This window comes from Aplidium turbinatum, chromosome 12, assembly GCF_918807975.1.
Source record: "Aplidium turbinatum chromosome 12, kaAplTurb1.1, whole genome shotgun sequence".
NCBI classification, from domain to species: domain Eukaryota; kingdom Metazoa; phylum Chordata; class Ascidiacea; order Aplousobranchia; family Polyclinidae; genus Aplidium; species Aplidium turbinatum.
The window spans coordinates 14,108,294-14,175,944 of NC_137483.1; the positions used below are offsets into that span (position 1 = coordinate 14,108,294).

The 67,651-nt window shown below is 36.7% G+C and overlaps 3 protein-coding genes across 3 annotated transcripts; all 3 read left to right on the plus strand.

The window, feature by feature from the left end:
- The first annotated feature begins 26,800 nt into the window (after positions 1-26,800).
- Positions 26,801-35,314, plus strand: LOC145780813 (zinc transporter ZIP9-like). The gene is made up of 7 exons (XM_082592455.1): positions 26,801-26,934; positions 27,755-27,881; positions 28,022-28,096; positions 28,321-28,464; positions 28,909-29,096; positions 32,575-32,709; positions 33,721-35,314. Exons 1-7 carry the CDS (start codon positions 26,839-26,841, stop codon positions 33,931-33,933), a joined length of 978 nt encoding a protein of 325 aa, XP_082448581.1. The 5' UTR covers positions 26,801-26,838; the 3' UTR covers positions 33,934-35,314.
- A 2,775-nt stretch (positions 35,315-38,089) lies between these two features.
- LOC145781424 (uncharacterized) lies at positions 38,090-46,121 on the plus strand. Its single transcript, XM_082593209.1, has 8 exons — positions 38,090-38,146; positions 40,023-40,199; positions 41,074-41,143; positions 42,708-42,793; positions 43,638-43,781; positions 44,744-44,923; positions 45,406-45,489; positions 45,568-46,121. Exons 2-8 carry the CDS (start codon positions 40,125-40,127, stop codon positions 45,619-45,621), a joined length of 693 nt encoding a protein of 230 aa, XP_082449335.1. The 5' UTR covers positions 38,090-38,146; positions 40,023-40,124; the 3' UTR covers positions 45,622-46,121.
- A 16,625-nt stretch (positions 46,122-62,746) lies between these two features.
- Positions 62,747-66,042, plus strand: LOC145781000 (uncharacterized). Its single transcript, XM_082592696.1, has 3 exons — positions 62,747-63,199; positions 63,498-63,641; positions 64,263-66,042. The coding sequence occupies exons 1-3, from the start codon at positions 62,822-62,824 to the stop codon at positions 64,611-64,613; spliced, it is 873 nt and encodes a 290-aa protein (XP_082448822.1). The 5' UTR covers positions 62,747-62,821; the 3' UTR covers positions 64,614-66,042.
- Positions 66,043-67,651: the final 1,609 nt, after the last annotated feature.

Sequence of the window (67,651 nt, forward strand, 5' to 3'; positions counted from 1 at the left end):
GAAAATAAAAACTTTGGCTTTGTTCTATTTCTGTCCACTGCATTGAAATCTTAAATCACCAGTCACAACAATAATAATTCTGTGACCATTGCTGACCCCTAGTTCAAATGCGCTTTAATATTCCGAAATAGTTTGCACACAATCACCTGAAAAGTAGTTTTTTTTCAAGTGGTGTGGTTGTAACTAACAGTAGTGCGATAGGGAATGGTTTGCCAGGCATTATTAGAAATCAACCATTTAAAAGTGTAGCCTACGATATTACAAAATAAAACAGGACTAGCTGGCAATGCTGACGTATTACACAAATATAAATTCCAGATGGCAACTTCAAAACTTTTGTGCATTAAATTTTGAACGTAATTTGCCAGTTAATAAATTAATTAAAGAACATCTCTCGAAAACGTCTGTCATAAAGTTGCATGCATTCAAGCCCTGGGTTGGCCCACTAGCTATCGTTTCAACTAAAAGTTCGGTCCTTGAGCACATTTTATTCTGTTAGTTTACCGTAGTCGTGTGGTTACTAGCAAGCTTTTATTTAGTAATAACAAATTATAGCGATATGGTCGCTATTTAACAAGTGCGTTTTTGAATGACATGGGCGACTGCAAACGACAGTGTCGTTAACGTCGTCGATACCGCACACAACGTCAAAAAACGTCAATTTTTCAACTTTTTTGACATAAACTTTTGCTGCAACCTGCAAGGTATCTTATAGCATAACCACCTAACGTGGCGAATGCATTTTTGATTTTTGTTTTCACATTGTTTCGCGCAGAGTGTACTCACCAGTAAAATATTGTAGGCTACTCATTAATACTGCTATTTGATCCACCTAGCGGACATTCGTTTTAATGACATGCATAAGACACAAAGAAAAAATGATGCACCTCGGTCAGTAATTCAACTCTTTTTCACATTGATTCAACGTCGCATACAAATAGTAAAGATTTGCACTTTTTTACTTTTTCCTATAATACTTAGTTTGACAAAAGTAAAGATGACGGAGCATAGGAAGGTACTTGGCATTGCAGGTGACGTATGTGCGCAGATATAGTTCAGTTCAGTTGTTTCTATTTCTCACCATCGCAGCAAAAACAATACACGTCAACATAGAAAAGGTCGAGAATAAGAAAGAAGCAACAAAACGAGAACATTAAAACGTGCTTGTAAACAAAATAAGTTATCAAGTCAGTTCAGTTCAGTTCAGTTGTTTTTTTATTTCTGACCATCATATCAAAACAATACACATCAACATAGCAAAGGTCAAGAAAAAGATAGAAGCGACAAAACGCGATCGTTAAAACGTGCTTGTGATCGAAGTAAGTTATTAAGTTGAAAAAAATTTGGCACGGTCGCAACACCTTCAGAAAAATTTAAGATATAAAGGGGAAATAAAAAAATAAAAAATGTTACAAAACAAATAAACATATATAGGCTATAACTTTATTAGCCTACATAACTTTAGCTGATATATTGAAGTCGAAAGAAACTTGGCACGGTCGCAACACCTTCAGAAAATTGTAACATAGAAAAGGAAGTAAAAAATGAAAAAGTTATAAACAAACATAAAGACAACATATATTCAGGCATCCTTGATTCAGGCAATAGCTGTATTAGCCCATATAGCTTTAGCTGATATTTTCAAGATTTGTATAAATAGACACTTGCTATGAAGATCAGCCATGGTGCGTTATCAAGAGTGCTGATGGTCGTGAGTGGAAACATCTTGATGCGTTTAGCTCATAGCAAAGAAGAGCAAGGCAGGCAAAAACAATCCCACAAAGAAATCCTACCACAAGCAAAGCCATTTCAAGCGTAACGCACCAAGCCTTGCACGACTCACAAATACTTACAACTTGACGATGCGAAACAATGACAAAAACAAATAAAAATAAACAAGCAAAAACAACATCATCAATCATCATCTTGAGGAAATCCAATTATACCCAGGGAAGTTATGCCTTACAGATATCAAGCGTGCTTTGATATAAAGTTACGTCGATAAAACGATAATTATAAGACTCCAGCCAGTTCAACTCGTCACCTCCACACCGATCCAACGTCTGCAAACGTTAAATCAATGCAAAAATGACAGGCCCCGCTAGCTGGGATGTAGTAGTGGCATGTCACAATAATATGAAAAACTTGGGTTACTGTATGTTTTACGCGTTAAACTAAAATAAAAAAGTAATTCAATTCGGCATATTACGTTAAAAAAAGTAGTAGACAAAAAAACAGACATCCAGTGGTACAAGATATTGATATAAAATAACCTGTTGGAGCACTTGGCCACCACTTCACGGAAATATGGCGGTTGATAGAAGAGAATGGAAAAGTAAAGGCAAAGTTAAAAGGTTTATAACAAAAGTTCCAACTATATTGCATCACTTCTAAAAGTATACTATATGATTACACAGGTCAACCATGTGAAACCAACTTTCTGGTGTACAACAAAAAGATTTGTTTAGGGTAAATTTGAATCGCTGAGTTTGAAAACAAGGCCAGTTTTCCTATATCAAATCTGTTTTTTTCATTGCATGCATTGTATGTTAACGTGTGTTGGCTGCAGTAAAAAAAAAGATTTGATATGGAAAATCGAACTTCATTTTCGGATTCCCCACCTTCAAAAAACCCCAGAGCTTCTCTTATCTTTGTTGCACCAAAAATTGTGTTCCAGTGTTATTACTATTTCTAGTTTTTTGTTCAAAAACTAATCCCTTTATAAACCCAAATTGACTGACCTGTGACAGCACTCTTTTATTGAGTCGATAACATCCTCTGTCCGTTCTACCAAGCCAACGTTGATCAAGCAGGAACATTTTAAGTATTTAATTTCTCTGATTTTCGCTAAATGCAACTTCGGATCATGTTCTTTGGGAACCGATTCCGTGTGAATGGAATGGCTGGATTTTTCTTTCAGGAAATCTTCATCTTCTTTGCGTCGACCTTTAAGTGATCCACAAAAGCTTGATTGCTTTGAAGTTGCAAGTTGCTGGTACAGATTGTTTTCGTACGTTTTTAAAATAGATGGGTTTTTGTAAACTCTTTCTGATGCTTGAGCACCAGCGTTGTTACCAGTTTTCTTTTTGCAGTCACTTTTAGACAGCATAATTAAGCTATAACTACCAAACAGTACCCCAACTATCCAAACAGTAGGCCTAACGGTGGCTTAACCTAAAATGTAATTAAATCCATAGATAAGTTTTTATCTCACAAGATAACATACGCAAACCCAGTGGCGTACCCAAATGGGGTGACATTGTGTTATGCATCCCCGTTAAAAAAAAACTAAGTGATGAAACTAAAATTGGGTGTTCACTGAAAGTAATCATTGCGCACTGGAAAAATTTCTTAGAGGAAACACTGGCCGTAACCTTACCAAGGGACCCGAAAACTTTTTAAAAAAATACCGCGTAGGTTACTTTTTGAATGTAGTGCGTTTTTCTTACAAACATCTTGAATTGGGGACCGATAATCTCATAAGTAGGCTATACTGGGTCAAAATTACCCTCTAAACAGCCATGAGTAGGGGAAGGTCGGGACCCATGATCATGGTGGAAGCCATAATCCACCCCCCTTTTTTTTAATATAAAGTATCCTTTTTGCATTTTTTGACGTCATTATATTTTTTATGCTTGGATAACTTTCCCCCAATCCTTTGGTCAAAATTGTACTAAAAATGAAGGTGCAATGAAGATTTATAGGTTTTGTGTTAAAAAAGTAATTTTTTTTGACTGAATGTGTTTTAAAATAACTCATTTGTTATGCAAGAAATGTTCATAACTTTTTTGTAATGGTAGGTGATGTATTTATGATGAGATTAAGCTGAAAGTTTTTTAGATAGCAATGTTAGTTTTTTTTCAGCTGTTTTTTCATTTCTGAAAGATCAGGTAGGGAGCCTTGACTCACCTTGTGTTGGGACCTGCAAGCCATGACAAGTGCCTGTGATAGTAGATGTTAAAGTGTCATATGACATCATTTTGTTGCTTTTCACACCTTTCCATTAGGATATATCACAATTCTAACTTTTATTTCGTTTGCAACTATTAATTATGCTATTTCACATGAAAATTCTGACAACTCATCCCAAGGAATCATTTGAAAATTCTCCATCGCTTATTTCAAAATTTAAAGCTTGGAAGCTGGCTTGAAGATTGATTTGACACATAAATAATACAACTAAAACAATGAAAACTATTAATACTACAAAAAGTGCTCAATGCCAAGCAAAAAGGCAAAGCAGAGCGAATTAAATCAAATATAGTTATTACTAGGGCCATTTTTATATGACCTTAAAAAATCAATAATATGACTTTATTTTTTGGAAAATATGACTTTATATGACTTTATGTAAAAATCGTTTATTTTTACATACGAACAACGTCACTCACGGAACTAAAGAGTAAAACATACGCAACATAACAGTAATACACATCCATTTTTATTTTAAACCACTGTTGTAGTACAGTTTCATGTAGTGTGGAATAATAGAGTCTTTAAAGTTACGATTTGGATGTAAAAATGACTTTAGTAAGGAAAATGAGCGCTCCACAGACGCTGACGTGGGTTGACACTTTTGCAGTTTTGCATAAAGCGCTGGTGAAATGTCTTGTCTTTGTAGTTCCATAATTTGTTTCACATCGTTTTTGTCTAATCGCTTCTTAATGTAATTTTTGAGCTCAAGCGGATCTTTTCCGAAATCAAGGGCATTTAGATCAGCATGGGCCTCTTTGATGGTGTACGTACAACTTTCCATTTTGAGTATTAAGTTGACCTCAATGTGTGACCTCATAAAATATAGGTCTGTGACTGTAAGTGTTATGTAGGCTAATCCTACAGTTTGCCTTCGTTCAATCAGAAATTGCCTTACTTTCTTAGTGCTTAATTGCTTCACCGCTTAAATTGGTATTTTTTATTTAAAGTATACAACGGTATGACTTTATAACTCAAAAATATGACTATATAACTTAAAAAGCTGATATATGACCTAACCAGGAAAATATGACTTTATATGACTTCATAACTTTTTTAATATACCTCATAGGGATGCGGTTTTTGCGTTAAATTTGATTTCACGACTTACTGATGCATAGAAAAAAATATGACTTTAATGACTTTAAATGGCCCTAGTTATTACTATCTGAAGCCTTTACAAATTGTTTCACCTAACGGATCATCAGAAGGTCTGAAAAAACATGCAAACAGTAAAGAATCGATAATTCTGAAAAGATATTAAATATTACAACTGTAATTTAATCTGCCAAAAAAAATCTCTAAACCTGTACTTCCTGAGAAGATATTAAATATTACAGCTGTAATTTAATCTCCAAAAAAAAACCTCTAAACCTGAATTCAGGTACAGTTTACAGTTTGGCAGATTAAATTACAGTTGTAATATTTAATATCTTTTCAGAATTATCGATTCTTTACTGTTTGCATGTTTTTTCAGACCTTCTGATGATCCGTTAGGTAAAACAATTTGTAAAGGCTTCAGATAGTAATAACTATATTTGATGTAAATAATACAACTATGTTTTAGAATTGTATGTTTGATATGGTGAAGTGATTTCTTTGCTAAAATACTACATTTTTTGGCTTATCACAATTGTGGCTTATCGCTCCCCACATGGGGGGTGCGATGAGACGCTTAGCGCGTATTTATGTTTTTTAGCGTAAATTAAACATTCGCTGAAATAATAACTTGTGCTTTGAGAAATTGTAATTTTGAGAAACGTAAAAGATATGCATCTAAAAGGTTCCGCTTCGCAGAGCGCAGACAAGCTGCAAGCAATTCTATATTTTGGCGGTACCCCTAAGTTCAAACTGAAGACTTTGCTGATTGCAAACTTGAAATGATAGGCCAAGGATTTTGTATTGCGTATATACAGGGGCGGATTAGCAAACTGATCAGGCCCGGGAATTTTAAAACAAAAACGGCCCATTTTTATAAAACCCGAATTTCTCAACCTGGAGTTTGCGGAACGTTTCCAGCGGGTTCGTGAAAGTATCCGAGTTTGCAGCATAATTAATAAATTTCAACATTTAAAATTTGGTTGTGATTTATTTGTGTATTACAGTGAATCTCAAACTGTGCGTCTAAAATTTCAAAGGGCATCCCACAAAAATTCGGTTTCCTAAGTAAAAAAATTTCATACAAAAGAGTTAAATCTTTTTATAAGGCTATGTATGTTCAACTTAATTCTTTTGAGACAACAGATTGTTGACCAATGCTCAATTTAGAAATGCAAAGATTTTGCCATGGCTGAGATTACAACGAAATATTGATTACAATTGAAAAAAGGAGAATTTCTTTGTAAAGGTTGCAATAATTCTATTAATTTTCGGTTAAATTTATAGAAAAGCTGCAAGTCAACATCACTGATTCTGGATCATGTGTGCCAAGCTCATGGCATGGCCAAGCTATACGTAGCTCATAACATAATTTCGTCATACATGGGTCGCAAATTCAGAAAATTCTTTTAAGTGTGTATCTTCAAAATTTATGAAACATTTGTTTCCATTAGGAAACGTGCTATACCAAAATTCAAATAAAAAGTTATAGGGGTCCGCGACCCCTTCGAAGGCACCGAAATAGGTCCACCAAAACAAAAGGTTTAGAACCACTGGTCTACAGGTATATATCTTGTGCAAACTACAACAAATCTCTGACCTATGTTTTGCAACACAACAGTCTTCTCTAGAATGTCACGTTCAATTTTTGTTGTAGAAACTGCATTGTTTTGATAATTTCAGTCAGCCTCTTAATAAAATGCTGCAAAATGTGATGATCTGGCCTTCTCTGTAGCTCGCAATGGACACCCATAGGAAGCGAGTCTTCACTTAGTTGACTTTTTAAACGGTTCTTTGCGTAGCCTACTTGAGCTTATTGACAGTGCTTTCATAACCCACTTGCGTAACGAAAAGAGAAAAGATTATACTTTGTAGGCCTGGTATAGGTTATAATAAGGAGATAAGTTAGGGATGGTAGAAGTAGTCTAGTAGTCTAGTAGTAAGATAAGGTATTCCACTGTCCCTAAGATAACTTATAAATTATACATAAACTATATACACATATCCAAAAATTTAACTGCTCTCATTCCAAAATTCAACTGTCCACAATCAAAAATTCAACCGGCCCACCGGGAAAGTTCTCGAATTCCCGGTGGGCTAATCCGCCCCTGCGTACACAGCTGACAAAAAGACAAATCAAAAGGAGTTGCTCGGCTGTTCTGATGCGTTCCATGTGCATTGCACATAATGCACAATCAGGGCCGGATTTACCAATAGGCTAGGCAGGCTGAAGCCTAGGGCCTCAAAGTCCAGGGGCCTCGAAATTCGGTTTCAAAGTTTGTAATTCTTTTAAAAACTTGACAAGTTTAAACCCTACCTAAATATATATATTTTCACAGGGTTAGCAAAGCCCTTCAGAAACCTGAATTGTTATTAAATACTTGTGCCGAATTGTAGGCTACAGTTCACTTGTGGACTTTCTAAGCGAAATTAGAGATGAGTTTGACGAGTTTGATCGGCAAGCAAAAGCAATCTTGCCGAATATTAAGTATAGAGCTGTCACTAGGAAACAAAGAAATGCACCTGACGCTTTAAGTGAACTCTCTTCAAAGGAAAGGTTTAAAATAAATTCCATTATCCCTATGCTCGACGCACTTGAAGCCAATTTAAGAAGAAGAGCTAATGTGTACAGTGACATTGCAGAAATGTTCCTCTCTCTTGCTAATCTGAAAGCAACTAAGGTAGAAATTGTACGAGGCGTAGAACCTTTAAAGGAAGCGTATCCGGAAGATGTTGACCCAAAACTTACTGATGAACTTCTACATTTTTATTTGTACGTGAGACAAACACAAAACCAAGGGCTTACCGGTACAGAAGAGCAATCTATTTCCTTGTCTCATGGAGACCTTTATGAAATTATGTCCAAGAAAAAAACTAACACTACCTTTCCTAATGTGGAAGCAATATTAAGACTGTTTCTAAGCTTAATGGTCACTAACTGCTCAGGAGAGAGATCTTTCTCAAGACTCAAAAGTATCAAAAATAAACTGAGATCGACAATGTCTCAAGAAATGTTGTCCGCACTGAGCATTCTGTGCATTGAGAGTGACAAACTTAAACAGATAAATTTTGGTGAACTTTTGCATGATTTTGCTTTGATGAAAGCTAGAAAAAAAAATTGGTAGCCTAGTCTTACTCTATTTGATGGCTGTAACTATTTCTTATGTCCTCGTAAATAAACTTTACAATTATTGTAACGGTTGTTTGATCAAACAAATTAAAATTAAAAGCAAAACTGCCTAACTCAATTTTTATTCTTTTAATTAAAAACTTGCACCCATGAATGTGGAAAATGAAACGAACGAAGAGTTTAATGCACTCATATTTGCACTCATAATGTTATATGCACTTATATAACATTAAGCAATGATATGTGATGTTGTTTAGAGAGAAATTCTGAGCTCAAAAATAGGGAGGGCCTCACAAATGGAATAGCCTCACAAATGGAATAGCCTAGGGCCTCTCATGGTCTAAATCCGGCCCTGTGCACAATGCAACTAAATATGACTTTAACCTGGACTAGCTTTAAACTAGCTCATAGATCGGCCTATTAGCCTACAGTAATTTGCCTAACTTATAACTGCCATCACTATGCCTAACCTATAGGCTACCCTACGTTTTGCAGTCTTGTCTTACTAATGCAAAGTCAACTTCGTGTTCAAAGCCAACATGATGTGTTTACTGTTGAAAAACACTTGGAGATTCTTCTTTGAAATAAATTGATTTACTATATTATCTCCTTTATTTGTCAATTGCGATTTCGATGATTTTATTGCTCTTCAGTATTTGTACGCGTGCTCAAACAATAGGCTACTCTATTTGAATTGTAAAGTTTATGGAAGTAGTGAATGATACTTTGATGTTGCGCAATTTTACCACTTCGCAAAAGTATGTGGGCGTAGCCTACATTTTTTCAATGCTAAAGAATATCTAACGCATGTAACAGTAATAAAAACTAACTAAATAAAACCACTAAGGTGGTAAAAACCTTCTTTTGAATTGTCCGATTTGTCACAGACACAGACCGGAAATTGAAATACACAAGGCATGTTGTGTATGTTATATCTTGCAATTGTCCACCATGCAATAAGGCGTATAGTAGACCGTCACAACTAAACTGTTTAGGCTATAGGTTACCGTACTAGCTTTACTCGTCACAGCAGTCAAGTTTATGTAGCCTATTTAAGGATTGAACAGAAATAAATTGAAAAGTGGAACATTCTAAACAAAACAGCAGTGCGCCCTTTCAAAACACTTTTGCGATGTCAAACCGCTTGAGTTATATAAAGGTTTGTGGCTTTCGATATAATTGAAACATGTTTGAATGTATGAATGACCTAGAATGGTAGGCTATAATTTATAAATGTATATCATTTAGCCCATTATACCCTACAAGTTGTAGGCTACAACTACACTTGCTAGTGGTCAGAATACTAGTTTATCACACGAAAATTGGGCTAAATAGTTAGCTAGTGACAGTTTTAATAATTCTGAAATAGATATACAAAATTAGAGGGTAACAAGATTCTAAAATTGGTTTCGGGTAAAACTGCATCCAATTATGAACGACAATATATCGTCCTGGAAAGCGTAAAACATATATGCAGTCCTCAGGACAATGCCAATAAACAACACTAGTCATAGTACTAATATTACTCAACTATATAAAAGTTACATTAACTAAATTTGTATAAGCCTTGTTACTTACACAACAACCGTTTACCTGCCTCATTTTTAATAATCAAAAATCGAATTCGCTATAGGCTACTGCCATAACATTGTCAGTTTTTTAAACTATATTGCATTGGATACTACAGTTAGGCCTACCGGTACTGGCAAGTGGCAAACCTCCTTCTACCCAGGGTGTAATAAATTGGGTGGGCGTAGTTGCTGAAGGAAAGGCGGCCGAGAGAAAGGAACTGGCCACCCTACTCTCGTTAGTGCCGAAGGCTTAGTAGGCCTATAATGAGAACCTTATCTTCTCATCCCCCGATGCTTGGAACAAGTATGGGACTCACCTTTACCTTTTACATTTTACATTCTAAAAAATGTTAATGTAGGCAGGGGCGCCGGAAGCGGGGGGGCAGGGGGGGCGAATGCCCCCCCCTGCCCTCAAATTTTCTGCAGATGGAGGGGCAGGGGGGGCAATGGTGCCCTTTTAAAGTCATGTAAGCTACTGCACATTTTGCAATATAACAATTTCTGCTATTCGCTTTTAGCCTAATTATAATCTTTCATTTTTGCCTCAAAATAATACTTACGGCATAAAATTTTGCAACACAGGACAGGCCTTAAAACTCGTTTTTTTTTTCGGCAGCCATCGTGGCCTACCGGGAGCTCCTTCTCGGCGGCCAAATCTGCGTGCTTGGAGGCCAAAATACAGAATAAAAATAACGATAGCACAAGTAAATAGAATTAAACTTGCAACAATGCTAAAATGATGACTTAGCGTTGTTGAAGTCTGAGCCTGGGCGACGTCCTACAATAGAATCGCTGCACCACGCAATAACTGCTTTATCGGGATTGTAATCCAGTACTATTCAAACGACACTCGCACGAGTGTCTCCAATGTGGCTGATTTTATAAAAGTTCGCTACTCCCCTAGAATTCTTTTTAGCAACGAAAAACAACGTTCGACATGTGTTGACGATGACGGCAAGGTAATAAAATAAGTATTTCAATGATTAAAACATTACTTGTAGGCTTTAACTGCCCTTTATCAGAACTGACGATGCACTAGCAAGTGCGAAATTATTTTTCTGTTACATCTACTGACATCTGATCCTGTTGCCTTAGCAATTGAGGTTTTAGCTATTTCAATGATGTACATTACTAAAAAACATTACTAAAAGAAGCATAATTTTTGCAAAATATGATCAAAAAATGTTTTCCCCATTGATGTCAACTAACTTTGTTCTCCTTTTTAACAACGGTTCAATGTCCGACAACATCGAATCGACATAAAAACGACAATATTGCCAGCCGATGTAAATTAGCAATTCGGATTAAGACTTTGTTAAAATAAACGTCGGGAATTACAAACAAGACTTACAGCGCTGGCGATCGCAGATGGATATTCCATCAATAACAAATATTCCCCACACAATGCAACAGTGGCGATTATGACGCGCTGACCTAACTTTGCGTCACTCTTTGATACTGCATGTTTTCGACAGTTAATCCACGATCATTGTATTGCGAAATTAAATAATTGGCTAGGAGAGACCGGCGGCCAAACTTGGCCGATTGAGGAGGTAGCACCGGCGGTTCATTCAAGCACTACTTAGCGGCCATGGCCGCAGGCTGCTTTAAGGCTTGACAGTAGGTTACATCATTATAAAATAGCATGATGCCATTGTTTGTATACCGGACACTTGTAGGCTATCATTACTCCATACATAGTGAGCTGATAGATTAGCATTATCGCTATGTCTTATCTTAAAACTTGAAAAAAAATTGGCCTTTTAGTAAACAAAAGTGCCCTTTTTTCGTAATCTTGCCCCCCCAGTCAAAAATCGTTCCGGCGCCCCTGAATGTAGGCTACTTCAAAATTCAACACTAGACCTATACAAAGTTTCTAAACTGGTAAAATGTTGATTTGTCCAAATACCTAGACATTTTTGCCCAATGATTTTATTAATAACTGCATTAGTAGAATATACAGCAGAGAAAAAAGCAATAAAATTCATAAGGTTACCAGTAGGCCTACCCAGCAGGCTTAAATCTTACTCGTGAAGAAATGTAGCCTACATGCCAGTGAATAAGCTTACCTCTGCTCGCCAATTATGCTCTTTTACACTTGCTTTTTGCAACTGTTGCATCGAAACTTATCATTCTGCCCGAATTGCTATACCACATGCAATAGGCCTAGTTTCCAAAATCGATGATGATGCATTTTACATTTATTGGAAAATATTGGTGTATCTCAAAAATTATAACAATTATGTAAAGTTTGTAAACTGGTGAGATGTCGAAACATCATGGTGATTGATTTCCCCAAATAACTGGACATTATTGCTCAAATTCGCGACGTTTTTTCAGCGTGTGAGCGACCGTCCTCCCCCCCTTGCCCTCCCATCTCCTACGCCTATGCTGTCAATTAGCCTACTTTGCTTTTGAGTTAAAAGCAGATAAAAAATCTAAGATCAAAACGCCTAAAAAAATTATTTTGTAAACACAATCCCTGAATCCGGACGCATCAGCAGTGGTCGTCGCTAGAATATCATAGCGATCGACGTCCACGCATGAGCTGAGCTTACGTGTTGATTTTAATTGGCCATAATAACCAACTAAATGTAGAAACAATACGGATAAATATTTAATTAATTTACAGCTATTCCGCAGTCAGTACATGTTCAAATTTCAAATCTAATTTTAAATTTTTTCTATCTGTGCTTGTCAGGCGAGTCAATGCCGGATCTTACTTTTTCTACTTTATATCGCTAGACGCTAACAACAACAACCGACTAAAGCTTTCTTTCAGTTGTGTTGAAGCCATCGCCATTTAATACAAAAGTTTACCTTGTCAACTATGGTAGTAAACTCGACAAGTCTTTGCTTTTAGTACTGAAAGAACAACAAGATTAACCACGTCATTGAAGCTTTGTCGAACTGTCACAATCAATGTGCAATAGGGTGGGTCGATTTCTCCATTTATCATATAAATTTGAACACAGGTGCCACTTTACCTTCTAAACATTTCCTCAAAGTTTAAAATCGTTTGGTGCACAGCAACCCATTACCCCAATGACCCCTGTTTCTATAACAGGGTTGCCAGATTGGGCAAAAAGTTGCGGAAATTTTTGTCATTTTATCTCATTTTTTCGCCCAATCCGGCAATCCTGCGCAGTGAGCGAACTTCTAATAGTCGTGCGGTTTAGCACTCCACAAAAAAACTTTGTGAAACTGACTCTTTATCTTATTCATCCGATAATGATCCGAGTTTCATGGAGTGTGTCTCAACAAGTAGTGCCTACAATACCATCCCAATCCCTTGTGTTGCAAGGGAAACCCATCAAAAGATGGTTTCTGACGAAACAGTTGCTGCTATTGCCACTGCTACTTTGGAGAATGTGTTCTCCACAGACATCATTATTGACCTACGGAAAGTGAGACATAGCCTAGTCAAGGGACGTAGGCTACTGGATTGAAACCAACCCATGTCGTCAACAATTTTATATCGCTCTATTTCGATGGGAGAAAGGATGAATCATATTATGTCTTTGATGATTTCCACCACAGGAGAAAAATAAAAGAATACCATTACGTTTTACTGACACAACCTGGTAACAAATACATCTCTCATGTCACAACACCAAGTGGTCGTTCAGTTGACATTTTAAAATGTATGATCAACGAGAATGTGAACATGGATGGAATTCGAATAACAGGTTGTGACGGGACAGCAGTGAACACTGGGAATCGTAATGGAGTAATTGCTAGAATAGAAGATCATATCCATTATGAAGTCCAGTGGAATATATGTTGGCCTATGCTGCCCATCAATGAGCTACCATTGAAGCATCTAATTGAATTATTTGGAAAGACAACAGGTCCAGAAACATTCATTGGTAAAATTGGCGATATTCTGTGGTCAAACCTTATAGCCTTGGAGATCGCATTGTTTGATAAAATTGAAACTCCCCATTTGCCAAAATTGGACAATTCAAAGATCTAAGCACACACCAGATGTACCTTTTTGAAATCTGCCATGGAATCAGTTTTGGGGAATGCTCTGAAACACTCTTACACAGAGATCCTGGGAAATATAATCATTTACAGCCACAGGAGCAAATCGAATGTGCCGCTATTATGTTAGTCAAATCCATCCATCAGAAGCTGTTAAAGGGGTACTAAAGGAAAAACCTGACTTGGCGATTTTCCACGTTCTTTGTGTTTAACTTGCTACCATAAAACGATTTTCAATAAAATTTTGTCCCATTGCAGTCTGATCAGCATCCCGCGCGTACTTTTGTCAGAGCTTTCAAAACCAGAATGGGCCTGAGCAGCGAAGCGTGCGCCTGTACAGTCTACGTAATAAAAGACAAGCAATCAGCTAATCACGCAACAGTTGTTACTGCCGGCGATTTAGCTGTAGGCTATGTATGTATGTACATCAAAACATCAGATTTCAACGTCAAAACATCAGACAGTTTGCTTAAAACCTCAGATCTGGTGTGGAAACATCAGATGTTGTAACGTGGCTTTTGTTATTGCTGTCTTTTGTGACGTATTCTCGAGCTGTGTTTGCACTGTTTGGTCATTTTGAAAAAAAATGAAAATAAATGAAACATTGGACTTTGGGCCTTGCCAGTGCCATTGACAACAAATTTTTTTCGGTAATTTTTTTTGAAATGTATTCTTGAATGTTCAGTTTACGCATTTTAATGCTTAATTCCCGTTTGAAAATTTCATTTAGTATGCTTTTAAGACGTTGACACGATTCATTGCAACTGTATATGGTGGGCCTGTATGGTTTGCACTAAGATGCCACAGATATCAGCGATGCTCCAGCAGTAGGCTACTTTTCCTTATGACACAACTCAGTCGTGGACTTGAGCAAGTAGAAGTGCAGTCTGTCATCGACAAATCGATCAAGCAAAATTGTTATGCAGCTCACCCCGAAAACTTGCTATACCGGTATGCCATGTTTCATGACAATAGACCTGCCATTCGTGAAGTAGCTGTTAGGCGAATTCTGAAAGCACGAAAGCTTTCATCTACAATACTTTGAAGATTCCATCGCCCTGCTGATCAACTTAATCTTAATGCAATGGATTATATTGATATGATCGACTGGACACAGATTGACGTAACTGAACCACCATTATTACCATCTAACTTAAGAACTAAGCGTGAGGATGAACTTTGGGATGCAATAAAGTCAGTCCCAGTAAAGTCGTCATACACACCACAGACTCAAGCCGTTGAAAGAATGATTCGTGTAGTCGCTGAGGTCAACCTCAAAAAACTGTTGGAAAGGAGAAAAGGAACTCTATGATTTATTCTATCTTAGATGCAAGGAAGCAGCGACCTATATTTGAATCAAAGAAAGACTGTGTTGTTTAGTTTAACATCCAGGTGTGGCTTTAACTCATTACATTTCAATTGTGTTTCATTTTCACTCTAGCCTACCTATTGAATATAATTTACCGTGAAGTAGAAAATTGTATTTTTCCATACCACCTGGGGTAAGTGGTTAGAAGCACACCATCACATTGAAATTTTAACACTTTATTTAGTATGGCAAGCCTCACCTAAATACCGATTTATGCGACAATCCGACAATTTTATGTGAAAATCGACCCACCCTAATGTGCAAGGCCTCGCGTCGGGCTGCTTTGCGTCTTGACAGAATTTGCTGTTTTCATTGTGGAATTTTGAGCGATGTGTTGTTATCGGGTATTGACCTGAAGTAACCTTTGAATGAGAAATCGTGACATTCTGGGTGGTGACAGGAGCGGGATTCGAACCCGCGCCTCCATGGGAGCGCGGGTTCGAATCCCGCGCTTCGAAACCCGCGCCTCCCGGACGAGCCCCCAGAGTGTCACGATTTCTTTCTATCTCTTACCAAGAAAAAGACTTGGAAAGGTTCAATGACGTAGTTTAATGGGTCAAACCGAAAAGCAGTCAATTAAAGGTCGAATGGTTCTACTATGAAATGATAATCTAACTTCTTGAAGGACTTTAACGAACGGCTTCTCAAATAACTCTAATTTCGAACACAGTTTATATCAGCACCAATTCTCATCCACTTGTATTCGATTACTTCAACTCTCAATCAACAATAATTTCTGTACCAACTACCAATCCACAACCCATAGCACAACTCCCATCATCACATAATCAACTCAAATAAATCAATTCTCATAAGTCCATCGTTGCATGATCTACCAACGACAGCTTTTCTCAAAACAATAGTCACGTTTACTGTGAAAGTTTCCATCGTCCTCAACAACTTCAGTGCACCGGCGAGCGAGATGGCCCATCTTCTTACATCGGAAACACTTCCTCTCCGGACAGTCCTTGGCGAGATGACCTTTTTTGTGACAGTTGTAGCAAGCCTTTTCATCAAAAGGGCAGCTCCTGGCTATGTGTCCAATCTCTCCACATCGGTAGCAGTGGTTGTCACGGCAACGTCTGTTTTCCGAATGTCAGCCGTCAGCAACACACTCCCTGGCAAAATGTCCGCGTCTACCGCATCTATAGCAAACTCCAAATGGTCGTCGCCTGCCTCTTCTCCTCGGTTCTTCGCGCTCGTTGTATCCATGACCGTGAGATCGTCGCTGATTATCTGCAGAACAATCTCGAGCAAAGTGACCATTCTTGCCACAAGAATAACAAGTAACTTCAAAATTTCTCTCAATAACATTTCCGATTATAAGATCAACTAAAGGATTTTGCAAGCATAATGCTTTCACAGTCCCACTACAATACGGAGTTTCGATATATATCTTCGCTAACGGTCCTTGGATTGAAGTGTTATTTATCGACATCACAATTCCAGTTTTTCCCGTTAACTGACTGTCTTTAACCAAATCTCTCCTCACCATTATACCCGTAGAACCAGAATCACGTAAAACTTTTACCTTTTTGTTTCCAACTGTTCCATCCACTACTGGCAGGTAATCTTCAGGTATTATTTTTTCGCAAACTTCTTCATCCGGTCTCTCCTCCTCAAGCGCTGGTTCAGGAATCATTAACGCACAACCGCATCGATAAACGTCCGTGTCTTTATCTTTTCCAGACTGATTGGATCGGGAAAACGACTTGTCTCTCTTCAGCTTCTCGTTGTGCTTGTTTCTCTTCAGCTTCAAGTTCACGCTGTGCTCACTTTTCTTCAGCTTCAAGTTGTGCTCGCTTCTCTTCAGCTTCAAGTTCTGCTTTCCTTATTTCACGAGCAGCTCTTCTATCTTCTCTTTCGTCAGCTTCTCGCTGAGCTTTTTGGGCCATTATCTTGTGATACTCTTCCATCACAAACTGAGACTTCTCATTATCACTCAGCCCCATTTGTTCAGCCATGCTCCGTAAGTCTTCAATCATCTCATGTTTGACGGTATCCGACATTTTGACAACTTGTTGTTGATTTATTCTTTTGGTAAATCTTCGGTTTTTCGATAATCCCGGACGAGCCCCCAGAATGTCACGATTTCTCATTCAAAGGTTACTTCAGGTCAATACCCGATAACAACACATCGCTCAAAATTCCACAATGAAAACAGCACATTCTGTCAAGACGCAAAGCAGCCCGACGCGAGGCCTTGCTCATTGATTGTGACACGAACAAAATCTCACTTTTCCAATTGGAGGTATAGGACCTATTCAGACACGAATCTAAGAGTTTTTTTCGGGGGGGGCCAGAAAATTTGAAAATCAATTAAAAAGAAAGAAAAAGCTAAACAGATATGAACAATGATACTACGACATATACGATATGCTAGAAAATAGACATTAAAGCAACCATTTTCATCAATTGTGATGCCGAGGGACTAATATCAGCTGTTTAGAAGCATATCAAACCATTTGATGCGGAAACATACAATTTTTCACAAAATTTTGGGGGGGGCCGAGCCCCCTGGGCCCCCCTATAAATCCGCGCCTGGACCTATTGTACCTTTCCGCAGATCAAGGAAACTGAATTGTAATGCTAAATAAATTCCAAATTTAACACTACACCAAAAGAGCAAGTTTTGTCACAAACTAATCAGTTTTTGGTGTAACATAAATTGCCCTACCTAGGCTACAATGATAGCCTATTACACAAATTTTTAGACGAAAATAGCATTAACGCTGAGCAATGCAAAAGGTAGCTTCTTCGACATTGTCACTAAAATACTAGAATCATTAAAAAAAATTAAAAAAAATGTTCAATGCAAAAGTGCTCTAAAAATTAAGTAGGCCTATATTTTCATGTTAATGTGCAATTTTCTTGCAACTTTTTTTCAAAATATGAATTGAAATATGAACATGTATATGAATAATAACAATTGTCCAATCCAGCAGAAACCTCATTAAACTTTAGAACAGGGCTTCATAACCGGGGGTGCTCGCAGGAAGTGCGAGAGCTGTTTCAAGGAGGTACGGGATTGCTGAATGATTACGGTTAGTTATAGGCTACGCTAAAGGAATAATTAGGGAAGCTTTTTTCTACAAAATGGGCACATGTTTTGCAAAGAAAATCAAGTGCAAGCTGTAGGCCTATAACTTTATACTTTTCTGTATAATTGCGTTGTTGTTAAAAGAATCTCACAGAAAGGTTCCAAAAAAAACTTTTCGAAAAAAAACTTTCTGTAGGGTTCTTTTCGAAACAAGTTCCGAAAAATAACCCTAGTGTAGTTATACCTATTTTACGCGTGAGAATGTTAAGCGATGGTTTAAAATGTTAATTTATTAGGTAACTGGCTGTCTAATGAAACTCTGTTTGTCTCAAGGATATTCACACTCATTTGTCTAATTTATATATCTGACTCCATTATCTAATTTCCACACAATTGTTATTCGAATTATAATTTTAAGTTATCAGAAGGTGTTCGTATGATGTTGTAGGTCTATAACACAATTTGAATTTAAACAGTACAGAATAATGAAATTACAGGATAGTGAAACATTATCACGAGTTATTACATTTTAATTAAACAATCAATTTAATGTTTTTCTGAGAGCTGAACTGGTCTAACTGAGCTCTCGCCAAATGCGAACAAGTCATTTTATAATCATCAGTTCCCTTTTTCTTATTGACTTCGGGAGCAGATTAAATGGAAAATTACAATTCTTTAGGAAATTACGCATGGTTTGAAATGGTTCATTTTAGTTAAAGAAAGGGAATTTATATGATGAAATAATGGATCGCTACACTAGGCTTAGGGTTCTTTTGGCAAGCAAAAGGTTTATTTTGCAATAAAGAACCTTTTTTGTTAAAAGAACCCGAAAAAAGAACCCTAAAAGAACCCTAAACGAACCTTTTTCATTTACAATGTAGGCTACAGTAGAACATGACCATAATTTGACAAGGAAAGAGAAGCATGAGCTGTAAAGAAAAAAGGTGTGGATTTCGAAAACGTAAAGTTAAAATTTCTTTCGTGTTAATTATATGGTCATTGTTTCGGCAGCTCGATTGTCCTCTTGATTTGTGGTTGCGCTGACGTTGAGTTTGAGTTGTTTCTTTGTTCCCTGTGACGTTGCCTGCTTGCATACCCAGACGTTTCACTTTTAATTGTCATTTTTGCAGCGTGTCCGGAGCTGTTGTGTGTGCAGAGACGCCAGGAAGCCTTCACGATACGTGTACTTTGGATTTGAGTTGAACCGTTGCGAAGTTCATAAGTGTGTACAAGAAATCAGGTTTTTATCCCCCACTTCAGATTCAACAAATCAAAACAAATAAACGATTGCAAGTTATGGTTGTGACAGGAAGAAGGGGGATTGTAGGCAAGCATTATACTCTTACTCTTGTAACCAGTCATATTCTAGAGTTTACCAGAAACCTCTCGCAAGAATCTAATAAAATTAAGCGTAAGCAAAAGAATAAAGTTTTGCTGTTAGTTTTTAGCCTAGTCATCATAGGCTATTAGGCTATTAGGTCATAGGCCAGGGCTACTCAACAAGCGGACCGCGGTCCGAATCCGGACCTTCTGGGTGTTTGTTTTTTTTTTTGTTTTTCATATCTTTATCCTGCATTGCGGGAAAGCGGACTTGAGCGCTATGCATCAGTGTTGTACGCCTTCTGGCGTACACCTGACCCACGCTGCAGCCGACGGCAATGTCTGTTTCCGGTTGTCTACTCTAGTTATGATTTAAATTTGGTACTACCCATTACTCGAAATCGATCACTGGGTAGAGGCAATTATCGTAAAGTTTCTTGCCCAGAGAAACAACAGCAAGTGCGGGTGGCTGGAGTCGAACATGCAGGCTATCGACTGCGAGCCCAACGCGCTAACCACTCGGCCACTGCTGCCGACGAAGGTGGACCTCGAGCTTTTGGAAGAATAACCTCATTGCCACATTTTAGGGCCTCTTGTGGTTATATTTATTTATTATTATTTAACGTACATAAGGATAGTTTATATTTAAGTATAAGTTTAAGTATGAGAATGGTTTGTTTATATTTGAATTGATATTAAGGCTGTCTATAACTGCCTGATGAAATTTCTATCTATCTAATTTATCTAGTTTGGCTATCTGACTCCATGAACTAATTTCCACACAATTGTTATTCGAATTATAATTTTAAGTTATCAGAAGGTGTTCGTATGATGTTGTAGGTCTATAACACAATTTGAATTTAAACAGTACAGAATAATGAAATTACAGGATAGTGAAACATTATCACGAGTTATTACATTTTGATTAAACAATCAATTTAATGTTTTTCTGAGAGCTGAACTGGTCTAACTGAGCTGGTTTGATGTGAGCTAGTCCGATTTGATAGAGCTGGTCCGATTTGATAGAGCTCTCGTCAAAGGACGAACAAACCATTTTATAATCATCAGTTCCCTTTTTCTTATTGACTTCGGGAGCAGATTAAATGGAAAATTACAATTCTTTAGGAAATTACGCATGGTTTGAAATGGTTCATTTTAGTTAAAGAAAGGGAATTTATATGATGAAATAATGGATCGCTACAGAGGCCCCCCCAAATTTGGGCTAAATTGGAACCATGGGTACCAAGTTTAGCTCAAATTTAAGGAGTTAAAACGTTAACACAATTGTAACAGACATAGTGTGAAATAGGTATGTTTAGTGTTTATGATAATAATGTGGTGTTGTGTTTGTGATATCGTGTCGCGAAGTGATTCTGCGTGGTTCCACCGCCTTCCGCAAAGGAATGTCTGAGTTTGTGCTGTGTTGAAGAGTCCACCTTGTAGAAACATTAATTGTTTTGTAAGCGCCGTTGAAAACCGTAGCAGGCATTCATTGTTTGTCTGACTTTTTCTGTTGAAAAGCAGACCATGCCGATTGACTTGATACAAATGTAGCCTTGTCTTGCTTTTTGCTTGCTAGAGGTCATCGCAGTTGGAGATCATTGACGTAGTCGTAGCATTTAATTGTTGGCATTCGGCCTTTGCATTCGCTGTGAGGCGCTAGAGAGTCGGTTGCAAGTGGCTCTGAAGCACTTTTTTCGTTGCAGGCGGTGAAAAGGGCAGAACACTTGCGTTTTTGATCTTGGTTGTTCATGAATATGATGCAAGATTTCTGAAAAAGGCAAAACAAATTGATTACAAGTTCAACTTTGAAATATTTAGCGACTTGGTTTATAAGTCGACCTGTACAAAATGTAAAGATACGATACGCATGGTTTGAAATGGTTCATTTTAGTTAAAGAAAGGGAATTTATATGATGAAATAATGGATCGCTACACTCTTTAAACAGATTTCCATTAGGGAAAAGCATTTTTTTGTGATTGTCTAAGGAGCTGGGGGCTTCGCTCCCAGATCCCCCAACTCTTTGCCGTCTTCTCTGATGTGCAATCCACACAGCTACACTACAAAGAAACACAAAACATTTTTTCCTTTTTTATCTCTTTGTGTCAGACAAAAATCCAAGTCGTGTTACATACTACCTGAAAAGTGTTTCGGTGCTCGTAGGCTACTGGTTGTTTAATTTTCGTGGTTGCATATGAAATATTCACCGGACCTCAAAAATATTCAACTTTTCAAAATGGACCTTTGCTAACATTAGTTGAGTATCCCTGTCATAGGCTATTAGCTATTACGTCATCATAAAATATGGAGAAGACGCTGTTAAAGACTAGGTTGGTTGGTTGGTTTTGAATCTTTATCCTCGGACTGACAAAGCCTTGGTTTGTTATTCCTGGTGTGGTAACATTTATATTTAAGAATGTATAAGTACGTTTGTACGTAGGCTACGCCAGTAGGACTATTAAAGATACCACAATAAAGATGTCATATTTCATTGTGAGTCGCACAATAAAACTTGCATTAAAAGTGGGTCGCAAACTGAAAAAGTTTGGGAAGCACTGGAACGGATATTCTAACTAATTTGACTATCTGACTCCATTAACTATTTCCACACAATTGTTATTCGAATTATAATTTTTAGTTATTAGAAGGTGTTCATATTATATCGTAGGTTTATGATAAAAGTTGTAATTAAACATTACGGGATAGTGAAACTACAGGACAGTGAAACATTGTTACGAATTATTACATTTTAACAGTTCCACTAGGTGCCGTTGAATGGAGAGCAGTCTTGAAAATGCGTTGCTCAAGCGCACACCCGAGAGTCAAACTTGCACCGTGTGATCTTGAGCCGGGCGGGTAACCACTGAGCTAACGGGGCGGAGTAATGTGCCCATAATCTTGCTTAGCTGTTCAATCTTGTTATAGGCCGTCCGACAAAACGACTACACCCCTAGACTGGATTGGCGAAGGGTGATCAGAGCACGAAGTTTTGCGTTCTTGAACAATCTGTTATTGTTAGCTACTGAGCAACGACTGCAGCTGTACATACTGGTGACTTGATAACATTTCGCATCCAAAAACTTTCATCTAACACAGAATTATTGTTGACGGTGAAACTTAAATCGTCTCATTTACTCTAGACAAAAAAAAACACAGCCAAAACTGGTAAATAAAAACACGATCGTCCTGCAACTAAGGTAAGTCAAAGAAGGTAGTAAAAAAGCAACTAAAATTATCGGGTGGAAGCAGCGCGCCACGACGCCAAAGCATCCAGATTTCAACTGGAATCTAAACGGAGCGCTGGTCAGTTAGAGAATCCAAATGATTACTGTAAGACGTACGCATAACATAGGAAAAACAACGCAGTTTGAACTTAATAAATCCTACAAACCCTTGCCTTTTTAGAAAAAGTGGCACTTGTGCTGGAAATCCGAAGATGATCTGGCAATATGATTTCAAGGAAATGTTTGTCATTTTGTGAATTTGGGGTTACTAGGGGGGGTTGGGGGTTACAACCTCCCCTTTGGCACGCGTGTGACGTCACGATATTGAGAATGATGCTTTCAGTCTCTATGTCTCTAAAACAAAGTTTGCCTAATTTTAAACAAAACTGCATTAAAAGAGCGAGTTTTGCGAATACTAAACATTCAAATATCTCAGCCAGGAATTAGCAACAAGAAAATATAGAGACTTAGCTTTATTACCGAAAAATGCCGAAGAAAACATGATCTTATTCTTTTGCTATGCCACCAGACAGCACTATTTTACAGGAATATTTATACCCACATTTTTGTTGAAAATGCTCTCAGAATGCACTAAATTTAAAGTAATTTTTCAAAATTTTCTGGGGAGGCCCTCCAGACCCCCCGCCGCTGGATGTCGCCTTTGGCGAAGAGGCCGGCGGCAGAAGCCCGGCGGCCGTCAAAAACCCCCCCATTCAAAATTCCTGGCTAAGCTACTGGTACTTTGCTTTCTTATTTCGGACGTTCTGTTAATAAACAGAGTAGTTGTTTTAGGCCTTATTTTACACTATATAGTGTAAATATAACCAAATAATAGCGTTGCCGGATAAGGAATTCTGTCGTAATTTGAAAAAAGTTCAAAGCTGTTGAAAACAAAAAGGCAGTGGCTATTTGACCGGCTCCGGTCTTTGAATCTGAAACACTATTTGACCGGTCATGACGTCACTACATAAGCACTTTTTTCTTTCAAAGCAAAAGACGATAAGCGCATTAAGTTTTAAATTCAACACGTTATCTTCAACTGAGTCCGTGGCGTATACGTAACGTCTCGGGCTGCCATTCTAGAGGGAAAGAGTTCGATACTATCCGGAAGCGTTCTTTTTTTTTTTTTCATTTAACTAAATTTTAACCCAAAGTGCATTTTTGTCGTCAATTTTTAATTTGAGTAGCCTACAGCCTATTTTTTTAAATCTTTCCAAATGTGAGTAATAAAGTTAAGTTTTTTTAATTTGTGAATAAAAGAATAACAGTTAACCTCTCAAGTACATGTAGCTCCACACAGAGTGAAATTTACATGCCTTTTGACTCCTTTTTATTTCTTTAAAAGTAATATCTAAAAAGACATTATTGACCCAAAAAGAATGTCTAAAAAGACATTATGAAAAGCAACTACGGACAAAGGCCAGTGCTTCGATCTCCCGACCTCTTCAGCGTAGTAAAGTGAAAGTGGAAAGTTGTCTTGAAGGGTTGGTTGAGATGATGATTTGAAACTTGACTGATTGTTGTGCGACAATGAAACTGGATTTAATTTTTAACTTCGGACTTCAGCGAAACGTAATCTTACAGCCTATTAGAAGGAGTGATTTTTTCAGAGAATTTGTGATAAGAAATGAAAGGAATTTGTTAAAAATAAAGACTAGAAAAAACTTTTTGAATTCGTTTTGAAACTTTTTTATTCACCTGTTGATTCATTGATATCAGTTTGTATCCTTTTGTAGTTAAAAAAAAAAAAAGGACGCTTCCGGATAGTATCGAACTCATTCCCTCTAGAATGGCAGCCGGAGACGTTACGTATGCGCCACGGACTCAGTTGAAGAAGACGTGTTGAATTTAAAACTTAACGCGCTTATCGTCTTTTGCTTTGAAAGAAAAAAGTGCTTATGTAGTGACGTCATGGCCGGTCAAATAGTGTTTCAGATTCAAAGACCGGAGCCGGTCAAATAGCCACTGCCAAACAAAAACTTGCATTTTAGAAATTTTTTTAGTTCTGGGTAAAAATCAAAACCCTAACCTTATTCCTAAGTCTTACCTTAACCCTTACTAACTTTAATCCTAACTTTGACAACACCTAATAGTAACTATGGCAACAAGTGGGTAAAGATAACCACTGTGTTAATGTAAAATACGGTTAAGATCGGGTAAAAAATCACAGTAAAAAATGTGTTAATCCGAGGACAAATGTGGTAATACAAGTGGTAATCTAGTTTTGTAAAAGTGGAAGCACTGCTTGTCAGTTTTGTTATTGTAGCTTGATTAAAACTACTGGCGCAAGCAACTAGTTTTGCAGTGATTTGAGAATAAAAATAGGCTACTATAGATGCAGACTTCACAGTTCGGCATTTTGGATCCTTAATCAAAACTATTATTTCAAAGAGATATAAATCACATTAGAGAATCTATATATCAAAATTACATCAGTTTCCAGTCATTATTGTATCACCAGTCGCTTGGTGGCAGTGGGCATATTAGGGCGCATTGTAGGCTACCTGAACTACAAATCAAAGCCATCTTCATGTTTGGCTCGGGTTAATATTTGAAAGAATACTCTGTACAAGTACATACTGCCTACGGTACGTAATATGTATGTATATATCCTAACGTTGCCAGACTAATTGGTTCGGTGTTACCGGTATGTTGGCTTACCTCGTAATGCTAGTGTTTGCACTATTCAAATTGAACAAAGTATATTGACCTTTGATGCAGTACTTTGCAAACCTGTTTACAATTTTTTATGCAGGTATCAATCTTAAAAAAATTGTTACATGAATGCTCTCATCAATTCTGACGCTTTTGTCAAATCACTGTATTTCAATAATGCCATTCACAGTTTATTCGTTGACAATTATCTGCAGCAGCATTACCTGTAAACTGGGTTATTGTGGCTGCAACTTAATTCGAATGCAATCTAGTTCATACCCTGAACAGTTCGTACCCTGAAAAGATTGAGAGAAAAAAATTAATAAAAGCCGAAGTCGCTGATCGCAGTTTCCGCAAACATTGTAAAATTTTCCCTCTGAAAATTTCGAGAGAAAAAATAGCACAAAGCTGAAGTCGCTGATCGCAGTTTCCGCAAACAAACAAAAACTCTCAGGATCATTACCGAAAATTTTAAAATGTTTGCGGAAACTTTGATCTCAACCCTAACCCTTTTAAGATGTTTGCGGAAGCAATCAGCGACTTCGGCAAACTCTTATGATCATTACCGGAAATTTTAAAATGTTTGCGGAAACTGCGGAAAAACGGAAACTGCAATCAGCGACTTCAGCTTTGTTCTATTTTTTCTCTCAATTTTTTCAGTTTGTTTGCGGATACTCCGAACAGCAACTTCGGCTTTTTTAAATTTTTTCTCTCAATCTTTTCCTAACCCTAACCCTTTTAAAATGTTTGCGGAAACTGCAATCAGCAACTTCGGCTTTTTTTAGTTTTTTCTCTCGATCTTTTCCTAACCCCAACCCTTTTAAAATGTCTGCGGAAACTGCAATCAGCGACTTCGACAAACTCTTAGGATCATTACCGGAAATTTTAAAATGTTTGCGGAAAAACGGAAACTGCGATCAGCAACTTCGGCTTTTTTAAATTTTTTCTCTCAATCTTTTCCTAACCCTAACCCTTTTAAAATGTTTGCGGAAACTCCAAACAGCGACTTCGGCTGTTTGAATTTTTTCTCTTGATCTTTTAAGGGTACGAACTGAGGGTACGGACTGTTCAGGTTATGAACTAGGTTGCACCCACCTAATTCGTACCCTGAAAAGATCGAGAGAAAAAATAGCACAAAGGCGAAGTCGCTGATCGCAACAAAGCCGAAGTCGCTAATCGGAGTTTCCGCAAAAATTTGAAAGTTAGGATTAAGCAGAAACTCCGATTTGTGTGATGTTTTGGATTTTTTTTATTAATTTTTTCAGGGTACGAAATGAGGGTACGAATGGTTTAGGGTACGAATTAGGTTGCATCTGGTTATTGTGATTATTGCTTTTAGTGTTTGTTGTTGTTTTTTGCATGTTTGGTAGTAAATATGGACCTATTGATCCCATGCAAATAATATTATTTCTCAAGGTGTAGGGTAAGCTTACCTATGTTGCAAAGTAACTAAAATATTTAGAATACCAAAATGGCAGAGTTGCTTACAATTTGTTTGTTATCTTTTGCCATGTTTATTGGTTGTATATTGGCGGGATGGATACCACTTGCTTTTACCTTGTCACCGGTATGTTGAAATTACAGACCAACATGCACTTACTGCTTGAGTGCTTGTGCTTGATGTTTTGCAGCCTATCTTACATAGGTTAATTATTAAATGTGACATGTCTTTACAACAACAGCATCAATTTTTGTCCATTGTTACATATTAATTTGTAGCTTTGTATTGTCGTAATCTAGTAGTGAGGTATCTACTAAATAATAATAATATGCTTAAATACGTATGATACTATGTTTATTGTTTATGTTCTTGATAACTAAGGGAACATAGCCTCAGAAGCTGTGTTTACCATGTTTGTTATTTGTTGGTTGTTGTTTGTGTTGTATGTCCACATTGTCCAGCTTAGGCATAATAGTGGATAACAAAAATGTGAGCTGGTGTACTAGTCTCCGTCCGGCCATAAATGGTATGACGTGAGTATATGTCTAACATTAGAATTGACCAGCACAGATAGGGTGGAATGTATCAACAGTAAAGCAAAGGTAAAGTAGTTTCACCCTATATTTTGGTTGATTTCAATGTATGACGTTCTGATATTTTTGACCAGGGCAAAGACTTGTATATCAGCTCCCAAAAATGCACCCTCAAAAGACTATTTGAATGAGTTTATTTTGTTTCTGAACAATTAAAGTGAAACAATGGTTGTCATAACATTACCAGAGTCTAGAAAAACGAACAAGCGACCACCTGAGAACATTAAGATATTGATTAACAAAAAGCAGTATAACAACTGAAAGATTCTCTGCTGTGTAGCTTAAATTTCTTGTGCTGTAGTTATTTTAATTTTATTCAATAGCCAAATCTAACAGAACTTATTACTATGTAGAGAAAAGTTCAACTTCTGACATTGTTTGGTGCTGGCTTACTTGTTGGTACAGCCCTGTCCGTCATCATACCTGAAGGTGTGGAAACAATGTACAATACACATCACCATCACATTGAACATACTAAAGGTGCAATAGGGAAAAAAATGGTTGCATTTTGTTTTGTTTAATTTCCATAGCTTTAATATGACTAAATTTTAAACTGTTGTGTACAATAGTACAATATTGCATTATAGTGGTTGTTAACACGTTTTAACTTCATATTTTAGACAGCAAAGATTTGAGTCTTAATGATGTAAGAGCCGTTCCAACAGAAATGAAGAACAAGCATGTAGATTTTCAAGGTACGCTTTTATGATCGGATGAATTTTTATGTTAAGGGCAGAGTTACAGTCCAGAAGTTACCATTTGAGGTTTCTAATTGATTTACTTGTCAATTGTTATGAATAGATACATTTGTTGGTAGGCTACACCAATGTAAATAACTCCATTTTGTTTGCTTTGAAGAAACAAAATACTGTGGCACATTTCATTTTCAATAATCGCTATGCAATGTTGTGCTTACCAGATCCAGATATTGAGAAACATGAACATCACTCTGAACATCAACACCAGGCTATTGGTCTAGCGTTGCTTCTTGGTTTTGTTTTTATGTTGCTTGTCGACCAACTAGGAGGAGCCCAACATTCGCATGCTCCTGATATACGACTAGGTACGGTGACATTGACTATTAATTGTTAAATCTCGTTATAATAGCAGTGGCAGTGTTTTTAACTTTATGCAATTATAATTACCACTATGGAGTGTGGATGAAGAAGCATTTCTTTTATTAAATAAAGTAACTGTAAGCTACATTTTTTCTGCATTAGATTTAATTTTTGTTTTACCACAAAATTTTGTTGTTTTTTGGCCAATTTTAATTATCCTGTGTTAGCCCCTAAAAACTGCCATTTAGCAAACTCAGAAATCATAATTTTTTCTGTTTGACAAACAATTTCAAGAAAGCTTAATCTATTCACCATGCCTGACTTGCAAAATTGATCTTTTTCACATTTATTTAACGTCTGCAGACCTTGAATCAAGGTATAACTATAAAGGACCAAGTTGTCTACCTGAATAGTTGTTTAAAGTCTAAACCATTTATTGTTCACTGCAGATGAACTCACTCAAAGCAAAGTGGGAACATCTCGGTCTCAACAAAATGACCAAAGATCCAAAGGCTACACGGCTACTATTGGGCTGGTAGTCCACGCAGCGGCTGACGGTGTGGCGATGGGAGCTGCAGCAAGCACAGAGCGACATGACTTGCAATTCATAGTTTTCCTTGCTATTATGTTACACAAGGTAAGGTACATCAGTGAGTGATATGATGAAACTGGCATAGTGTAGTGTTTTGTCTAATGTTTACAGTAACTCGTCAGTTCACCTTAATATTCGTTACATTTTGTTGGTCTCAGCAGAAATCCCAGCATCTTTTGTATACATTCCAGTTCGTTTAATTCGTCATCGTCTAATTCGCTCAATTTGTCACCTCTTAATGTCGCGAGATACATTTTGTTCGGGTAATTAGTCATTCGTATATTCGATTCGTGCGTTCTAGTGCTTGTGTACTTACATCATTTGTTTGAGATTGCTCTTCTGTAACTTCGCTCTGACAGTAATCGTGAAATGAAACGCAGAAAACGCAACTACAATTCGGACTGTCAAACTTAGGAAGTTTATTAAAAGCTTAAGCTCTTTAATTAGTTATCTTTTATATTGCCTCATATGAAATTAACACTCCTTAAATCTTCACTAACTTTGCATATTTTTTACTGTCTCACAATAGGATTTAAAACGCGTCTCACAATTCGTCCTCCTATTAATGCGATAAGTTGATTCAATAATTGATTAATGGATTGATTCACGCAGTCTCATTAGTTAGATCCACACGCATGCGATCCAAAACAAACAAAGGGTCATGAATTTTAATAAATGCAAATGAATGCTCCATGTTTTAGCCTGTTTGCTTAATTCGTCACGATGTTTTATCACCCTTGAGGTGACGAATTAGTCGAATTTTACTGTAATAAATAAACTACAGTAGAAACCGTCTATGTTGACATCGGCTAACTCGACGTTTTTTCCATGGTCCCGACAAAACGCCATTTGTTTCGTACAAAGCCAGGGTTGGCTAATGCGACACCGAATATTTCGGCGTTCCCTCTAATTCGACACCTTTTTAACGGTCTCCACAAAAGGAATTTTGTGTAAATCGACGATTTCGATGTGTCAAACTGAATGTTATGCTCGAATTATGAATTTTGCGGATTTTTGGCTTCCAACTGAGCGTCATGCTGTGAGTGTGAATAGATTTGCGGCTAAGCACCACATTTCACAGTTGAGCTCTTTATTTCAACTTTTCCAAAGCTGTACATTGTACAATTGCAACACATAAAAATGGAAAACAAGGCAACTTTCTGATAAGTTTCTCAAATTTATCACATGTCTGACGTCGTTCTTATCCAAGCAGCTGTTGTCTTCAGTAACAAGAGATAATCCGCTCATTAATGAAAACTCATGTACAACCATTTTTCGCTTTCCAGGCACGATGTTCTGCGATGCCTTGTCTTTTTATGGTAGCAAGTTATTCATCATCATAATCCATCGTCGGTTTGTTCCCCACTAGTGGAGGTGGCCGATTGTTTCCGCGCAGCAATTGTCTTAATCCCTTTTCTCCATTTCACCCTGTCCCTTGCATCTTCCTCCTTCAGTCCGACTTTTTTAAACTCATCCTTCACTTGTTGTTTCCACGTTCTTCTTGGACGACCGCGTTTTCTCTTCCCATCCACCTTTAGATCTAGTGCCTTTCTAAGAAAACTTCCTTCCTCCCTCCTTATCACATGTCCATACCATCTTACTCCATTTGCCCTTGCCAGTTGGTCTATGGTCTCTCTCATCTCTAGCATATCCAACAATTCTTCAGTCCTTTTTTCCCTTCTCGTTTTCACCCCACACATTGCTCTCACCATTGGCCTTTCCGTTCTTCTCAGGATTGCCAGTTCACTCTCTCTCAATACCCATGTCTCGCTACCATATAGCATTGCAGGCCGCACACAGCTCCGATATACTTTTCCTTTCATCCTTAGTGAAAATTTTCTGCCATACAACATTTCCCCACATTCCCTGAACTTTGCCCAGCCCAATCTTGCCCTTGTTGTCACCGCTGCTTCACATCCACCACTTCCATTTATCCGATCACCCAGATAACAGAAGTCTGTCACTGTTTCGATGCCATGGCAGAACTCATCATCATGGCCTTCCACTTCATTCCTTCCTTTACTGCATTTCCCACAAACAAAACACTTCGCCAATCTTGTTGCGGCTCTCTTGACATTAGCACATCTTGCATGTACCCACTTTCCACATTCCTTGCATTGCATTGAATTTCTCATCACTCTCTTGCCACATATTCCACAGGGATCTACTTTGCTCTCAACAACTGTTCCTTCTGCTCCACTCACCATCACTTTTGTTTTTTCAAGATTCACCTTCATACCCTTGGTTTCAAATGCTTCTTTCCATTTCTCAAACTTTCTCTCCATTCCCTCCATACTATTACTTGTCAAGACCAGGTCGTCTGCATACAAAATTTCACTCAATAAGCCCTCCCTCACTCCTTCAGTTACAACGTCAACCACAATAGCTAATTATTCTCATCCTAAACTTGTTCTATACTGCGCTGATGGATAGCGTAGACTACTAATAACCAAAATACACAGGGCTTGCCTTATTTGGGTGGAAAATTCATGTTTTTCTTTCATGTTCATCATTTATGTTCAATGTTCATGTTTTGAACTCGATGGCTTTTTTGATTCCCCTTCAGGTGTCGAGTTAGGCGGTTTCTACCGTATACATACATAATACATATACCTTACTGTCGCAAGCACCCACTAAATACACGTTGCTCGAAATAGAACCTAAATTATCCAGCGTTGCAATGAGCCAGCTCACTAAAATCACCGGACGCGATTTGGCATGTACTTACATGTCTGCACAGTCTACAAGTTATGAACTCTAGCATGTCACGCAGACTCTACAAAAGTTCAATGGTTAAAGTTTCACAATACAAACGATGCAAGGGACAGGGTGAAATGGAGAAAAGGGATTAAAACAATTGCTGCGCGGAAACAATCGGCCACCTCTACTAGTGGGGAACAAACCGACGATGGATTATGATGATGATGATGATGAAACGAACCAAAGTCATCAAAAGACTAATATTTTAGAAATTGTTGGCAATACAAATCGCTAATTTTATTTAATGGCGCAGCAAATAAGTTTTAATAATAATAATCATATTTTATTTTACGCCCATTGCGACAACATACAGTACACTGCAATCACAGATACGATACAACAGTCCAGCAGCGAAGGGACATATTAGTCTTCGAGCTAGGTGCTCCCCTTATTTTGGCATACCATTAAATATCTTTGCCGAGACACAGCCGCGCACTTTGGAGCGGTATCGAACCCACTTACTTTCAAACGTTACATAGACGTTCTCACCACTCGACCACGCAGCTTTTGTAATCTTTGGTTCGACTCATGACTTAAAGTGAGTGTTAAAAAACATCGCTCACCTTCACCCACGGTGTGATAGATTGGGTTGACGTAGTTGCTGAAGGAAAAGCGTTCGAAAGAAAGCAAATTGCCATCCTACTCCTGTTAGTGCCATAGACTTAGCATTGTGAAAACATCATCATCCCCGATGCTTGAATTTAAGTATGAGAATCATCTTTGTTTTTTTTATTTGAAATGAGAAACTTTTTTTGCCTTCTAGGCCCCTGCTGCGTTTGGGCTGGTTTCGTTTCTAGTCCATGAAGGTTTGGACTCGAGGAAAATCAAAAGACATCTTCTCATGTTTGCTCTGGCCGCTCCAGTGCTGGCCATTGCCACCTTCGTCCTTCTCAACCAGGTTTCGTAACAAAACTTAGTTCCAGTAACCTTTGTCAAAGCTAGGGGTGCGATTGGTATAAAAACTGCTCAAAAACAATTATTTCGAAAGTTTTTAAGTCAAATATATATAATATAGTTTCCCTCGTTATGATAATATTATAGTCCGGAAGAAAGCTCATACGACGAAGAAGAATAGAACTCTCCTACGCTGATATCTAGGATTTGCATACGATTCTTGCTTGAAGCTTTTTTTCTCGAACATCTATCTTTGAAAAAATACCTTTTGTAAGAAACAGCCTTTTTCTCTTTTTTTTAAAAAAAAAAAGAAGTTTGCATTAGAATTTATAAAATTATTTAAATAATAATCAATACAGTTTTTATTTGACTGTATTGTGTAGCAGACTGAGTGAACGATTGATTTTTGTTTTCGCATGATGCTCAATTTGTAATGCAGACATACAACCCCATCAATAAATCATTTTCCTTCGTTGATTTATTGCATTGCTCCTGCCAATTGGTGCAACAGAAACAACGTCAAGCGATAAAACTTCAACATTTTTTTTAGTCAAAATTCAACCAACTCCGAAAGGAATGTCGATTAGTTTTACTAATTCATGACCCAAGTTATTACGAAGTTCACTGAATTTTTTATGCATGTACGAACGCGTACAATAACACTACAAAAAATGCTCAATGCCAAACAAAAAAGGCTAAAAGCTAAGCAGAGCGAATTGTATGAAATGTAGTCAGTATTCAACTAAAAACCTTAACAGACCGTTTCACCTTTTGTGGAGTCATCAGAAGGTTCTCATTCAAAAAGAATTTATTCTATTTAAAATAATTTTGAATGGAATGAATTCTATTTGAATAGAAACCATCTTAAGATCCCACTAAGGGTGAAACAGTTTGTTAAATGTTAGGTGATGTGACTAAATTTGTTAAATGTTAGGTGATGTGGCTAATGTAATTTACTAACCACACTCATGCGTGTGGCTGTCATGATTTTTCGTAACAAAGTTCCACTCCACAGCGCAACAAGGAGTTTCTATCTGACGTCAATGCTACCGGGATCGCCATGTTGTTCTCGGCGGGCACCTTTCTATACGTTGCCACGGTCCATGTTCTTCCAGAACTTTCGCATTCAAGTAACGGAAATCGAAACCTCAGTCTTTGCGAAGTTGCCATTCTGGTCACTGGAAGTCTTTTTCCTTTACTTTTACATTTCGGACACAGTCACGGCTGAATTAAGTTATTTATTTACGTAATTTTTTTCATCGTGCAATTTTGACTTTGTGTTGAAAGTTTTAAAATATTTATAAGGTCATTTTGCGGTTGAGAATGCTCATTTTGTTTTATGCCAGAGTTTGGCTAAAATAAACGACAAACTGCCTCTGAAAGAGTTTTTTTACATCGATGCTGACAATAACCGTTCTGCAGGCGCCGCTGCGCGACACTTCATCGAACGACGATTTATCCAAATAACTTTTGCTTTGCTATTCATTGAATGACAAGGTTTTGTCGAACCGTTTGTTTCGGGAAAGACCATGATTTGGATAACGATTACCGTCTTTCGATAACGCGTTATTCGATAAAGTGTCATTGTCACGAGGTGTAACTTGCCAGACAGCAAAATCCATCATTTTCACATTAATTTAGCGTCTGCAAGCGTTGAATCAATGTAAAAATGACCGATTTTGCTGTCTGGCCTTATACTTAGTTATGCTCAAAATAATTTTATCTATACTCTAGTGTGCTGACGACGAAGCTTTCTGAAATCCGAAGGTCTGCTCTCACCTAAAGCTACCCTAGCATTGTAGTCTACAAACATCAATGCATGATCCACTACCGTCTAACGTTAACATCTATGTTATCACAACGTTTGTGTTTTAATATTTTGTTTCACGCATGCTCTTTTAAGATAAGTGCATAAAAATTAGACAATTTTCTAGATAATTTTTTAGATGTGTTTAATTGTGTTTAACTCGTTTTCTAAGCCTTTTTTTGCCAACGGAAATTTCCTATCATAAGAATGCTGTTTCGACTAATTGCAGTCGGTTGGTGACTTGAATTAGGTCTGTCATCCTGTATTATCTTCCATGGATCAAACACTTGAGAACTACACTCTTCACGTAACAAGCCAAATTCATAGACAAACGTAGAAGAGGATCAAAAACCTGAACCCTCCTGCTTGGCTTGACGTGGATGTAATTTCCTGTATTTATTCTGCGACTTGAGTGTTGGCTACTTTGTTGCAAAAAAAAAATTACACATTACCAAGTTCTGTAGTCTGTTCCGCTTTTAGAAGTCGTAAACCATCCTGTATGTTGATATTGCAGTTTCCTTACTCGTTTGCTTGGTGACATTATTTTGCCTGATTTGGTTTTTTATAAGACCACATGCCCTGTATATCTCGGTGTTGCCATACCATTGTGCGTTAGATTTATTTCATGTTTTCAAATAAACTGTTGCTTCTTAAATTTTATTGGAATGTTGTTTGAAACAAGGCCTTGAGAATAATTCTTTAGATGCTGAATTCCATCCGTGTGCAAGTTAAAGACTACTAGGAGAAAAACTTGTATGACTTTTCGTTCAGGAACACCGCGTATTGGTCTACATTTGCAACACAGCCGTCTTTTTCCCGCACTTCCAGAAGAGATATCTTTATAGAAGGAATGAATTGGTGCAAAATTTCCAAAAAAGCAGCTACCACACAGCCAACATGTGCTGGGACGTCTTTGCTTCAATGCCACAGTCAATCCAGTTTAAGTTGTATCAATTTTAAGTTGTCTCACACAGAAATGTCGTTTTGCGTCTTAATAAAATCAGTCCGCTTTAACGCTGTGTTCGTTCTATTTACTTCTATATTTACTTAAAACTACACTTTACTTACTACACTTCCAGTAGTGTTGACACTGTGTATTTTTGAACCTGAGCCCGGACGTTTTCTGGGGGGCCTGAAAAAACACCGCATAGTTCTTGGAGTTCTGTTGTTTTCTTAAGGCTCTTTAGAGGTCTCTTGTTCGGGGGCAATCCCAAATTATTCTCTCAACGGTCCTGCAAAAAATTCTACACTGTGGTCAGCCTGCAACGTTTCATCTTTTGTTACACAAAAACATTTGTTACATCCGCCCACACAAAGACAGAGATGGTAAGTTAGAAAAGAAACGACCATTCATGCAGAAGAATTAGGCTAGTTGGCAGATATCTAACACCGTGGTGGCACCGTTGATCGGATAAGATCGTCAGACCTTCATGACTGCAATTTTAACCTCCAGAGAATACGGAATAAAGTTGAGATGAAACTGCCAGAGCAGTTGACAAACTATCCCACGAGGAACAGGGCTGCATCGCAAAAATTGGTTAAAGCTCAATCGTCTTCGCACTGGAAAGGGACGTTTTAAGTGGTTTTACCCAATCGCCATCCCATGAATGTAAACCAGACTTCCACATCGCAAGACACTTCATTCACCACAGCCTTACCCAGTAGCGTTGGCAAGGGGTACTTTGAACCCCGGCCCGGGATAACTTTGGTTCCTGGAACCTTTTCAAGAGGCCCAGAAACTTGAAGAAGCCACCGTGTATTTTTTCGATATTATGCGTTTTTCATACATGTCCTAATTTGAGGCCCAAGGATTTAATTAATACCAGGCGCAAAGTATCCTCTCAACGGCCCTAGCTCTATTTACTGACCTTGAGATGGAAATTCTAACCTACAGCGCTTGATAGCAACACAGTCCAATGGATGCAGCGCCTGGATGGAATACGTAACTACTACCACCTGATACGCAAGAAGAGAAACTGAGTAGGCACTTTAACGTAGGCTACTACACTCTTCGAATTCATAACGTAACGTATCTGACATTGCTGGTGTTTTAGTCACAATTTTCCTTATAAACTCCATTGATTGAAGTCATTAAGATCCTTCTTGCACTCAGTTCAGTTGCAGAAGAAAAAATAGTATTAGCAGAGGGTGGGAATCGAACCCATGCAATCGAAATTACTATTTTATTTGCCCTAACCCATTAGGAAACGCTGGTTGTGGCGATGCATTCAGTTAAATTTCTTTGTATCAAAATTTTTCGATAAAGACGATCAGAATATCACGTGTTGAGTCACATGACTGAAGTCAGCTGTTTCGCGTGTACGTATTTTCGAAAAGTGTACTACGTTAAAGTGCCTACCGAGAAACTGTAACTCGCTTGTTCGCACACGGTGTTCTTTGACATTGACAATGTAGGCTGACTGCATGGTGGAGCCAGAGATCGAGTAACATACAAAGGGCGAAACAAAACTCTTGTTTCTTCACATATCGTGAGGTGTTGGAACCGGATATTTCCTTGAAGGATTGCAAGCAGGTATCGAGCAGTTCAGATACATACGATGTCTGTTTCTTCACCTCTTCTATATAACGTTTTTCGCACTTCATAATGACAATTCCAGCAAATTTCTCTCCCCAAATCCGTCAGATAATGCATGAAATGCTTCTTATAATAATTTGTTGTAGATATACAGTAAATACACCGGAATGAAAAACTTTCTTGCCAGTTATGAGACATACTCATACAACATGTGAAGATAATAAGTTACAGAGAAAATATTGTATCTAGTTCGGTACAACCTAAGTACGAAGGAAATCCTATGAAGCTTGTAACAAAGTAGCCTACAAACAGCCTGTCCATTGAGACGTGTTGTAGCCTCACTTTACCATGACAAAGTGAGGCTACGAGCCCAGTTACATGTATCTGTGGCACCAAGCCCGTAGTATAAATTGAATTGGTTTACCCATAATCTCGTATATCAGTCACGTCTCTGTCTTCTTCCATCGAGTCTTAGGTAGATACAACACAGATGGACACATTATTTGCGACGGATTTGTAGATTAAAAGGTCCCACTCAGTCTACTGAATTGGGTGAAGCCGAGGGTACACAAAAATCTGGTCCGCTGTTTACGATGAAAGTTTGCTTCGCTTAAGATTTATGAATTCCTTCAGTAGGCCTAGTTTGCTTATACAAACTATGGATGCCTACATAGCGTCGGTTTGAGAGCATCGTAAGGGTATTTGTTTCATTCTCTGATAAAAACCTTTTCGAGCGGACTATATAGAATGGCTTTACAAACAAGTATTCAAAGATCCTTTGTTAAAATATCTTTGTTGTTCTAAGTAATTTGATCGCGTGGTACTTGCAATAGGCGTAATAGGGCTTTGTAGTAATTTTGTATCGAACGTCGTACATCTAGTAGTACAAGGAAACTTACCAATAACTCTCGTGCAAAGAAAAGGTAGGTACTTAACAAAGGACTAGCATTCTGGTTTGTTACAAAGTGATTTCGTATTAGACGTTTATTGTTTATTTTTGAGACAGGTAAGCTTCAGAAGAAACAGAAAAAGAGCGCAAAATAAATCTTCGTCGGAACAAAATGTGTAGTTTGAAAGCGGTTGTATGAAAAGTTTTTGGTGAGTATTCTGTGGTTTATTTCTTATAACCTAGCCATGTTAATATCTACCCACAATGCTAACCTATGTATTAGAACAGTCACAGTTTTACAATCTTTAATACCAGAGCATATTGCACTGGCTTTTATAAATTGTATCGATTCAGAGCAGCGTGAGTGACCTGTCAATTGCTACTATCACAGTTTTGGCTCCACAACTTGAGCAAATTTCCAAGTAGAGACTACGGTATATGATAAGAGTAGGATATAGAGCTAGTCATAACTCATGAATCGTAGTGAATCTTTAAAGCAAAGTTGGAAAGGCACCATAATTTTACTGAAGATGAATAGCAAATGTGAAGGTGAATGTATTCCACTGCAAGCGAACGTAGACGTTACAAAAAGTGAGCAACTCGATCCTTTGAGCCTGTAGTGTAAAGGAAGATTGATTGCAACTAGGGAAAAGTACGTAAGGACAACCTCCAAAACTGTTCCTTCTGTTTATAAAATCTACTTTGATTTGCGACTACCTATTCCATTGCCCACATATTTTTTACAAAATTTTTTTAACCTTGTTGATTGAATGTTGTTAGCCTATGATATCAATTATTGTTATCATCATTGTTAACTCAACTTTTCACAACATCCGCTCGCTTGTCTCCAACTGTGATAGTCTACAGTTACCCGAAGAACGCAAGAAATTAATCGAAAACCCCAAACGAAGTGTTGACAGATTTTGCCCTGGCTTGATCGCTTTTTGGACCGTTTTTGGCTTCAATTAATTATATTAGCTTCTTCCTCTGAAGACACGTGGCCGGCATCATACCGATTTAAACAAACAAGAACTTTGTGACAGTCGATTGGTTGGTTTGGTTGGTTTTGAATCTTTATCCTCGGACTGACAAAGCCTTGGTAGGTTATCCCTGGTTGTTTCGCATACTTGTAGGGGCTCTTGACACAGGGCCGGCTACCGAGATTGACAGAGTAAAGTTTCCAATTGTTGAAGTGTTATTGCCGTGGATTATTCCGTCCATTAGGTGCCGCTTAATGGAGAGCAGTCCTGAGAATGCGTTGCTCAAGCGCACACCCCGAGAATCAAACCAGTGCCGCTTGATCTTGAAGCTTCTTCGTTCACGAAGTCACGCGCTAACCAACTAAGCTACCGGGGCGATTGAGTTGCTTGGTTGATGCCAGTCCGCAGAGAATTTTTTACCAGTCCTCATAAAGAAAAACATCATCATTCCAGTCATTAGCATCCCTATATGAACATTTTGAGAAAATCTGCTGCATTAAATTTAGATGTAATTAACATCCTTTGGTTCATATTTTACTTTGTTCATACGCCATTTTTTGATGACCGACCCGCGGAATTAACGCCTACCTTCAACCGTTCTTTAGTGCCACAAAGTTTCCAATCTCTTGCTTGGTAGACGTTGTTTGGAATTAGTAAAGTAGGCTTAAAATGTCGAACCGAATCGACTTCTGTCTTTTTTTGTGAAGACTAAAATAGCAAACATATCCTTTGTATTGTATATTGTGGTAGTGTGTTGACAGGCGGTACTTTTGAACCAGGGCCCGAGATAAATTTAGAGGCCCATAATTTTTCCAAGAGGCCCGAACTTGAACAAACCATCGCCTTTTCTTTGGATATAGTGTGTTTTTCTTAATTAGAAGTGTCTTGACTTGTGGCCAAAAGAGTTTATTGGTTCCGGGCTAAATTAGCCTCTTAAGCCCTGTATATTGTAGTAAAGTCGTAACCAAAGCCATAAAACATAGTAGAATAATTTCAAAGCATAAAAGTTTGCTGCGAGATCTAAAAACTTGCTAAAGTGATTTTTTAAAGTCCTTGCCTGTCTTCACATTATTTGTTGCCTTTGTAATCTTGTTTTTTTCGACAGGCTATACAGGCAAACTCTTTTCCTCAATGAAGTTATTTTAAAGTGTGCAAAGAAACAAGCTTCAAAGACTGCAACGACACTTCTCTCAACATCCGAAAAACAATGGGCTCCTTTGCGTATAAAATATCGTTTGGTAACCCCAGAGGTGGTGCTTTGGTATCTGGGGCATTTTCTATTGTAAGTAACCTAACGCTGCAGTGGGTTTTACTTTCGTATGAAATATGCATAGGCTTATAATAAATGTCGGTTGTAGCAAAAAAGTGAAATACTTTTTAATGAGTATATTTTCTCTGCAATAATACCACCAAATTTATTGAAACTTTACAAACAATAACCTGAGAGTATTATCTAGCATCTCGTAGCTATATGGGCTTACAACTATAGTAAAATGCTTTTTGTATTTCATTTGGAAGCAAGAAGGTTATTTGTGTGATCAGTGATCACAATATTGTGGAAGATATGTGATGTTGTAAAGATTGAAGATATTCAAGTGAGACTTGCCGTTTCACGTTACGTAGATTTGTACAAACTATATAATTCAGAAATAAAATTATTCAAAGAAAATTCGTTGATAACTGTAGAATATATATGTCTATTTTACTTTCTTTTTTTCTATGCTTCATGTTTATTATTACCCTACATGAAACTTTCATTTTTTTAAATACCTCTGTTTTCAACAACCCTAATATAAGTTACCACTGTAGCTTACCATTCTTGAACTGTATTTGATAAAAATTGATTTGAAATGTGACGTTTAAAGAGCTTGAAATGTGCATCCAGATCCACATTGAATAATTGTAACTTATACGTTGAATCAACCTAAAAATGACGGATTTTGCTCTCTGGGGATAAGGTGCTTAAATTCAAAAATCGTAAATGGTACCGGTATATGACATCATCATAATGTCACATTTGTGATTTGTCATTTCGGTTTATCGGACCGTGTAAAAGCATAAAAGGTTTGTATTGAATGACAAGATCCCACGCGACACGGGGGCATTGTTGGAACGATTGTTATGCTCTGACGACAAACAAGATGTACGCTTTGCAGATCCAATTCACTGTGGAAATATTGTGCCTCATTTGCTTTGCGGTGTACGCGGCCACCCCTATTTCAACAGGTTAGAACTTTGCCATCCAGAAAAGTTGTTTTGCAATAAATTGATGTTGTTCTAATTGATGGAGATTATTTCTTGTATATATTCGATGCAATAAAATCTAACTTTTTTACAGCTTTATACAGAGACGTAGCCGACAAGAAGCAAAATTTGAACATTGCTTCGTGCTTTTTTGTTGTGTCAAGTCAAGTCTTGCGTCAAAACAATTCATTTGAACACCACTTGGTTAATTTTTTTCTCTCTGGCACAAACGCAAAATTTTGTTACTGGCTCTGCCCCTATAGACTTATCAGCAGGGCCTCCAAGGGCCCTGCCGGGCCCCGGTGCAGATGTTGCTGCCGGGCCCCCCTGCGCGACATGTCGCGTGATATCTCACCAATCACCAGCAAAATTTGCGGTGCGCGTTCTTACAAAGGATAAATTAGGTTAAAGTATTAATACTCCATTATTATGCACTATGTAAATATAACTTTAAATTCACAGATACACAATAGTTATACATAAAGATAAAATGCTGTAAAATGCTAAAACACTACATAGTGTAAATATAGCCTCAATAGCGTTGTCAGATATGGAATTCTGCCCTAATTTGAGGAAAAGTTTATAGCTGTTGAAAACAAAAACTTGTATTTTGGATATTTTTTTTAGTCCTGGGCAAAGATCAAAACCCTAACCTTTCCTAACTCTAACCCTTCCTAACTCTGGCAACTCTGCCATGGTTACCTGATTGTAACCATGGCAACAAGTGGGTAAAATCAGCCATTTCGAAGATAAAAATTGCAATACTATCCGACATGGCTGACATAGCGTTGCATATGTGTGCTTACAGCTTTACATTAACATACAATACCATTTCTGACCTTGAAATCTGCAGAGACTAGAGCAGCAAACTTAGGTTGAATGCATTGCTATTGTTCATGACATTAAAAAATACCAACTTCAATATAAGAAATACCAACTTCATATAAGAAATACCAACTTTAAAATATTAAAAAATGTTGTGCAAAATTGACCTTAACACGCAAATTTAAACATTTTATTGGCCCCCTGAACGCAAAAAAATGATAATATTGTTGTTCTAAAAAAGGGCATACCCATGAGGGGCCCATTCAAAATACAAAACTAATATTCATATAAAAAACAATATTTTATGTAAAATCGACCTGAGCACGCAAATTTAAACATTTTGTCGGGCCCCCCTAAACTCAAAAAATTGAAAATTGTGTAATTTAAAAAAAGGGCATAGCCTAGGCTACCCATAAGGAGGCCCCATTTGACATACGGAACTAATATAAAAACAATATTTTATGCAAAATTGTTGAAATCAATCTTTTTATCGCGTGAATTTAGACATTTTGTAGGGCCCCCTTGAACTCACCGGGCCCCGGTGCAATGCACCGGCTGTCCCCCCCTCTTGTGGGCCCTTGCTTATCAGCATCAGTTGTGAGATGTTAGGCCAATTTTTTATTTAGCATGAAAACAGATAACTTTGTTTTATATTCTTTGCTAGAATAAATAAGTTATAAAAAAATTATCGACTTTTTTTCTAAAAAACTTGCTATTTCAGTTGTTAAAGTGTTCTATGCGTTGGCTGCGATTGGCTCACCAGTGTTTCTTTTGCTATCAGTATTGTTTGTCTACAGCATTTCTCAGGTAAGCAGTGAGTAAGAAAAATAAATTTGAACTGACAAGGCTCGGGTTGCCAATCACGAGTTATCTTGTGTTTAAAATATTATGACAATTATGCGCTGGCATCTGGACCGAGATTGGGAAAGCAGGTCTCACTCTCGACTGTCAATGCATTGACGGCTGACATGTCAAAGACGGCTGAAGACGGCTGAGATGTCAACTCTTCGTAGTGAGACTAACTTACTCAAACATTTATTCCTTTTTGTCACTAATTACATAAAAAATTTAAGCATAGGAGCAAAATGATTGGAACGCCTCGTTAACTTAATAAAAAAATAAAGAGCCTAAAATGTAGATATTAAATTCATGTTCAGCAAATGTTTTGGAAACTTTAGCCTGCTGTCTTCATCTTCAGTGCTATGAACGTAACCTATATTGGCTTCATTTATAGCATTGAAGATAAAGATAGTACAGTTTTCGAAACGTTTGCTGAAAATAAGTTTAATATCTACATTTTGGGCTGTTTATTTTTTTATTAAATTCAAGCAATTTCAAGCGAATGCATGAGCTACTATTTTATATGTTGTCAGTAACGTGCTGGAAGCAAAAACGATAACACTAGCTACAATAAGCAATATACCAGTAACGTTAACAGGGAGACCAGAGGTACTTTTGGACCCGGGCCGGGATGAATTTAGGGACCAGTAATTTTTCCAAAGGGCCCGGGATTACCAACTACCGCGTATGCTTTGGATTCAGTGCGTTTTTATTAGAAGTTTCTTAATTTAAGGCCCACAAGATCACATTGGTATCGGGCTAAATTATTCTCTTAACGGCCCTGACCGTCTTTACACGTTGTTTTCAACAGGACAACAGCACGTGGATGCGACCCTGGCTCGTGATTCAAGCTGTTGTCGTATTGACCGAGCTCATATTAACAATCGTCGCCTTCTCGGTATTAAGTGACCTGCACGATATTTTTTATTTTTTTGCCAAGGCATGGGAATTGGCGGTAAGTTTTTTTTTAAATTTGATACTTTATCTTTTGGTTGGCTGCTTTAACAGTATCCTAATGCTATTGATGTTAGTCTCTTGTCCTCAGAGTGCTAATCAGTCTAAGTATGAATTTAAAAATTCACAAGGTTTTGATAATCTTGCATTCCAATCACCTTTCGTTAAAACAATAATGCTTTTTAGTATCAAACATTATGGTTCTGCGTTGTTGAAGAGTAATAATGCATTAATGGCAGACTCTACCATTTTCAGTTCAATTTGCTTTTATTTCCGACTATTTTTGATCATACACAGACTTTCTTTCTCAAATTTTCTAGTTTTCTTAGTCTTTGGTTAGGTCCATTTTTGATTAAGCCCATAAAGTACTGCACATTGTCATCTGTTTCCTCATTTCCTTTTTGATAAAGTGACTGTCAGTTTGGTTTGAGTTTCGATGATAATCTTTTTATAATCTGTAACTTAATTGGCAGAAGAAACAGCAGTAGCTTACGCTCATCATAAATGTCGGTAAACACTATCGGAAAGACAATTAGTCTTCGATACGTTTAAATTCAATCACAAAACCTGTTGTGCATTTGGCTAAATTTTTTATAGCAAAAAGCAAACTGCACTGAAACTTTGTTGAACGAATCTCACACTTAAAACTTGATAAACAGAAGTTACGAGTCCTAAACAACACAAAGTGGAGTAATAAACTTATTTGACTTTATACAAGAGCAAAAAAAACGATGTTCTATAAAGTAACCTCTATATTAAAATTGCATAGTATAAGAAAATTGCTTTGTTTGAGAAATGTATTTTTTCACATCGAGAAAAGGACTCATTGGATGTTTATTTTACTTTGTTTGTTGTTGTAAATAATCTTGGCAACCTTACACCAGGTTTTCATTTCATTCGGAACAAATCGGACCTTGTTACTGCATTTCTGGCTTCAATAAGATCGTTTTATTCTTTCTCCAGCAATTTCAAACTGCAAATCAACTTTTTATCGGAAATCTATCAACGTGCACGCCGGTTTCAAGCGCTTTTCTTCCCAACAGTGCGCAAGGAGTTTATTTTGCGGCTTTGTTCAGCCAAAAAGGAGCTAATGGACTGATCGCTTTCTTTACTATTCTGCTGCTGTTGAAGAACATTTTGAATGTGAGTAAAGATGATTGGGGAGGGGACAATTTCGGCTTTTTTAGATAAAAGATTGCTTGGCTGCTTTTAGTGCAATCTGAACTACTGCAAGTGTAAGCCAAAAAGTGAAGTGTTTAGCCCAAAGAATAACATATACGTGAGCTACTTAGTGGCTTTTTGGATATTTACTTGAACTTCAAGTGAACGTATTAGTAAAATATGCTGCACAACACTTTGTTTTTAAAAAAGCGTTCAAAATTCGATCCAGTACTCGAGTCGGCCTATTGCAGAACATCTGCATTTATAGCTTACTCACATTGCTTTAAATCTTCATGGCAGAACTTTTGAAGTTGAACTTGACCCTTAACTGAAAATATCAGAACTCAAACTCCCTGTTCTCCGGCAGATGTTGTCTCATACTATTTTAATTGATTTATTTTAACAAATGTTAAAAGGCTTTGAAAGATTCAACGATTTATCTCAAATAGGTATATTTTTTATAGGTGCTGATGCTGTACTTGAGCTATGCTTATTACTCAGAAGTTCAAAGTGGAAGGGGAAGCTCAAGAAATCACAGCACTTCTGTGGTGAGTTGGCGATGTCTACTTTTATGCAAGGAATAAAGAAACATCAACTTCTTGTTATGATACATTATTTTGTTCCAGAGAGCACTTTCATATTATGATCCACATGCAAGAGGAAATGCACGGCGTCAGTGAAGTTTTCATTCAGCAATGCAGTGTCCAAAGGAGATCACAACCCTTGTGGAGATCATTTCATGGTTGGACAAAAAAATTAAAGATACAAAGTCGTAGCTGCTGAACAAAATCAAGCCACTTTCAATTAATAGTGCACATTGGATTAAAACCAGGAGCAGAATTTTGTAAAGGGGCATGAAAGCAAAGTTGCCTACCGGTACCTATTTTTTTCCTTGAGTAAGGCTATAGCCTACTTTGCATGAAAAAAGGGCGCTGGAGCCGCATCAGAAGCTTTTGTCTCCATGCCACAATTCTATAGTTACGCCCTCCATACGGCGTCATCTACTCCAATATATATTACAAGTGTCTAGATTTACATAGCTTACTTCAATATGTATTGGTGATTAATCGATATAAAATGGATCGCGGAATTTCCCTTGAAATTGTTCAATTACGTTCGAACATGGCTGCATTTATAGATCGTTACGATTTGCGCTCTTACAATTTTAGGCCTGTATGTAGTTTTATATGCTAAATTATTGTAAAGGTACTTCGAAAAAATGAAATATTTTTTAACTAAAAAATGCACTTACTGCTTGTCGTGCCACTGAAAGTGTAATTCGCCCTGGCGGCTTTCTTTATCAGGAAATGTACCAATGACTGCTCTATGGGAAAGGCAAACAGGCAGTTATGCTATTAGTTTACTACAATAAACCTACTCTACGCAGCCGTATATACAGGGGCGTTGACATGGAGTCTAAATGGTACTTTTGGACCCGGGCCCGGAATATTTAAGGGGTCCGGATTTAAAAGATTCCCCGCGACTTCAAACATTATCAAAATCTTAATAGCCTATAATCAGATCTAAAGGAATTGCCATCAGAGGTTAAAACAGCCACTTCAGCCGTCAGATGGTAAAGTAAAGGGCCCCCTTCCGGGCCCATTTCAGCTCTCTGGTGGTAAAATAGCCACTTCAGCCACCAAACAGTAAAATAAAAATTTAGTTAGTATAGTGATTTCCCTAACCACGAATATTTAGTAAAATATAACCCGAAACACGAATTTCAAAACAAACAACCTAATGTTTGTTTAAACCAGGGATATCTAGGTTTAAACTCAAAAACTGAAATGGCACAGGTAAGAAGATTGCTATCCCTATTTCTGGACTAAAAATTAGACCAAAACCGCTTTTCAGATTGCAGCAATCAGCAAATGTTTGACCTAAGCCCAAAAACATTTCCCAAATCAAATTGAATTCAATTTCTGACCGTCTGCACTAACTTTGCTGTAAATTCTCTTCTGGTGAGCCTGGAATGACCAGTGAAACATCAATGGAATCGGGAAATAATACTCTAGCGCAGTGGTTCCCAACCTTTTTGTCTTGGTGACCCCCTTTAAAAATTTTCGTAGATACCGCGACCCCCACTTATATTCTTTCCTAAATGTAAGTATAGGTAGAGAAAGGTAGCCTATACATAACATAGGCTACACTAACAACAGTAAAAAGCATTCAGTTTGCCTATCCATCATAGCCTACAAGTTTATTTTTCCATCCAGTAGGCTACAGGCTTGGCCACAGAGAAATGGATAGTAGCCTATAGGTTTTACAATAAGCAACATGCTAGAAAATATAACATATCTTTCAACCACTGACTTAAAAGGATTGGTTGTATTGCTGGTTCGCAATTGCTAATTGCTCACTTAAATTAAACAACCAGCATTCCAGTCCTAGTTGAAAATATCTATCATTATGATTTCAAAAACACAAAGCTGTTACACTGATGTAATGTTCAAGTTCTCTCTTCTTCCTACACTACGAATAAATACTTAAACAGACCACAAACTACTAGCCATAGGCGTAGCCAGGGGGGGGGCGAACGGGGCCATGGCCCCCCCCAAATTTTCAAAGTTTGGATTCCGAGGTTGAACCCTTTGTTGAAAATATAATATAATTTGTATAAATTTATATTGTTTTCCAAGACATCTGGCTATTATTAACACCCCCCAGGACTTGTTTTAGACACACAGAAAGACACCAATAAATTTTGCAAATCGTAAATCGCGCAAAGTTTATGCGATTTACGCTTCTTTTAACTAATCTGTGGAAGCAATTTCAGAATCGCTTACTCTGTTGGGTTTTTGTGTAGCTGAGTTTTTTGTGTTCTCTAATTTTAGCCGCAGTTTTTGCCCGTTTGTGTGTAGATAAAAGCTACCTTTAATAAGTTAATAGCTGTTTATCTGCTAATAAGTTTCATACAAATATTACCCTGAAAGTGTTTCCAGAAAGCGTTATAATCCATTATTTAAGTGTAATTTTGCAAAAATTTTCCGGGGGAGCATGCCCCCGGACCCCCTAGAATACGCGTGCCTTCGGCACGCTCTAACCCCCACCAGCTTTAGTGCTTCCCTTGCTTAACCCACCAGGATGCGCCACTGCACATCAGGTGGCGATGTCTTAAATCAAACATTTTGTCGTTCTCTTCAATTCATCAAATATTTGGCCCCCCCCAAAAAAATTTTCTGGCTACGCCACTGCTACTAGCACTAGAGCTAATCTCGTTGCTAGGATCTCATTGCGGTGTGTTTACATCACCCGCAACCGCTTCATTTCGGTTTCATTTCTGTTGAAACTACCGAAATGAAATCCAGACCGCCACGAGTCTCATTTCGGTCATCGCATGCAAACAGACTACGAGTCTGGCAGACTAACCGAAACGGAAAATTTTGATTTCGGGCGCAATGAAACGTCATGTAAACGTAGCCTAAGGCACATACTACTAGCGGACCGGTACCTCGTCCTACTTATATTCACTTTTGTTGTTGCATGAGCAACAGCTTCGCGACCCCCTATAAAATGCTCTGCGAACCCCAGGTTGGGAACCACTGCTCTAGCGCCATGTGACAAATAAAAGTTCAAAAAAGCAACCGCTAAATAGAGATAGTAAGTTTTGCGGTTCGGGAAATTTTAAGATTGCGCAAGATTTGTTAAACAACCATGCTTTTGGCATATCGGGTTTGATTTATTCCTCTTAATTTTCTACTTTGAACGGCATGTGTTATCCTCATTTTAACAGCAACCTTTCTATTCATAACATTGTTGATGAAAGGGGCCCGAAAATAAATTGGTACCGGCCCGAGAAATCCTGTCTACGGCCTTGCGTATATATACCTACCATTATATCTAGGGCCGTGTAAGTACCATTTTGCTCCCCTCCCGAAATTTATTACCGGGTCTCTATGTTAGTGAAGGCTCTTAAAAATGTTCTATGCCAGAGGCAACAGAGCCTAAGCAAGTCTTTTGTCAGACAGTTATTTAATATCTTTTGATTATTTTTTATAATTTATAATAAGTAGTGCTAATCATTTACAATAAATCTACTCCTCTACGCAGCAGTCCATGTAACATTATATCTTTCTGTTATACGGGTGTTGCAGTTGACGTTTATTTCGGTGAAACAGCGCAACTTCTGTTTTGTGATTATTGCAGCAAGTTCATATATTTTTGTTTTTACTAATAAAAATTTAAAGTCTGTTAAAATTCTCGAAAATTTTGATGGCTCAACTTCATGTCGGAAAACATCAAATACAAACTTTTAAATTATGCCGGTTGTGTTTATTCTCCCTTGAATAAGTGAGGATTTTTTGCGATAGTCGATCATCACGTCGAAAATATGGCACAAAATGTGACAAAGGACAGCGCGTAAATTCATCTCCGGACATTGTTGGAGCTGCATCATATGAAACTTGACTAATATTTTTGCATTGTTTGGTCTACTGTATAGGTACCAGCTTAGTGGCCGAGGAATTTTGCTTTCGGCTCTAGTGCTGGTAAGTGTAAGATCGATTCCAGGTCAGGCTATACCAAAAACTTTAAAAACCGTAAAAAATTGTATTCTTTCTTGAGGTTAAGTCGGGTAATAATGTGATGACATCGTAATTCTGATATAAAAATTAAACATGAGCTCTGTCGCTACAAGACCTGAGCAGTTGTAGAGCGACAATAAATAAACCATTATATTATTATTGTTTCATCTACATCACGAATTATCACATCAAGCAGTGAATTTCGCATTCATAGTTCACTGCCACGCCTGACACCTAACCAAACCAAATATATCAGACGTGTCACTTCCTTCGCTCTCTGACATGACATGAAAATTAACTTTTATGACACAAGAAAAAAGCAGTTGCACTTTAATAAAATGACAAAATTATTATAGGTTATACATGGCAATATGCAAAACTTGTATTACTATTAAACGTAAGAAGAGAACGCAAACTGACACAAAATGTTATGTAAATGTATCGAAAAGTGAAAGCAGGCGAATATGCAATAACTTGACGCATATACGAATAAATCACAATTGATTGTAAATCGCAAATCAATGTATATGCACCGTATGTTTGCAATCACAGATACTAAAATCACACATGTGACGCGGCCATATAAAACTTCAAAGGACTTCTTGGTTTTAATGAACATGGCTTTGCTGTGTATTTATGTTCTATTGGAAAAAAAGTTGCAGTTGATTTAGCCTAATAATTTTAAAAGTTACTTCTGTTAATTTTATAAACTGCTAACTAAGAAGATATATTGTATATCAGTTCCAACAAACTGTGTGGAACGGAAGACAAAAAATAACCGAACACAATTCCAAAGAAGAAAAAATTTCCACAAGTCCATTAGCCAGAAAAGTTTAGGCTTATTAATAATCTTGTCTTTCTGGAACTGTGCATCAGTAATTAAACGTATCAAAAAATATGATTTTTGTTTCTTTACCAAAACTGCAACTTTTCCTTGTTGAAGATGAAATTGTTTCCGGTCATTTTGGTCAACATGCAAAATATATTGTGAATTATTTCCGTATGTAGAAAGTAAAATATTAATATTTGTGAAGTTAAATTTAATGTTGTTACCATCTACTGATAATCTTAATAATTTAATCATTATTTAATTAGGTTGTTTAATGAATATTGTTATATTATTACCATTAATTAAATGTAATTATTAATTTGAATATTTGATTAAATTATCATAATTATTTGGGAAAATTAAAACTTTTTTTTAAAACTTTGAAGTTTTTGTTATCCAGAGAACGTTGACCTTTTCGTTCAGATTCTACGTGACAATGGCAACGTTAGAAAAAATATTTGCAATTTCTTAACATCATTAAGTTTTCTATTTTAAAAAAACCATGCTGATTGAACGTGTTTGAGACTTGAATCATAACAAAGCGCTGGCTAATCCACCAAGCCACCAACTCTGCATCTTTCTCACGTGGTCTGCAAGTCAATCAAAGATTAATCAAACGTGGCCACACCTTTCGGACAAATCTTGTTGAGCAAGAAATCTTAAAGTGCCGATCAGCACAACGATGGTACTACCATTATCTTCTCCCCCCCCCCCCCAAAAAAGCAGGTATCTTACCAAAAATAAACAAATATGTTTAATTTCATATGTCTGTCTCAATAAAAATTGTTTTGATTTTTTTTCAAACTTTGTAAAGTTTTATATGTTTGAAGACAAAAGCGACATCAGTCTGACCTAACACTTAAACCGATGTTGGGGAAATAAGAGTTTATAACTGATGATTAAGTAGACCGATGTTGTGGGCACTGACGTATCACGTACACCTTCTAATATCCTTAATCCGACCTTAATCTTAATTTGTTGTCAAAAACTAGGAGACAGACTATTTTAAGCAACCAGGTGAAATTGCAGTACCAAACCGATGCGAAACTGTTTTACATAGTTGTTGTTTTTGTTTTTTTCAGTGATATTTTATGTATTTTCAAAACAGTAAAATCCATTAGGGATGTCATATAGCCTATCCGGATAAAAACAGTAAAGAAAAACACCTGGTTGTTAGAGTTAAAATATGGATCTTTTCAAGAATAAAACAACCAACTTTATATCACATAATCTAACTTTTTATGACAAAATATATGAGTTCTTTGCTCTGAATGTACCAAAATATATTTTAGGCGCGTTTCCCCTGCTCCTACAGCCTGCTTGTTAGATGAAAAGAACCAGCAAGCCAACCGTTATGTCCACACTTAAGCGCGTCCTCAAAAGAACATAGGCTACGGTTTGCGCGCAGAGACAATAATAATAATAGCGTATAGCCTACAACAATAACATACCCCAGTGAACAACCATGATTCAAGGCGCTGTACACGGCAATAGCAAACAAACAAATTCGGAATATTACTCATTATGATCTACAGAATAAAACTTTTCAGACGAGTCTTAATTAAATTCATTTAGTCTTACATTAAATTCATTATTCTGTTCAGACATTTTCTGTGTTCTTTATAAAAATACATAAATGATTCGAACAACGAGCAGCAGCAGCAGCAGCAGCAGCAGCAGCAGCAGCAGCAGCAGCAGCAGAAATGTCAATTCGGTAACAAGGTAGGCTGCAGGGTTAGCTTACTGTTGAAAACTATAGTGACTTCAATTGCTGGAAGGCAACTTTTATATGTGCAGTAGGTTGCTGCAGAAATGCAGGTGGTAGAAACTTTCTTTAGGTAACAAGTTCAATGACACTTTGCATTGAAAACAAAACAAAAACAACTTTAGCCTACACCAAGTCTTAATCTGAAGCAGTTCCATTTTATTTTATCATTTTAGTTTTCACGCTTAGATTTATTCAGTAAAAAATAAACTATCACTGTTTTCACGTTTAAAAAACCAACTAACTCCTGCTTTACAAAAACAATAATTCGTCATGCCATCAAATTCACAAATAGCTTTACACACCCTGGTGACGGTTTGCTAATTACAGACAATAACAGGCACAAAATATATAAAAAAAAAATTACCCTATGATGATTGTTTTTATAGTTGAAACATTAAAAGTTTGTTTTTTAGTCAACTGTTTATCATGGTCTACGTGCTTTGATACATGTCGGTGATTTATACCTGGAACAAAGATGCTAAAAAAGGATAGGCATATTCAGAAATACATAATTTTACATTTTTGAAAGGTATTGCAGAAACACCAAAAATGTTATTGTTTTTTTCGTTGGAGCCACTACTCTGGCCACAAAAAAGAATAATTAGAATCTTTGATAGATGCTGACGTGGCAAAACTTTTCGAATTCTTTGTGAATTTTCCCCTTTTTTAATATGGTATCATTCTATAATGTAATGAAACGACTCGGTGTAATATTTGAAAGGTGACACTTTTGGCAATCAAAGTTTGTTATCATTGGAAACAACCGTTAATGCAATTTTAATGTTCTAACCAATAGCCAAAAAAGCCATTTTTTAACTTTTTTTCCAATTACTCTCTAAATATGCCTGGTCGGGACTTCCATTTGGATAAGAAATTGATATCAAGAGGTGAACCGCTTCAAACGTTTACATGGAAAGAATAATGAGCTTTAGGAGCTCATCTGGTGATTAACCATCTAGTGATACTCCGAGCTAGCATTTCTGAAGGAGTACTCATACGCCGTAAAGGTCAAGTTGCGGTGCTTTATAGTTTGTAAGAAGGTAATCGTATCATGATATCTTCGTGCAATCATAACTTTTGTTAAAGTGGAATTTTCTTTCCAGATTTTCATAAAAGGTTTCCTTACTTCTGTTTTCGGTATGATGAATGTAGCCTATGCACTTTTAAGTTAACAAAACATAGTTAAAAAAAATTACTATCTGGATAAGAATATTTATTGTTTAGTCTTTTTCTACAGTCCAATAGTGGTTATCCCTTTAGTTCTACTAAGACTATGTTGAACAAGCATTGAAATTCGGCTACAGGTTAAATTTGATTTTTTTAGGATGATGCTTCAAAATCTTTATTCATAAAACGATTCTTTTTAAAGTTTGAACAACACTCAAATGGTTGTTTTCTTGTTGTCTTTAATTTGTCAGTGCTTCCAATTAATAAAACACAAACATATCGATCGCTTGCAAGTCACTTCTAATTAATTATAACCAGCCACTGTATCATAAAGTTACCTTTTCGAATCTTTTGGGGAACCCTTTGCAATCAGTGCAGCTCTTGCACATAAACTCATGAAAAACTGTTGACAATTTTGTTCTTTAAATTATTTTGTGATTTATTTGCTTTCAGTTCATCAGTTTACCAATTTCTGTGTAAGTTGTTCAATTTGTTTGTAAAATATCTTTAACAATTAAACTACGAAGTGCTTTCATAGCGTTAGAATCCAGCGATCAAATTGCCATGCCACATTATTGTAAGCTGGAATGAAGGATGTAATGTGAAAACGTAATCTAGTTTAGCAGAGACTCAAAGAGTGTTAAATGGAATCTTAATACTCACCGCCTACCACAGTGAAATTGAAAAATCTTGCCTTCCTATGTCAACTGAAAGCTTGGAAAACGATAAATATAACTTAAACCTAAACATCAGCAGTAGAGTAGCCTACAATGATATCGTTCAAACGCATGTGACAACTTATGCCAAAAACCACATTTACTCAAATCCACACAAATCAAAGTTAAATATGGGCCTTGTGCCAGAAAGTTTGACTCAGAACATTGCAACATTGTGGTTTTTGTTGATTACCAAAACGTAAGCTAATTAAACAAGTGTAGCGTACGTGACAGACGCACCGTGCTATCGAGGTAAAATTTTAAGTTGTTATAAATCTTGCTCATGCTTTAATAAGTTCAAAAGGATATCATGCAACAGTTGAAACGTGGCTTAACTTTTTGCATGTCGTATGCAAGTTTATAATGTCACAACGTTACTCCAAAATTCATCAGGTTTTTGTTACACCTGTCTATGAAATCGAAGTGGTTTTGACAGCTTAAGTAGCCCTTGAAATAAATCAAATCAAACAAAAGACACTAATTCATAATTAAAATATTCAAACTTATAATCAACTTCAATATGATTGTATTTAGCGCATGTTTTACGTTCTATTCAATTCTGAATCTTTAGTGCAGTAAGCAAGATCAAAAAAGTGCCTACGAAAATGCCTATTGATAATGTCTATCTATATTTAAACTTGTTAATTAATGTTTTCAAAATATTTTGGGCATACTTGTTGGTTGAAGTAATTTTTGTGTAAATTTTTTTTTTCAAATTTTAAATTATGTGTTTTCGTTTTGAGTAATTTCAATACGCACGGCCTAATTTTGCTAAACCGTTGAAGAATATAAGTCAGCGAAAATCTTTGCGGAATATATCGTGGCCTACTATTCCATTTGGTGCTTTTTGAAATGTTGCTGTCTTGCATCACCTAGCGAAAGTCTTGAAGATAATGTTTAAAGGTCTTTACTTAATCTATATTTTTGTTTTTCGTTTATTTCAGACCGTGCAATAATACCTACGAAACAATCTAATAACTAATAATGACACTAACAAAGTTTAAACCTAAAATATATTCATACGATATACTTTTAATAGAGTATAATATATTTTTATAATATTTCAACATATTATAACATTATTTATTTCAATAGCGTATTATAGTATACTGTAGTAGATTATTTTTTGTGAAATACTATGATTGTGTTTCCACATCCATATTATTATTATGCATTGCTATAATTGTAATGAAATGTTTGCACTAATATCATACAATTTATGAATAGGTTTCGTATATTCAAATTTGCAGACTACTGCAAACCAAATTGCAAACAACTAAATCGCTATCGAAATTACGAAGCCTCCTAAAATTCTATACAAGGGGACTTTTATATCAGAGTTATAGCCTACAAGGCGGAGTGGCTAGCCTAGGCTACTGCCTTTCAAAACAACAACAATTAGAAACGGTACAAATTTGCAATGCACTAGTTCAGTGGTTCCCAACCTTTTTGTTGTCACGGACCCCTTTAGACAAATTATTGATTCTGCGGACCCCCACCTAAATTTTGCCTGAAACTCAATTAACATACTATTGTAATAATTATGCTACTCAACTACTGTACTGTGTCATATTGCATTGCCGCTATGACTCCTGCTGCAAATATCAGGTTAAACAGTTGCTCAAATAAAAAAATGAATGAATTGTTCAAGAAATGTCAGCAGTATTTGAATATTAAGGTGACCCGAAGTGCCTTGCCGAAACTTTTTCAACGTAATCAAATTTAATAAAAGTGAAAAGATCGCTTTCGTTTTTTTTCTCCAAAATTCATCAAGGTAATCACGGACCCCCAAATGCTTTCTCACGGACCCCCAAGGGGTCCGTGGACCCCAGGTTGGGAACCACTGCGAACTGTTTTTTGGATTTCCGCAGCGATCGTAGAAAGCAAGTAGAGCCTTCCTTGTCAAAACGTCAAAAGCAGTTAATGCCAGGGGCTCCGGACATTTCCTGAGAATGGGAGGGGGATAATTTAAGCAGGGGCGGAAACGATGTTTTGACATCGACATCGGGCTTATTGGATTCTCGCATCACATATACTTCTGGGAGGTCGCCCCCCAGACCCCCCTTCTTCTACCGGCAAATGTGTTACCAAGGCTTTTAAAATATTTCCGTATCATAACTAGTTTATAATTTAGCTTGTAAGGTACACTTTTGTTGGTATGATACCAATCCACTGATTTACACTAAGTTGTTGTAAGTTGTTTGCTACAAAACAATCTGCCAACTCAAGCATAAATAGGAATTTTACTTGACTCAGCAAATCTGTCCCTTGCAATCAATTTTAAAAGCCACCCATCGTATCATCATCAGCAAAATCGCATGGCATGGCAAAACCATCAAGCCCAGCATGGTTCAAACAAAAGCGAAGAGAAGCTATCTCCGCGAAAAAAGCCGCCGAGTTACAACGATTCAACGCAGAAATACATTGAAACAATGCAACTGTAGTGGGTTTCGTTCGTGAGTGGTAAAAGCGAAATTAAACAGTTTGAAGCGGTGAGAAATTATGACGTCATACATAGCGCATTGTGATGCGTATATTTTTGACAGGATACATAGTTTGGCGTTGTCTTGCGAGTCGGAGTTTCCAAGCAAAAAACTTAAAAGTCTGTGCAACAAAATAAAAAAATGAAAATAAAACACAAAAGTAAAAAAATATTAAAAATTAAATTTTTATCTCTACATTAGTGTTGGGGGGTGGTAATTTTGAATTAGTTACGCCCCCACTCCAATTGGTGGGGGGTAATCACCCCCGGCCCTCTAACGCAGTCCATGGTTAATGCTATACATCAGGGGTTCCCAACTTGTGGTACGCGTACCACTAGTGGTACGCGAAAGTTTTTCAGGTGGTACGCGGGTAGCTTCCGTTTTTTTCTTAACTTTATATTTTGTTTATCTGGTTTTGTTTACAAGAAAAAAAAAATTCCCGAAGCCTTTTCTTATTGTTACGTAACTATTCCTGTTGTTTCATATCATTACGATCTTCAAAATACAGGCCATGTCAATTGTCAACAAGGAGCACAGTTGTTTCGAAAAGCAGTACCAACAAAGCTGCGGGTCGCGGGACAGTTGGCGTTAATTATGTCAAATGATTGTTCTTGATAGATAAAATAGAAAATAAATCAATAGTTTTTTTTCCAAGTCTAAACCTTAAACCATTTGACCAAGTAAACACTCACAATAGTATTTCAAATTTTTTTTAATATAATTTATGTTGTGGAACCGGTTTTCTTCCTATAGGATTCATCAGCACAACTGGATCGAAACGAAAAAATTACAGAAGATTACTATTAGCACAACTAGCCCAAAAAAAACGCAAATTTACATGTTAAATAAATAAAAAAATAAAAGTCACTGAATGTCCAAAACCTTCATATCCTTGCTTTATTCTTTTTCATTTCTTTTTTTTCTTCATAGTATTGCCAAATACAGAAAATATTGCAACAATTTGATACGGTAACTTACTAAAGCTGTCTGTACAAGCAGCAGTAAAAAGTAGAATAATTGAGATGAATTTTACAAGTATGATTAAGAAATGCTTATGACGGTGCAATATGGAACAAACGCTTCTATTACATCATCATGCTAAACTTGCAAGATGCAAAAGGTTAGCAATCAATGCGGCAGAAATAGGTGACAATAGGGATGGAAAAACTAGAAAAACCAATCTATGATCAAAATTGATTGCTAACCTTTTGCTCTTTCATCAATTCTAGTTTATAATTTATATTTGATACGTAATTTACTTTACTGCCGGCTTGGTTTAGTTTTCATTCAGCATTTTTTCAATATTTACGCTTTTGCTTTTTCAATTTTTTACGCTCATGTTTTGGCATTATTGCGTCACTGTAATGTTGTTTAAAACATTACTTGTAGGTTTTAACTGCCCTTTATCAGAACTGACGATGCACTGAATAAGTGCGAAATATATTTTCTGTAACATCTACTGACAACTGATCCCTGTTACCTTAGCAATTGAGGTTTTAGCTTTCTAGATATGGAACAGGGATCGTTTCAGAATAAGACTAGGTCAGAAAGCGAGGCAGACTCCGACGAAGCTCAGCATCAGCCAAGAGCAGTTAGCTAACCTTTTGCATCTTGCAAGTTTAGCATGATGATGTAATAGAAGCGTTTGTTCCATATTGCACCGTCATAAGCATTTCTTAATCATACTTGTAAAATTCATCTCAATTATTCTACTTTTTACTGCTGCTTGTACAGACAGCTTTAGTAAGTTACCGTATCAAATTGTTGCAATATTTTCTGTATTTGGCAATACTATGAAGAAAAAAAAGAAATGAAAAAGAATAAAGCAAGGATATGAAGGTTTTGGACATTCAGTGACTTTTATTTTTTTATTTATTTAACATGTAAATTTGCGTTTTTTTTGGGCTAGTTGTGCTAATAGTAATCTTCTGTAATTTTTTCGTTTCGATCCAGTTGTGCTGATGAATCCTATAGGAAGAAAACCGGTTCCACAACATAAATTATATTAAAAAAATTTGAAATACTATTGTGAGTGTTTACTTGGTCAAATGGTTTAAGGTTTAGACTTGGAAAAAAAACTATTGATTTGTTTTCTTAATGATTGCTTTCTGTGTTAGGTTGATCGCCCATTTGAGGAAGTGTCATAGTACCTGATCACCTTTACCAGTTAGTTTTTCTCACTTTTGATTCTTGATAGATATCATCTACTGTTTTATATAATAGCTTAAGCTACAAATAGCGTTGAATAATGCTAGTTGTAAGCTAAAAATGGATCGGAATAAAATGTTCAATATCGGTTACAAGGAATGTTCTCCAATAAACTTCTAGCTCAGTATGGCCTCTTCATATTCAACGCTAGCTTCCCATGCTGTTTCACAGCTACTGATTTTCCCTTTTACGTGAGAATGTGAGCAGGGATTTTCGGTCATGATGAACATCAAGTCAAAAAATCGAAACCGACTAGGTCCGCTCGGAAATGACTTTCGATGCGCTGTTGGCAAATTTACACCGCGCATGGACCAATTGGTGGACAGTAAACAAAAATCTCATGAAATTTATTTGTGGTGCTTTAGTGTTATTTAATTTAATAGGCCAATATTATTCTTCTGAATAAAATATGATTCGATCAAATTAGTTGTTTTGCAAGAACTGGTACGCTTGGCACTACAGAGCGTCCAAGTGGTACGAGATCGTAAAAAGGTTGGAAACCCCTGCTATACATGTATTAAAGGACGGGATAGTTGAAACTTGCTGACGCTGTTAAGTCGGATAAAACATTAATTGAGTCATCCTACGTCACAACAAGTTGATAAAGTAGAAACAAACAAATTAATCAGAGTTGATTTTTATGTACTATACATGTAAAAAGGTGAGGTAGCTTCAATCAGCTGAAAGAAAATGTAGCTCTTAATTAGCGAAAGAACTTGTTGTTTCACAATCATCATAAAAATCACGACCATCACTACTATTCAAATGCACGCCTAAGTACTTGACATAGTTAACAAAGTTTAGCGGGGATTAACAACAGTTTAGGCTTTGTTGTTAGTTTAAGCCATTAGATTTTACATGATGCAATTTTAAGTCACTCATTTGAACAAAAATATTGCGAAACTATTTCAATTTGAAATTGAAAAAGTGTTAAAGTGTTTATGTTTTAGCCTTATCTCACATTCAACCTTTTGTTTATGCTGACTCTTGACTTCAAGTGGACTATTCAGCAAAGATCACCTTTGCGTATTTTTACGTTGACTAAACATAAATAAACAATAAACGAATTTTAGCTGACTAAATTTGTTTATATTTAAAATGTTATTTTAGCGTCTGAGCATGTTTGTTTTTCTACTGATCTTATTTCGTGAGCGTACAGTATAATTCACAAACTATAGCGTATTGTGAAAATACCATTCAGCATTAATTAGATTGCTTAAGTAAAGTGTATTTGGTTTTTCTTATAATATCATGTTGTTTAATACTGTAAACTGTAAACCTTCTCATGGTAAGCCTTGGTAATCGACTGTCAGAATGAAGCGATCAATTGCAAGTTTATACACTATACGATGCCTTGTGAGTTTCACAATATATGCTTGTCCTTATAAAGTTGATTTGAAATAAACTACCCACATATATGGCTTTTCGTTGTTGGTTGTCGCAATAACAGAACTTGTGCTGGTGCTGTCATCAAGGCACTGCATCATTAGATGATGATGTTCCAAACCAAAAAACTAAAGAAAATTACTTGCCCACGAAAAATTAGGTGGAAAGGGCATTTGAACCGCACTGGACTGCGAATCGAACACTAGCTGCTGGGCTACTTTTCGATAAACTGTTTTGATAAGGTTCAATAAAAAAAAACCTAAATTTTTTCTCAACTAACTACTTATAGGTCTTTCACTGCTGAGTAAATAACACGAAAAACACTACTGCATTGCAACCAAAAATGTCTCCAAATGTTGGTTCTTCACTTGCTGGGTCATAAAACTGTCACCTTCTATCGGAACTAAATTGAAATTATCTACGCCTGTCAGCACACAAAACTATCAAAATATTTAGCAAACAATTGGACAATCATTATTTTGGTGCTTTGATAGTTTGATGCTGTATGCGTGATCGTATACCAAGATTGAATCACAAGTTTACCACTCGACTTCATGACTGGCTTATCCAGTGAAAAATCTATCAAACTCAACCAATAGAATTCGTTTATCAGGGTTTAAAAGACAATGCAATTCTGTGTTCATGCTCGTACCTTCAAAAACTTCTGACGAAAATCGCTGGTGTTCAAAAACACTTTGCATTTTGTTATTTATATGTTTACTTTCTAGCCATCGCAAACGTGCGTTTACAATGTGCATACGAGCAAATCTAGACTTAGGTCACAGTAAAAAAAACTTGTATAATCTTCGACTTAAGAAAAAGTCACGTTGTGAAATGAAAAAAGTTGTATTGTTTGCAATTGAGATCACGAACCTTATAAGGCGCGTGGATTTCTATTTGTAAGTAAAGCTTTTTGTTCAAAATGATGCTATTGGGGTGATTGTTGGGCACAGAAAAGTTAACTTTCAAAAGGCAATAAAGGTGGTGTTTTATTCTCTGTCTTGCTTTGTTGTAGGGCTGTTCGAAACAAATCATTTTGGTCAAACTGAAATCCACAGCTAAAGAATGGATTTTGCTGATTGGAAAGGAATTATATAGTCACTCGACGTTGAATCAATGTAAGAAAAAAAATTGCTTTCTGGAATGCCATAGAAGGCAAACTATCCTGCAAAGCATTTTTTTATCCAGTTGCTGAAATATTATGTTTTTTCCAAAATTTCATCGTCGCGTCACAGAATTTGCGTTGGAGTGCTTCTTCATCACATCAACGATGACAACAAAGCGAAGAAATTAAATTTGAAGCAAATGTCATCAAATATAAAGCCACGTAGCCTGATTGTCATCTGAGAAAAATCCACTTGTTGGCATTTTGCTTCATAAAAACACAACACCTGTTTGATTGGTTAAGGCGTAGCCTACAACAGTAGACCGAGCCAATGTACATCCATCAATTCAATGTATAGCCTTTGACAATGGTTTAGATTGCATGGAGTGGATTAATTCTTGTGTACGAAACTGTAAGCTTGTTGGTCAAAATTTTTCCTGAAATCTTGCTTTTCTATCTCTTCTTAGATTAATATTGATTTTTAATACGTACATCAAAGCAGAGTAAATGTTAACTATGTGCAATAACTAATATTATCTTTCGATACTGCTCGTAAGTCACGTCGTCATTTTTCGAGCAACTGTATGCCACTTCTCAACGGATTTAGAAAAGAATGTTTTAAAGAGCACCATGATCTCTTCAAAGTATAAGCTACATTCTAAGAAAAATAGGCAGCACAAAAAGTGAGCTCGAAAAGAGCAAAGGTCTTGGCAAAGGGAACCGGGGTCCCGCTTCTATTAAAATGTTGAAAAACTTTTCCCTGTTTTGATAACTTTCTCCGCACTTTGAGCTTCTTGGAGTAGTCTTTTGAAAACACAAATCATTAACAGTCATGGCAGCACTTCTACGAACGTGAAGTTTAAATGTTTAAAACAGTTTATATTTCAGACGAAATGAAAAGAAATTTTGCTTTGTGAAAAGCGGATCGAAAAAAATAAGACCTTAACGCTTAAAGTGGTTTGCAAATTGGCTTTGAAAATTTAATTTTTGATTTAAACTTTTGTTTTCGCTTCAAGTTGATAAAGATCGAAAAAAAGAACGAAATTATTTATTGATCAAAACAAGACATTTTTCTTTAACATAAAATGACACTTTTACAAGTTTTGCTTTGAAGAGTCGTAGGCCTGTTTCAAGCTTTCGATTTTAAATTGATTTTTAGTTTGAAATTGACATTGGGAGTAATTTTTTTTCTTAGGGCAGATGACCAAGTCCCACTTTTGAAAGATCGGCATCAGGCGTAAGACACACTTCGTCTTATTTGTTAAATTATAAATATGTAGTTAAGTTTAGTATATGGAAAAATCATAGTTTAGAATGCATAAAGCAATTAAACAAGAGAATTTTTTAGGAATGCGTAAAAATATGGTCACATAATAATAGGGGTCCCCTCGTTAGGGTGTTCGTAAAATCTGGTATCAACATCCCTTCATCGCTATAAAAAGAACCATTGGTTAATTTAAATTTCAGATTTGTTCAGGTCCCTTGTGTATCGTGCACGTGACGTGACATACCGTAAGAATGTTAACCACGAGCGGAATTTTTTCTTACGGTGGTGTGCTCTTGGTACTATATAAGGGCAAGCTGCAGAACTCGATTCATTCTGTCGAGATCGTTCAGCGAGACAAAGCTAACAATATTAGCAACAATATCATCACTTTGCTAGTTGAGAAACGACCTATACATTTCAAGCTGAAAATGAGTTTGACAAAAATGGTATCTCCTCGCATTGGTTCTTTCTTGGCAACTTCTCTGAAGAACGTTGCACAAACCGCTTCTCTCGTGGATGTGTCTTCCAGTCGCTCCAATCTTTTGTTTTCCAAAGAATCTGAAATATTGTCGAAGTCTGCTGATTACCAGAAATCAGCGCAACGAAGATCAAACGCATCTTCATCAAAAGCGGTATCATTGGATGAGGAGGAAGGTATTGCTCACTACTGCAGGCCGTGTGACCTCCAGGATCGCGAGGGAATGATTGATTTCATGAGTAAACTTTTTGTAACAAGAGAACCATTGATGAAGTCCCTCGGAGCAACTCCAACAAATGCAAGAAAATTCGTCGCATTTTGTATCGATGTAAGTTTATAGATTGTGTTGTTTGTATTCAAAACGTTAAAACTTATTTAAAAAATATTTTTGCCAAGCATACAGCTTCATCATTTTTATGCAAAAATGTAGGTAAAAAATGTACCTCAATCTGAAATGCATTAACGATTAATAGCCTACGCATTTCAAAAACTTGTGTAAAAAAATCGTATCTTCAAACATGCTTAAAAAATTATTGCATTAAGTTAGAAAATATTAATTTTGTGGACTGACATATCGCAGCCTTTTTGCAACAGCTGGTAACGTAAAACTCGTCGTTATTTTTCAGAAAGCTCTTGATCAAAACGCTTCCTTTCTTGCGGTCGATGGCAAAAGCGGAAAAATGTGCGGTCTTCGGGTCAATGAAATTGGGCCATCCGATGGAGAAGAACTGAAATGTGATTTTGGTCCAGAAATTAACGCAATTCCTAAAGTATGTCTTACCTATTTAGCTGATGCTTTGTTTTGTATGTGTTAACTTTGTGATCCTTTTAAAAGTAGAAATTATGTTTCAATCGGTTATTGAATTTTTTGATTCAGTTTAAATGTATAGAACATAATTGCCTGGACGCAATTTCGGCTACATTTCTTTTTTAATAATATTTTTTTACGCTAATAATATCTTTAGTGTAAATTACGTATATGTTTTTCAAATAGTTTGAATATTTTGAAAAACATATGCGTAATTTAATATGTTTTTTATTATGTTTAATATAGTAATTTAATAAATTTAATTTATAGTGAATAGTAATTTAATATGTTTTTCAAATATTTTGAATAACATAGCCTACCTTTGGTTTAACGTGCAACATTCTTATTGCCCCTGTGTTTAAATTACTATTAGCTTTTGTGGACTATACATGACACTGCACCTCATTATAATTGTAAAAAACTTTTAGCTGAAATGAAACAAAGCTAAAACAAAAGAATTGAGTCAAAATGAATAGAAATATTTTTGTTTCAAACAGGCTTTTCCATAATATGTCACAAAAGTTGAAAAGGTTTGAATATTTTTTAAAAACTTAATTCTAATATTTTTCTTTACAATTTTTAGTTTCTGCACTACATGGAAAATGACATGCCTGAGTTGTTGAAGACGGATCGCTACATGCGCCACGTTGCAATATGCGTGGAGCCCTCGGCCTCACAGTGTGGCATTGCTACAGACCTTATGAAGCTCTCGGTGGACTTTGCCAAGAAGCAGCAACTCTTTGGCATGACTGCAATGTGCAGTTGGAAACTCCCTTACATACTTGCTTCAAAAATGGGTTTTAAGAAAGTTAGAGAAATTCCCTACGATCTGTACGCCAAAGACCAGCTTTTGCTTAGCAAAACGCAGGCCGAAGCCTTCGCAAACCTCGCAAAAGAACAAGGGGCTGCAAGAATGATGGTGAAACAATTCTAATAAACTTTTAAAGCTCGCATTTGAAAGCTTCATAATGTGGCACTATGTGGAGAAGAGGTAGGCTACAAGCACCAAGCACTGCACCTCATCACAAAAGGCAAGCTATTCAAATTGACAGTAACTGACAGTGTCTGCTAGAAGCCGTGCCCTATGCAGCCGGAAAGACTTAACCTGCAATTCCGTCTGAACAATATGTCCAGACTCCAGATGTTTAACTTGTAACACCTGTTTCTGTTCAGTTTTTATCATTTATTTTTGTTTTATTTTCGTTACGTCAAAAACAAACGTTTTGAAGCTCATGGACAAGCTGTGATGATGTTTGTTTGGGACAATAATGACTGTGTTTTAAAATGTGCCTGAGCCCACCGTAATTAGAAAAAAAAAGATAATAATAACACTAAGAGCTTCATAATTTTATGTTGTCTGCCTTTCACCAATGTTAATTTTTCAATCCGAATAGCGAGCCAAACAAGTCAAGTCTTTAAAAGAAGCAATCGTGTATTTTTGGTATGTGATATTTATGCGTTATTATTCTTCAGGCTCCATATATGTCCCGCGCCTGGGCTTGTATGGATATCCGTTTCCGTTTATTCTATGATTTAACTTTTTTCTTGAGTTGTTCAATTAAAGAGTGTTTGAATGTTGTTTAAAAAATTCCAACATTATCTTTCCAAACATTATGTTTTGTTAAAACAATGAAAATAGTATTTATTCTTGTCCTTTGTAATTTCTTGTAAATCTTGTTCTTTCGAAATAGAATGTTTGGAATCAATAATCCCAAAACAGATTTCTTTTGCGCATGGTCGATTTAAACTTGTTTTTAGCAGCAAAATCGAACATCTTCCTGTGGACCCCTTCGATAGCATGCACCTGCTGCTCAATTGAGGTTCTTTTCCTCTGTCAGCACAATTGGTATATGTCAAATTTAATTGCAATTGTTGAGTGGTCATTCACCCTAAACACGTGCCAAACTTTTTATAGCAGAACAACCTTTAAATAGCTATATTGTTCCATTTTAAGAAAGCAATAAAGATTGTCGACGTCAAAACTTTATTGTAGAACATCCAAGATATATTTGCAAAAGTATTTTCTATTTTCCGCTCACACCCTCGAATAACTTTTCACCAAGTGAATTGACAAACTTTGCGTCAGTTTATTCATTTGTAACGTCAAGTTAACGCAATAAAACTGAATGTGCAACGTTTCAATTCAGACTTTTTTAACGTCGTCGCATTTCTTTATGACTTCGGTAACCTTATACAGAATTTTCCTTATTATCGCACTTAACATTTAAATGCTTTCTTTCTGAGTTTGTTTAGTATTTAAGTTATCGTTTGTTTTTGGAACATTTCCTAATTTATTTCATTTTCGACTGTACTGTGTTTGTCAACATTTGTATAATATACTTCCAATAAAAATACATTCAACGTTTCATGTCACAACTGAACTGAATCTCTGTAAACAATAGCTAGTTGAAAAAATATGTAGAACCTTTACATTATCAGGCCAAGTTAGTATAATAGCACGCAGACTACGAAGGGTTCACAAACAATAGATTTTATACACATGAATGTGCAGGTCTTGGAAAATTAGACTTAAATCAAGCTGCTCTCCAGAAGCTTCTAAACTGCTCATTAGCCTAGTCCTCTCGCCTCCTCTACAGTCCGGGAATCATAGCCAACACAGGGTAGAGAAAACATTAGCCCTCGACCCCACAGGATTCAACGACGATAAAACAACTCTCTTTTTTTAGTGTATCAAGTAATTTATCTTGAACCAGTTTATTCCAAGGTGGTGGTTGGATCAGCGACGCTTGTTTGCTGTATCGAGTTGTGCTGGCCAGCTCAGGAGTAGGCCTATCGTTTGCAGAATCGGCAATAATTCACTTTTTATGTTCAATGCAACCAAACCTAAGTTTCCTGGTTAGGTTCCATAGACGTTAAAAGTTCGAGTTATTTTTATTTTATTTTTTAAAGCTTTGTGTGACGCTTGAAATTACGTCGGTTCGACACCGCTCCAGAGGTCGCGGCTGTGTCTCGGCAAGATCTTAAACGGCATATCAAAATATTGAGAGCAGCTGACCCGATGACTATGTGTCCTTTGCTGCTTCCAACTGTTTGTTGTATCGCATTTGTGATCGCAGTGTAGGTCTCACAGTGGGCTACCGCATAAAATGTTGTTGTTGCAATGGCGGCAAAATAAAACATAGCCTAGTTGTTATTAAAAAATGTAAGGGCTTACAAGCTTCGCAAATATCATCTTATTTTAGGCAAATTGTTACTAGCAAGACCAATGAAAGCATTAAATATATAAGAACGTACAGCGGGTGGTGATGTAGGTTAATCTGGCTATAAACAGACTAAAAACCACGCATTGATCTGCGACCTGTGCATTTTAGTTGTGTTTTGGCGTTGACAATTTGGTAAGCTATGCAGATTATACTTCATTTTAAAATTAAATTAATTTTGAAGAGAAAAACAATAATATTGATCATTTGCAACTCGTAGAAACCAAATTCAGAAAAAATTTGACGCAAAGTTTAACACATAGGCCAATCCAGAAAAACAGCTTTCATTTTTGGTTATTTTTTATAGCAGAAATTTGCGGTTTGCAGCTGGTAATATAGAAAATTAATCATATTCTAATCAAGACTTTTTAGCAGTTTAAAATTTAAAAGTTTCGGTATAAAATTGGTTAATTTAAACCAGGGGTGTCCAATTCGTGGCCCGCGGGAAGGTTTTGAGTGACCGGGCGGTATTTTGCGATATGACTTTTTTATCAACTTAATCGCCGGCGTAACTTCTCTACGCATGTTGCTGACGTTGGAAACAAAACATACTTCGAAGTTCACGCTTTCTATAATTTTGTTTCGTTTCGACGTAAAAATTCATTGTTTTGATATCGTTTCGTTTAATTGCCAAATGAGCTTTATTTTAGGGAACAATTGCTATTTTTTTAGTTTTCCAAATAAAAGCTATTTTATTTCATCATGAACTCGACACGAACACGCATAGACTACGCTATAATTTCCGTAAGCA

What these genes read in the sequence shown, in the direction of transcription:
- LOC145781424 (XM_082593209.1), top strand. Translation starts at nt 40,125, where the DNA reads ATGGGCTCCTTTGCGTATAAAATATCGTTTGGTAACCCCAGAGGTGGT. An exon ending in TATCTGGGGCATTTTCTATT is followed by an intron (nt 40,200 to 41,073) that starts GTAAGTAACCTA and finishes TACGCTTTGCAG; the next exon opens with ATCCAATTCACTGTGGAAAT. An exon ending in GAAATCACAGCACTTCTGTG is followed by an intron (nt 45,490 to 45,567) that starts GTGAGTTGGCGA and finishes ATTTTGTTCCAG; the next exon opens with AGAGCACTTTCATATTATGA.
- LOC145780813 (XM_082592455.1), top strand. Translation starts at nt 26,839, where the DNA reads ATGGCAGAGTTGCTTACAATTTGTTTGTTATCTTTTGCCATGTTTATT. An exon ending in TCACATTGAACATACTAAAG is followed by an intron (nt 27,882 to 28,021) that starts GTGCAATAGGGA and finishes TTCATATTTTAG; the next exon opens with ACAGCAAAGATTTGAGTCTT. An exon ending in TTGCTATTATGTTACACAAG is followed by an intron (nt 29,097 to 32,574) that starts GTAAGGTACATC and finishes TTTGCCTTCTAG; the next exon opens with GCCCCTGCTGCGTTTGGGCT.
- LOC145781000 (XM_082592696.1), top strand. Translation starts at nt 62,822, where the DNA reads ATGAGTTTGACAAAAATGGTATCTCCTCGCATTGGTTCTTTCTTGGCA. An exon ending in TCGTCGCATTTTGTATCGAT is followed by an intron (nt 63,200 to 63,497) that starts GTAAGTTTATAG and finishes GTTATTTTTCAG; the next exon opens with AAAGCTCTTGATCAAAACGC. An exon ending in AAATTAACGCAATTCCTAAA is followed by an intron (nt 63,642 to 64,262) that starts GTATGTCTTACC and finishes TACAATTTTTAG; the next exon opens with TTTCTGCACTACATGGAAAA.